At 54.5% G+C, this 68,190-nt stretch overlaps 3 protein-coding genes and 2 long non-coding RNA genes across 10 annotated transcripts; 3 read left to right on the top strand and 2 right to left on the bottom strand.

The window, feature by feature from the left end:
* Positions 1-10,544: 10,544 nt before the first annotated feature.
* Positions 10,545-13,704, top strand: LOC149913657 (uncharacterized). Of its 2 annotated transcripts, XM_090129286.1 has the most exons (5): positions 10,545-10,863; positions 11,063-11,148; positions 11,656-11,780; positions 12,301-12,412; positions 12,718-13,704. In XM_090129286.1, the coding sequence occupies exons 1-5, from the start codon at positions 10,795-10,797 to the stop codon at positions 13,268-13,270; spliced, it is 945 nt and encodes a 314-aa protein (XP_089985412.1). In that variant the 5' UTR covers positions 10,545-10,794; the 3' UTR covers positions 13,271-13,704. The 2 variants fall into 2 exon arrangements, with proteins under 2 accessions (XP_089985412.1, XP_089985411.1); XM_090129285.1 differs by lacking the exons at positions 10,545-10,863; positions 11,063-11,148 and having other exon boundaries at positions 11,157-11,780.
* A 7,976-nt stretch (positions 13,705-21,680) lies between these two features.
* LOC149913656 (uncharacterized) lies at positions 21,681-26,233 on the top strand. Its single transcript, XM_090128981.1, has 8 exons — positions 21,681-21,789; positions 21,945-22,006; positions 22,429-22,582; positions 22,782-23,325; positions 23,819-23,913; positions 24,434-24,545; positions 24,865-24,985; positions 26,156-26,233. The coding sequence occupies exons 1-8, from the start codon at positions 21,681-21,683 to the stop codon at positions 26,231-26,233; spliced, it is 1,275 nt and encodes a 424-aa protein (XP_089985107.1).
* Positions 26,234-26,405: 172 nt separating this feature from the next.
* On the bottom strand, positions 26,406-33,376 carry LOC149913655 (uncharacterized). 5 transcript variants are annotated; one of them, XR_016461060.1, is made up of 5 exons: positions 31,508-33,376; positions 31,252-31,342; positions 30,748-30,827; positions 27,919-30,351; positions 26,406-27,038 (listed from the first exon to the last, which is right to left on the bottom strand). It is a non-coding gene; the product is annotated as an uncharacterized LOC149913655 (long non-coding RNA). The 5 variants fall into 5 exon arrangements; XR_016461057.1 differs by having other exon boundaries at positions 26,406-30,351; positions 31,508-31,972; positions 32,309-33,376; XR_016461056.1 differs by having other exon boundaries at positions 26,406-30,351.
* A 9,364-nt stretch (positions 33,377-42,740) lies between these two features.
* On the bottom strand, positions 42,741-53,796 carry LOC149913654 (uncharacterized). Its single transcript, XR_016461023.1, has 4 exons — positions 53,718-53,796; positions 45,995-53,350; positions 45,624-45,752; positions 42,741-45,412 (listed from the first exon to the last, which is right to left on the bottom strand). It is a non-coding gene; the product is annotated as an uncharacterized LOC149913654 (long non-coding RNA).
* Positions 53,797-59,559: 5,763 nt separating this feature from the next.
* On the top strand, positions 59,560-63,295 carry LOC149913653 (uncharacterized). The gene is made up of 7 exons (XM_090128980.1): positions 59,560-59,668; positions 59,824-59,885; positions 60,308-60,461; positions 60,661-60,917; positions 61,119-61,204; positions 62,743-62,899; positions 63,029-63,295. Exons 1-7 carry the CDS (start codon positions 59,560-59,562, stop codon positions 63,293-63,295), a joined length of 1,092 nt encoding a protein of 363 aa, XP_089985106.1.
* Positions 63,296-68,190: the final 4,895 nt, after the last annotated feature.

Genomic DNA, 68,190 nt, shown 5'->3' with positions numbered 1-68,190 from the left:
GGGGGGGGACTGCCCCAGAGCTGCCCCAAAGGCGACATGGGGTGGGCTGCAGCCATTTCTCTCAGTTTGGAGAGATGGGAACTGTCCAAAAGAGCCAGAAGAAGGACATGAATGCTTCTGCAGGGAAACACCTGTCACAAGGTTTGGTGGCAAAGCAATCCCACCGAGACTGAGGAAGGGGCTGGAGCTTGGGTGCTGCGGTGCTGCGTGGCAATGAAGGAGACTTGAACCAGGGATGGAGCTGGGACGGACTGCAGGAAATCAACTCCTTAATGGGGACAGTGGGAGAAGAAATCCAAGTCAGCTGCAGAAGGAACAGCAGACCTCCTTACAAAAAGGCGTCCCAGACTGGGGACGTTGGAGCAGTTGGGACAGCGGTAAAGAAATGGCTCCAACATCAGGTCTTGGAGCAGTTGCTGCTAAGACCCCGAGAAATGGACAAAGAGCTCTGATGGCAGCGCAGCACAAGGAGGAAGGAATGCATGGTGGTGCAGAAGGAGAAGGATGGAGAACAGCAGTGGTGGGATTCCCCTTTTGCACGGTCACCCACTGCTACGGGACTCTGCAACAAGAAGCTGCACCCTGCTGTGGTCAGCACGGCTGTGTGTGTCAGCTGGGTGCTGCTGGCAATCATCTGAGCTGTTACGGTCAGGAAACATTCTAACATCTGCACGGATAGCAGGATAAGTAGGATCAGAGTGAGAGCTGTGCTGTTGTTCAGCAGATAGATGCTGAGCAGAGCACAGCAGGGCCAGGATGTTCGGACCAAAGGAAGGTGGAGACTGCACACGAGGGAAGGCACAGGTGCAGGACAGAGCATGAGACACAGCAATGGCAACAGCTGTCAGAAATCCTGCCTGCCTGTCTGCATAGGAAAGCACACAATAACACCAAAAGGACCAGGTTGGCCACAGACCTCACCTAGAGAAACAGCAGAGCGGATGTGTGGCCTAGACTGCGAGCCTGCAGTCCCCAGCCAAGAGGGAACAGGAGAGCAGGGACTGCCAAGGGAGGAGAGCTACAGGAGCAGAAGGAGCTCAGTGAGCAGCTGCGCCTTTTGTCCCTCACCACAGGGAGGGAGAGTGCAGAGAAGCCATAGCAATAACAGATGAGCTTTGCTGCTGCAGGGAGAGCTGTGCCTGATGGAAGAGCAGTGATGAGAGCGTTTCTTGCACAGCCCATGGGCACTTGGGGGGGATCTGCTGGGATGGGGTAAGCCCTACAAAGCTGTGGGACAGCCAAAGGACACGGATGGGAGGACCCCAAAGGGGCACTTTGGGGCAGCTATGGGGCACAGCCACACCTAGGAGCTGCCTTTACCCAACACACTGCTGGTGGTGGAACTGCTGCTGGCCACGGGCCGTGGGCAGTGATAGGGCTGTTCTGGGCTGCTCTAGGATGGCTCTGGGGCTGCTATGAAATGGGGCAGCTATGGGACACAGCCACAGCTCAGTGGGGTCGATGTTCCCACACACAGAGCTGGTGGTGAATCTGCTCTGATCATGGAACCTCTCCCATAGCCCCCTGCTGCCCCTGGACTCCCAGCTTGCCCAGCAAGATGGGGGCAAGCCAGGGGTCAGCAGATGTTATAGGCAGCTGATGTACAGCGACCCCAGAGCCACCCTGTAGCGTCCCCTGAACGACCCCAGAACAGACCCATTACTGTCCACAGCCTCATCCGGGGTTATGGTGCTCACAGGGATATGGGTCATGTGGAGCCTTGGGGTCACGCTGAGTTCTATGGGGTTTTGGGGTCATGAGAGGTTATGGATCAGGGCCCCACCTTTGGGCCACAGGGAACCCCAATCCCCTCTCAGGAAGAAATAAAAAAATGCATTCCAGCACCACCCCACATCCCCCATTCTCACCCCAAACCCCTCCCCACATGACCCCAGACCCTCTACATCCCCATGCCACCCCACGTTCCCACACCCACAAGTCCCACCTTTACCTCACACGTTGCCTTCTCCTGCGCAGCACTCTGCTCCTGCAGCCTGTGGCCCATATCCCCAGTGCTCCCACATCACTTTCACCCACATCTGTGTTGTGCAGGAAGTGCTGCAGCTCCACATTCCACTCCAGCAGCAGCTGCCCCTGCCCCAGTATTATTTGGTTGTATGGGTTCTGGAGGGAGAAGGGGGTGAGGAGGGGCCCAGGTTGGCTATTGGGGTCCTGGAATAGTGGCAGGGGTCCTGTCAAGGACTGTGGAGGTCTCTGACGTTGCTAAGGAGCCCTGGAGGCGATAAGGGAGATCTGAAGGAGGAAATAATGGGGTTCTGCTGGAGTCTAGTGGGGAATATGGGGTGCTGCTAGGGGCTATGGAGGTATGTGAGGTTTTTGGCTAGCTGTAGTGGAGAAGTTCCTAGTCTGAGGAGGTCATTAAGAGGAAATGGGGTCTGTGCGGGGCTACTGGGATCTTGCAGGGAAAGTATTGAGGGAGGAGGGAGGTGTCGGGGCTCTGAGGGAATTATGGGTGGGCTGTAAAGGAAAGGTAATGGGTTATCTTGGGGAAAGCAAGGGGCAGCCATGGGGGATGGAAGGAACACCTACAGGAATGCAAGGGGAATCTGGGCTGGGGCAAGGGGACAGCTAGGGGAAGAACAGGGGAACGTCCCAGGAACTGAGTTCTTCTTTCAAATCCACATCTGCTACTTCCTGACGTAGCTGCAAGACTGCCAGAGAAGCTGCAGTACCACTGCCCATTCTGCTGCCTGTGTCAGAAAGAGCTGCATGTTAGTGGGTGCAACTGCCACTACAAGGCCAACTCCATAATTGCAGACACAAAACCATCACCTTCAGTATCTGTTACAGGCTGACGACCGTGCCCTTGCACAGGAACCATTCCCACACAGCAAGGGAACTCCTTCACTGCCTTAGGATGCGGAAGAGGAAGAGCCCCAAAGCCTTCACAAGATGCTATCTTGCCACCAACTTTGGAAGCTAAACACACCTTCTCCTTTGAGAATTAGCAAGATGAATCAACGCACGTTGCTGCTGGAGAGGGCTGTGCTGCATCTCCTGCTGCCATCCTTGGGTTGTCATCGTGATGCCAATCCACAGAGCACTTTGAAGGGCAGTAACCTTGCAAGAAAGAACAGAGAGCAGAGAGCTCTGCCGTGCATTTCCTGTTAGAACACAGAGATGAGCTGTACAGCCCTTGCTCTCAGAACATACACCGTTTCTCTTACCAGCTTTCCATTCCTGCACAACGCTGTTCAAACCCCTCCTCCATCTCTCCCTTCATACACAACGCACAGCCTCTCCCCAGCGACGAGCTCTGTGCTGTTTAATGCCTGTGCCATCATCGGGACCTGCAGAAGAAACCTTGCGGTTAAGAGGGTTGATTAGACAAGCGCTTGTCTGGCAGAATTCACCATCTTAAGCACTTTAAAGAAGCGTCTTCTTGAACGCCCTGAATCTCTGTGACACATCAGGAGATGCTGAACTAAACCGGCAGCCTTCTCAAAAATGGAAGGGCTCTTCAGAGCCAGCTGGAGGGGGAACAAGATCCTAGGGGGGCTGTGGAGCTGGTAAGGGAGGTCTGAGGGAGGAAATACAGATGCCTGGATGCCTGGTGCTCAGGCACAAGCAGAAGTGCTGATGGAAAATCACCACACAGCACAGACTGAGTCGCTGGTACCTTGCAGTGAGCAAAGGCTGAGATGCACAACGTCCTCACCTGCATGCTTCTTGGAAGTGGAGGTTCAGCAGCAGCTCCACTCATGATTAAGTCCTCCAAAAACCTTCTTCTTTCTTCCTGATCAGGAGACTGGATAGTGAAACCTTCTCCAAAGCCATTATGAAACTATATCTGTACCTGAAGCCCAAGGAGAAAACACGTGTGAGATTTAAGACCACAAAACAGTGCTATTCTATTCCAATCAAACTTCAGTTCTCATTTAAGTTTCACGACTGGCATTTCAGCCACCCTGCTATGGATAGGTTAAACCTATGGATAGGTTATAGGGTGGGAGAGGAGGGTGAGCCTTCTAGCCCAACGTCCCCTTATAGCCTACCATCACCCTATGGCCCCACACAGCCACTTATGGAACCACATCTGCCATACACCTCCTATAGGCCCATATCTCCCTATATTCCCCCACTGCCCCCCTCAGCCCCTCTACGTCCCCCCAAAACTTCCTATAGCATAACAACCCTCTCTGTAGACCCTCCCCAGCCCCCTATCATCCTATAGACGCTCCCACAGCCCACCACAAACCCCTATAGTCCCATTAACCCTTTAAAGGTCTATAACTTCCTGAGGGGAGGTTGTAGTGAGCTGGGGGTCGGCCTCTTCTCTCGTGTCATTAGTGATAGGACCAGAGGGAATGGTTTCAAGCTACGGCAGGGGAGATTCAAGCTGGACATTAGGAAGTATTACTTTTCAGAAGGGGTGATCAGGCACTGGAATGGACAGCCCATGGAGGTGTCACCGACCCTGGGGTGTTCAAGCAAAGACTGGATGTTGTGTTGAGGGACATGGTTTAGTAGGAGCTATTGGTAGTGGGTGAATGGTTGGACTGGATGATCTTTTAGGTCTTTTCCAACCTTGGTGATTCTATGAAAGGAAGGGGGGAGCCTTCTAGCCCCACAGCCCTTAGAGCCCACCCTAGAGCCCCCTATCACCCTATGGCCCCACACAGCCCCTTAGAGAACCATATCCCCCATACACCCCCTTGTAGTCCCATATCCCATAAGAACTCTCCTATAGCCATCCCACTACCCCTTATAGATTCCCCCAAGAGCCCCCCAGTCTTTTATACCCCTCCCATATCCCCTTATAACCCGCCTATAGTCCCCCCACATTTTCCTATAGCCCCATATCACCCCATAGCCACAATAAAGCCCCCTATACTCCCATATCCCCCGTAACACTTTGATAGCCCATGCATATCCCCTTATGATCTTCCCTTACAACTGTATAGCTCCCCAAATAGCCACCGACAGTCCCACGCCCCCCCAGCTCCCATAGCACCCTATATCCCTCTATAGCCCTAAACCACCCCCCTAAAGCCCCCCCAGTGCCTTATAGCCCCATATCCCCCTCTATCCCCCTCATAGCCCCATTTTCTCCCATATCCCCCATACCACTTCTAGAGTCCCCACAGCTTGCTATTGCCCCAAATCTCCCTGTAGCCACAATAAAGCACCCTATAGCCCCACGAACCCCTATATCCACCCCTAAGGCCCCCGAATCCACCCCCTAGAGCCCCATACCCTCCTATCACCCACGCAGCCCTATATCCCTCTACAGCCCCCCTAAAGCGCCTCATAGCCCCACATCCCTCCTGATAGCCCCCCAACCCCATATTCCCCACACAATACCTATACCTTCACATCCCCCGACTCTCCCCCACATCCCCTGATATTCCCCCACATTACCCCATACCCCCCCAAACCCCATATTACCCCACAGCCCCCCTGTAGCCCCCACAGCCCCTAAACTCCCACATCCCCCCGGATCTCCCCACCGCCCCCCGGACCCACAGCTCACCTCAGCCCCGGGGGGCACCGGGCGCAGCGCCGGAGGGCTCGGGGGGGCACGGCCCGGATGCGGGCAGCAGCGCTGCGGCGGTTGGGCCCCGAGTCCTTCAGCCGTCCCAAAGCCCCGCATCCCGCGCACGGTTCCTCTCCCCGGCCCCGGCCCAAGCCGTTCTCCCGCACACCTCCGGCTTGTGCCGCTTTCCTCAGCACCGCTCCCGTCGTGCCGCGGCTCCGTCTCGGTGCTGCCCGCACAGCTCCGGCGCGCAGCGCCTGCGCCTGCGCCTGCGGGACCGGCGGCGTCGGAGAGGAAAGACGGCGGGCTCCGAGCCGGAGGCAACGGCCGCTCCCGCGCTCGGCGCCTCAGCCAATCGGAGCCGGCGGCGCTGCCGCCGACCAATCGGAGACCGGAGGCGGGCCGGAACTGCCGCCGACCAATGAGAGGCGCGAACGGACCGGAATTGCCCCCAACCAATGAGAGGCCGGGGGCGGGGCGGAGCGGCTGTGGGGGCGGGGCCTCGGGGTGCTCTGTATTGCCATAGGTGATGGGATTGGGATCGGAATTGGGATCGGGGATGTGGGATTGCGATTGGGATGAGGGCTTGAGATTGACAGGTGGGTGATGGGCTTGGGATGAGGGCCTGGGAATGAGATTTGGAACTGGGATTGGGATGTGGGCTGTAGGATGTGGGGTTGGGATGTTGACTGTGGGCTTGGAATGTGAGATTTGGGACTGGGCTGTGGGAATATGGATGTGGGATCTGAGGGCAGGGCTGTGATGCCTGAGGTCACCCGGAGTCACTCTGTGATCAGCCCACAGCTGTGTGTTCCAAAGAACAGCCACTGAGGTCAGGGGCAGCAGTCCAGGCAGGGAGATGCTGTGGTGGGAAGCAGGCTTGGTGCCGACGTCCTGCAGGGAAACGGGTGCAGACTGCATGGGACAGTGTAGGACAGCACGTGGTGGAGATGGCTGAGGGGCTGGCAACGCTGGAAGGCCCTGACGGAGCCACGGTCTTTGTGCAGCAGGCCGTGGATGGTGTCTGTGCTACAGAGAACCGTGAGGGGACACGCTGTCCTTGTGGCACTGGGCTCTCGTGGCCTCCTTGTGCCCCATGCAAAGGCTCCCACTGCCCCAGGAATAGTCTCGATCCTGCACAGGGGACAGGATCTCCCTTCCAAAGGCCCGGGCATCAGGGTTTGGCCTTTCTGCTCCATAAGGCAAAGGATGCTGTTCTCAGCATCACAGCCACCAGCACAGCACCTTTGTCTCCCTGTAATCATGGCTTCCAATTATCTGCTCTAACAAGTCCCTGGGGGCCGTGTTGGCAATGGCTCTCAGCGGGGCCCATTCATACTCCCAGAAACTTCCTTCCAACTTTATCTTCCTGAGCACTTTGTGCAGTCTTCTCTCAGCACTGGAGGATGATGGACTCAGCACCAAACACCCCAAGGAGACCAGTACAACCCCGAGAGCCCTCAAGTGCTTTGTGCCTTCCTGACATCTTCCTCAAGTCTTCAGAACCTGTACAGCTAACTGGAGAGCTATCAGGAGAGCATGTAAAGTGGAAGAGCCCAAAGTACATTTAATGAGTCTATTTATTAATTTATATTTCCCCCGGCATTAATAGCACATTAAGGCAGCACTCTGCAGTCCATCTTCATCCAAGGCGTCTCCTAATGAGGTTTGCTCTTTCACTGTGTGGACAGACTTTCTCCTCAGCCTCCCAAGCCCATTACTGCTCACATTGGCCCCGTGGGATTTTCATCCCTTTTCCTCACATCAGTCTTCTCTGAAATTTGCAGCTCAGTGTTGCTTTTCCTTTGCATCAACTCCCACTTGCCTTCCTCAGAGACCAGCTGCACATGGGCACAGAGGGATTCCTCCTTGTTGCCAACAAAGGGGAATCAACACGATGCAATTGAATGAACAGTAAAACACTCTCCTCAGCTGGATGCCATGTTCAAGCTGTCTGCCTTCCAGGGGGAATTTCGGTGCCAGAAGAACTTTTGACAGAGAAAGTACATACAAACACAAATAAGAAGTTGAGTAAAGAATTCATTAGACTTCTGAGATGGCCCAAGTTTCCAACTTATGGGAGCTCCTAGAGTAACCAGATAGCTGGGAGGTATCTGAAAGAACAAAGAGCAAAGGGAGGGGGAAATCTGGAGAGCAGTGGGAAGGGCACATGCCCACACTGCCTGCAGAAAACACGACCTTAGCCATGGTCATTTATTCAGGAGAGCTGGAAACACCTGCAGGGTGAGGGAGATCAAATACAGAGGTGAGACCAAGCAGGAATAGCAGCTGCCTGTGTCCCAGCACCTGAATGCTTTTGTGTCCTCCAAACACAGTTCTGGAAAACAGTGACACAATAAATCTCCTCAAAGACTGGTATTTCCAATAAGGAGAGAAACCAGGCCCCAAAGCAGTTTAGAAACTGAGAGGTGTGTTGGCACATTTTCTGTGATTTGGATCTTTCTCTTCAGTTCTTTGTTCCAGTTTTACATTACATAACATCTTTCACACCTACAGCCTCAAAACAAACACACAAACAAACAAAACAACAGAAAAAAAACATCTTTGACAGTGATAGGCCCAAGGAAAATGGTTACACACTAAAAGAGAAAATAAGATTAGATGTTAGGAGGGAATTCCTAATGTCCTTAACATCAGGTTGTGAGGCAATGGAACAGATTGCCCAGAGAAGTTGTGGATGCCCCATGCTCAAGGCAAGGACAATGACACGGGGGTTGGAACTTGATGGGCTTTAAGGTCCCTACCAATCCAAGCTATTCAATGATGTATGTTGGAAATATCCAAACACTTTATCAGGACGATATCTCTGATAAAGCAGATTTTATTTGCAATTGCAATGGAGGGGCCTCCTGCAAGCAGGACAGCACTCAGAAAACAGCGTTACATCTTTTATTCCCTATTGCCCGATGCTTCTCTCTTTCTCCCCCAGTTCCTCATTGGCTGAATACTTTAGGTTCCCAATCTTCTCAACGCTTCACTAAACATACAAACACTGGACAAACATAGATCTCTGCTGGCTAAGTGTAAACTTCTAATTAATTAATTAACGTCTGACCCTCACTCCACACTTGGTTATTGTTTCTGGATATCTGCTTGACCTCCCTTGCATAGAGATAAGCTCGGAAGGAGGAAAGTTCTTCTTCAAACCAGTTGCCCTTTTTAGTATCTAATGCAGAAACAACATTCCATTCCCACAGACACCACAGAGTGACATCCGCTCAGAAATTGTACAAAGACAAGTGATAGCTGGCAACCTACTGCTGGGAACCTGTTTTGGCAGGGGTGGTGAACGTGGTGAACCCCCGCTGGTCCCTTCCAACCCCTACAATCCCGGGTTCTACTTTCTGTTCACAAATCTGATGTCATCCAATCCAACGTCCCGCTTTCTTAACTCAGCCGATATCCCCTCTTCGTTCCTCTTCCTTCCTTCAGGTGATCCTGCCCACAATGTGAAATGTCTCATCCCGCTTGGAAGGCTGTGAGGAAAGCAAATCTCTGGGATCCCCCAAACAAAGCACTCCCTGCCCGGCTGGGTCGCGGGAGCCATGGAGTCATGACTGTGACACAGAGGATCAATGCCGGGTAATTTATGGAGCGTTCTAACAAGGAATCAATGACTTCCAGGCAAAACTAAGCAACTTTCTGACCACAGGTCATCAGCGTTACGGGTAGAGTACTTTGGAACAGTACTTGTTTCCGTATCTCCTACTTGAACATCACTTCAGGCAACGGCCACTAAAGGAAAACGACTAATACCGCATGGAGAGCAAAGAAAAGAGAGAGAAAACAGAGAGGGGTTAGCGCTCCCACCCAGGGCGGGCAGCAGGCTGCTGGTGCCAGCGTCACAATGGGCAGCGGCCAGCACTGGCCATGCTGTCATCGCGTCACCGTGGTGACGTTTGTGACACGGGCACCCGGGAGGGGTATGTAGGCAGAGCACGCTGGTGGGTCCTGCATCCTGAAGGAGCATCTGGCAGAGAGCAGACGCATCTGAAGGATGAGCTCCAGCACGGCTGGCGCCAACAAGGAGCAAGCCGCCGGCACGAGGCGGAACAGGATGAGCGAGGTCGGCCCCGCAGCGAGGCGTGCCTCCAGACCGACACGCGCCGACACCGAAGGTACACGGGTCCACAGCCAGCACAGGAGCGGTGCTGCAGCCAACCTTGGCACGAGATGACACTTTCCATCTGCCACCTCGCTCCTGCCTGGCAGCGGTAGCGGTGCTGGGAAGCGGCAGATGCAGAGTGTGACCTGCTTTTCCTTTGCCCTCCAGAGCGAGTTGCCGTCTGGGATGCGGTGGCCGCCTACGTACGGGAGCAGCTGCTGCTGCAGAAGGTGTGTTGGCTGTCGGGTTCCTCCTCTCCCCATCCAGCTCAGCCTGGACTTCCTCTGAGTCTCCCCCTCCACAGAAAGCAGGAAACTGCCCCCACATTTCTCTCCTGGGCATCCCACGGGCTTCCTGCAACTCCTGCACGATCACTTGTGCCGGGCACTGTCTATCTCAGGGCTGATGCCTGTCTCTGGAAGCCTCTGGATCCCACGAGGCTGCTTCTGCCCTGCCTGCTGTGCTGCATTTGGGACGGCAAGGGGAAGGAGAGGACTGTGCAGCCCCTTCCCAAAGCCATTCCCGATGCCCTGGCTTGTGCCTCTGAACAGCGGCAGAGGGCTGTCCCTACCTTGGACCCCCTCCGGCTCTTCCTCCAGCCGTCCCATAACCCTTCCGCCCTTCCTTACTCTCCCACTTGCAGGGGGTCTGGATTCCCACCTTTGGCTTCTTTGACACCATCTCCAAAGACATCCGGACTGAGGATGGGACAGTGACTCTGCAGTGGCCCGTGTTTCACCTGGCTACAAACCTCATAGCCACGCACCACCTCAAGGCCCACAGGGAGTCCCTGCCAGGTAGGAGGGGGGATTAAACTTTTGCTGGCTTCATGGACAGGGCAAACGGCCAGCGCCTCCATTCTCAAAAGTAAACCTCTCCCTCTGATCAGCCCGTCCAAATATGGGGCTGTTCTGCCTGATGTCCACCTAAAGCACCTGTGGAAAACCAACCGTATCATCAACTCCGTCCCTTGCATTTTTCAGTCCATAGGAAGGTGGAGCCGCTGAAATACAGCAAGGTGGCCGCAGCTGCTTCTCTGAGCTGGCAGACACTCCGGACTTGCATTCAAAGCACCGTGTCCCTGCTCTCCGGCTGCCTGCAGAATGGGGAGAACGTTGCCGTTGTCCTCAAGGACATCGGCGTGCTCCTCATTGACGGACTGACCTTCCAAATGAAATTCTACTACAACTTCCTCGAGAAGCTGTCAGGGAAAGAGAAATTCAGAAGAGCTGCTTTCAAGGTGAGCTGTAGTTTCTCCATGACCCAGGCAGAGCTGTGACACCTGCTGTGCCCGCACACAGCCCACCAGGATCTGGCCAGCTGCTCAGGCCGTACAAGTGCTGTGCTGCTGTCAGCTCTCGCAGCCTTGGGCTCCTCGTGTCCCCAATGCCTCAGCCTTCACGAGGACGTCCCACATCCTCCCCCTTTCTCCCCTGCAGGCCCCCTGGCTGCTGGACACGGTGGTGTCCCGGATGGCACCGGTGGCCTCCCTGGCGCTCTCTGGCTGCGCTGTCGTCTTTCCCAAGTGAGTATGTTGGTGGCTGTAGCTGCTGCTTGATGCAGCTGCTCAGCTCTCATTCCATCACACTTGCTCCTTGTGTCCACGACTGTCCTGCCATGAGCATATGTCCTACAGTCATGGAAGGATTTCAGCTGGAAGGAACCCCGAAAGGGCACCTCGTCCCACTCCCCTGCAGGGAACAGGGACACCTACCGCCAGATGAGGTTGCTCCGAGCCCGGTCCAGCCCGACCTTGAATGCCCATCCGGGCACCCACCACCTCTCTGGGCAAGATGTTCCGGTGCCTGCCACCCTTCTGTCAAAACCTTCTTCCTCATATCCAATCTAAATCTTCCCTCCTGCCTTTTGAAACTATTTCCCCCTCACTTAACCCGACTGATGCTGCTGAAGACTTTAGAAAGTCGTGTGCTTCATGCAGCATGAAAATGTGCCTGGGAGCAGACAACCAGAGAGCAACAAGGATTGCTGGAGCGCTGCGTCACACCGGTTGCTGTCTTCTCGTCACGTACAGGTTTCAAATGGAGTTTGTTCCCAAGCCACCGCCCGGAACAAACCACAAGTCCTCACGAAGCCTCCCTGGTCCGGAGAAACCAAAGAAAGAAGAGACTTTGCCACCTCTCGTCCAGGGCAAGAAAGGTAAAGCAACTGCCAGCTCCTTTCCGCAGCACGGGCAGCATACTTGAGATGGGAAATCCCTTGCTGACCATCAGCCAAGGGCTCTGACTTGTGTCAAAGCTTCACGCCAGCTCAGCACGGCCTCTTCCCAAACTAAGGAATTGTTGGCCTCTCACAAACTAAGGCGCTGAGCGTGACGTGCCCCCATCCCTGGCTATGGCAGGAGGATGTGCGGATCTTAGGCCCTGCCCTCCCCCAGTGGAAGGATACGGTCCCCAAAAGTTACTCTGCCACCTCATCATCACCACCCAGCTCCTCTTTACCAAAGCCAACGTCACTACTGCAGTCCCAAAACAGAGCTGAATTGCAGAGAGGAGGAGTGGGGCCAGGGATGGTGTCAGGGAGGGTCCGAGGGCGGTGCAGATGTCAGCAGTGGGGGGAGCAGAGCAGCCCTCTCGGCTGCTCTGGGAACAGGCCTGAGAGCCCCTTGTGAGTGAGCCAAAGGGTTTACGGTGAATCTCCTCTGCCTTCTCCATTCCAGTGAGATTTGCTAGCCGTCCAACCTTCATCAAACGCTTGAGCTCAGACAGCGTTGATGGAGAGCACTTCAGAAGGATAAGGAGCGTACTGCTGAAGGAGAGCTCCAAGGCCAGGTGAGGCTGGAGGCTCTGGGCTGGGATGCGCATGGGGGTGACCCAACGAGAGCCCATTCCCTGCCCCAGAGGGTCACTGTTGGTGGCCGCCCAACAGTGCTGAACGCAGCACCCACGTGCTGGGATGGGGACCCCCCAGCTCACAGGGCTGGCCCCTCTCCGCATCTCAGGAGAGCCACGGGGCAGCCGGCGAGCAGTCTGTGGGGAGGGCTGCGTTGCAGCCAAGGCTCCTGGCTTAGGCTTGCAGCATGCGGCCCCAAAGCCATCAGCCACTCACGCGGACCCCTCCCGCTCTGCCCTTTCAGTCTGCTGCCAGCGATCCGGAGAGTGCCTGAAGCCCAAGAGCAGCCGTTGACCTGCCAGCTGCAGGGGGAGGCAGGCACACCAAGCCAGGAAGAGCTGCGCCGAGCACCAGGAGCCAAACATGTTAGATTCCCTGATGAACTAGAGGGAGCAGAAAAAGTCCATCATGAGGGTGCGGTGCTGAAACTGCAGAAAGCCAAGGCCTCAGCCCATCAGATCGCCTTGAGGCCAATAATAGCTTTCACAAAAGATCCAAGATCATTTTCCTCAAGGGCTGAGTCTACAGTGTCTCAAGGCCGACCATCCAGGCTCCCACTGACATGTGACTCAGTTAAACTTCTCAGGCAGAGGGCAAAGAAGATCAGGCCAGTGCAGAAAGTACTGGAGCAGATGGCAGCATCACCACTTCGTGGGGAGTCCAGCCTGCCTGAGAAGTCTCCCATCACCCGACCTGGACTGCTGCCACCCATAAAAGAAGAAACGGGGTCTCCCGAGTGCCAGCCTCCAAAGACCAAACCCCCACTCCGCAGGAAGGCCACACCCTACCCACGCTGATGCGGGCATGGGGTGCCCAGGACAGACAGCTCCACTGGAGGCAGCAAAACAGATGCGTGAATCCCATCTGCATCACATCTAATACTAACCAGGCTGCCCAGGGCCCCATCCGACCTGGCCTTGAACACCTCCAGGGACGGGGCATCCACAACCTCTCCGGGCAGCCTGTTCCAGTATCCCACCACTCTCTCTGGAAAGAACAATCCAATCTGGCATCCAATCTTCAACTCAAAACCACTTCCCCTTGGCCTGCCATTAGCTACACCATCAAAGAGTTGACTCCCCTCCTGCTTGTAGGCTCCCTTTATGTACTGGAAGGCTGCAAGGAGGTCACCCCGCTGCCTTCCCTTCTCCAGGCCAACAAGGAGATCTAGAGTGAAATGTAGAGGGGCAAAACCATCAATAAAGCCTTATCAGGGGCCTACCCTTTAAAAACCTCCAGAACGCCTGTGACAGTGTCATTGCGCCTTTTGATGCCAGCTCTTGTGCTGGTGGAGGGAGAAAGAATTGCGAGAGGGCATCAGAGCGTCTCACGGTGCTTTGATGCCCAGGGAAATCCAGCACAGTCTCTTCTGTCTTATCTGGATCACAACTTACGGGCTTTTGGCCTGGCAGGGCCCCTTTGGCCGGCTTGGAGAGGTCTGCAAATGCAGAGCTCCATGGGCCAGCCGGCCGGCCACCTCTCGCCTGGCAGTGCTCCCCTGAACGGCCAGCCGGCTTTCGGCCTGGCCCAACTGGCCGGCCAGGAGGCTTCAGGCCTCGGAAGGCTTCCCCAGCCAGTCAGCCAGCTTCACCAGAGATTCCGGATCTCCCTCAAGGCCTGAGTGCAGCCGCTCCACGCAGCCCCAAGGCAGACCATCCAGGCTGCCACAGCTGCCTCGTGGAGCACTCCAACTGCCCAGGCAGAGCACCAAGAAGAGCAGGCCTGGCAGGCTGCCCCCAGCCGACTGGCCTTTGATCTTCATTAGGCCTTGTTCTGCTGTGGAGGACAGGTGGAAGCAATTCACTTGTCTGGCAAAGGGTGGAGCCTGGTTCCAGCCCTCCCTACCCTCATGTAGGGGCTGGCTGCCAGCTGTGAGGGCTGTCAGCATGGAGGTGTGTTCTTTGTTGGTGTTCTGTGTGCCCTGATCTTCAGAGTGGGTTAAGCAGTTTTGTCTTTGTGTTTGGGTTGAGTTCTTTGCCTCTTGGGGGTAACTAGAAGCTGTGTCTGCTGTTGCCTGGGTGTCCAGTTGTTGTTTTGGGTTCAGGTTCTTCTTTGGAGTTTGTGGGCTGGGTCTCAGGAGGCCCCTGAGGGTCTCTGGCTTTGAGCATTAGTCAGTGGCAGTTGTTAGTTGTAGAGTGATCTGAGTGTGTGTGTGAATGGTGGTGCTTAGAGCTGTGTGAATTCCTTGGCGAGGCCAAGCGGCGTGGAGGTCCTTCTGCTTCTAGTTGTGCAAGGCAGGAGTGAAGTATGTTTCTCCGTTTCTGCAGCTGAGAGCGTTTTGTTTGCTCGTGCAGCTTTGCTGTGAGCGATGTGGAGCTGTCAGGCAGACTTGGGTTCCTTTGCCACTCTCCCAGCAGCAGTGAGACTAGTACTGCCTTCTGAAAGCGCACTGCAGCTGAGAAGTTAGTCAGGCTTGGCAGTGGAAATGCTGTGTTGGAGGGACTGTTGGTGGCCGTGAGGTGACAGCCCAAGCCTTGTATTGGCAACTGGTTTCTGTGGCATGGATTAACTGTAGCTCATTTTAGGGGAGGAGCCTGGGGTTTGATTGAATCGTACTGTGGAATGGGGGAAAGGGAAAGCCCCTTTGGGTAAGAACATGCTGTGAGTTGTAGTGCTGTAGCACTGTCTTTCTACCCAGGCTTTCTGTTTGTTCTTTCGTGGGACTTTTGTCTCTTTCCTTCTTCTACTCTTACCTGAAGATCATTGTGCTGATGACTGCCTGTGTTGTTGTGTGGGCTAAGATTTGTTAAAGCAAACTGGGGCTGAAAGTGCAGCAGGCAGCTCAGTGCTGTGTAATGACTGTGTGAGTAAGTAAATGTATTTCTGATTCTGCCTAAAAATGCCATCAATAAAGAGTGTTCTTATTTATTATTGTTCTTGATTTTATGCTGTTGGAGTTGGTAATAACCTGAAGAGTCTGGGAACCTCTGGGTGGAATAGTTTGTTGTCTCGTTTTGCTTGGTGGCTGTTGTTGGAGAGTGAATTCACACAAGGAGCCAAGTGGAAAGGACTGTGTACTGTTGGACCCTGCACTGTCACGATCTCTCTTGCCTTGAGCTGTTGAGAACAAATGAGGGAGTCTGACTTCCCCCCTACTGTTCTCTGTAAAAGTTTCCGTGGTAATGGATGCTGAAAATGGAGTAAATGACAGTGTGGAATCAATTCTGATTTCAAACCACTCAGTTTCTGCAGTCTGATAACTGTTCCTTGTTGCAAGAGCAGCAGGTAACAGAGGAGTTACGTTCCCCGTCGTCCAGCTCATGTTCAGCTGCTAAATAATAGCTAAACAGTCTCATTTTGCTAAGAGCACCCCCAGGCATGGGGACCTGACAAATGGGTAGTGGGTTTAAAATGTTGATGAAGGAAATGAAATCATGTATCTCTAAGAAAGTCTAGGAGGGGAATGTTTAAGAAGAAAAGGGTACTTAAGAGGATTTCAGTGATGCAAGTCTTGCTGGAGGCCAGGAATGATAGGAGTTCCTGAGAGGTCGGTAGTGGGTCCTGTTCTAATATCTTCACTAAGGATCTGGATAGCGGGGCAGAGCGAACCCTCAGGAGATTGCCAGCTGGCACAAAACTGGGGGCAGTGACTGAGTGACCAGAGGGCCATGCAGCCATCCAGAGTGCACTCACCAGGCTGTGAGGTGGCTGACACAGGATCATGGAATCGTAGAACTGTAGGGGCTGGAAAGAACCTCTGGAGATCGCCTAGTCCAACGCCCCTGCTAAAACAGGATCCCTCCCGGAGTAACTTCATTATAAGACTCTCATGGAGTTCCTTGAGAAGTGCAGAGTCCTGCATCTGGGGAGAAACGAGCCCGGGCACCAGTGTATGCTGGTGGCACTCGGCTGGAGAGCAGCTCTGCAGGAAAGAGCCTGGGGCTCCTGGTGGACACCAAGGGGAACATGAGCTAGCACTGTGTCCTTGCCGCTAAGAAGGCTGATGGCTTCCTGGCTGCATTAGGCAGAATATTGCCAGCGTGTGATGGGAGGTGATTCTTCCCCTATGCTCAGTGTTGGTGAGTCTGCACCTGAGTGCTTGGTCCAGTTCTGACTCCTCTGACACTCGAACGTACAAGAAAGGCTCCAAAAGGGCTACCATGGTGATGAAAGTCCTGGAGCATCCCTTGTAGGAGGTAAGGCTGAGAGAGCTGGGATGCCTAAGTGTGCAATGTCTATAGAGGCCTGAAGAGAGCACTCAGAGAGGTCAGAGACAGGCTCCTTTGAGTGGTGCCCAGCGCCAGGGCAAGAGGCAGTAGGCACAGCCTGGAACACCGGTTCTGTCTGACCATCAGGAAGCACTTCTGTGCTGTGCAGATGTCAGAGCAGTGGCAAAGGTTGCCTGGAGAGGTTGTGGGGTGGATCTGTGAGGATCTCCAAAAGCAGTCTGGACGTGGTCCCAGCAACCCTGCCCTGAGTCTGCTGAGCACATGGATCCAGAGGTGTCTCCAACCTCAACCATTCTGTGATTTACTTATTTTTATTGAGTACTCAAAAATCCATATATTTGTTGGCAGAGTTGGTTTTCACAGCCGTGTTTAAAGCTTTGTGTCTCTGTGTGGTCAGCTCTTTAGAAACCAGTTGTACAATTTCAAATTCACTTATCCTCGAGCTACCAAAGATAAGCACCTGAAGCCCTTTTCTTTCTGGCTTGCTGATATATCAGGAGGGGAGTCTGCAGGGAGAGGAAGGGAAGGAAGAAAAATACAACAGAGAAACAAAAAACCGTCCAAAGAAAAACACCTATGGAAGACATAGGTAAAGGAATCTGTCAAGTTACCTAGCTCCAATTTTCATGGAAAAGGAAATAAATACTGGGAATAATTTCAGTTTCTATTCTTAGCTTCCCTTTTTGCAAAAAGGGAATCCAAGCGTGCATTTGGTTTGCCTGTGCACTGGAAGCTCTGTTGCTGCTTTTTTGCTTCCAACATAACCTCTGTTCACGTTTCTGGTTGCCTTTCAGAACCTGCTCTGCATAAGTAAAACAGAGCCAGCACGTTGGATTCAGTCTCTAAACAAAGAGGCCTTAAGCTGGCCAGAAGCAGCAGTGGAGGCATTTCATGGTGAGTAGGCACAAAAGTACAGTTCTGTGCCCAGGTGTTAAGGGCACGTAACAACTTTTTAGAAGCTAACTGTGAATGAAGAGCTTTTCCCTGCTTCTGAATTTTGCTGCGTGATTCAGGAACTTGTGTCTGATGGCAAACTCCTGCATGTTAGATTCCATGGTCATAGGGCACAGGTTGATTTGCCAGGTACTGTACTCTCATTTTAAAAACCCTCTCTAAAACCCACGTCTGACAGAAAGCTTTAGAAGTAATCTAATGTAAGTGTTACAGTGAAATAATTCTGTGCTCAAAACTGCTCCTGCTTAAACAGAGGCAGGAAATTCTTGTATCAGTACGATACTGCAGCATTTTCAGTCCAGCTGTCCATCATCTCAGCTTCGCTGAGTTCTTGAAGAGAGTTCAGAAATAGAGTGCACAAATCTTAGGTGCCTTTCAGGATACCTAGGGCAGTTGTGGTCCAGACGTGATCTCTAGTACCAACGAATGGAAATGTAGTTGAGTATTTCAGAAGTGAAAGTCTCTTTATTAATACCAGTCAATATAATTTGTGGAACATTTAGCTTCATCATTTTTGTACTTATTTGATGTATAGAAGATGAATGCTTCTATTTAATTTCTCACAGTCTCTCAGACAGCTCTCAACCTGCTATTGTAAGTTATAATCCTTTGGGTTGTGGGCTTGAAGCAAAGCTGAGAAGCCATGCCCGGCAGGAGGTGTGGGTAGCTCCAGGCCACCTTGCTGTCTCCCCAAGAGATGAGGGCTGTGGGCTAGGCGGCGGGCAGGAGTGCTGGCCAAGCAAGCATCTCTGTGGAGGAAGGCAAAGGGCAGAGGAGGTCGAAGGGGAGCTACCGGGCATGGCCTTGCTCAGCAAGGGGAGGAAAAGCAAGAAGGGCACGAGAAGGGAATAGAGAAGGGAGGCAGTAGGCGTGAAGCTGTGAGCAGAGCTGAGAGCCACTTGGCAGAGTAGCGAGCAGAGCAGGCAAGTGTTGAGATTGGGCATCAAGGTAGCAGCAAAAGCCAAGAGCATCAAGGAGGAGGAAGTGAGGAGAAGGTAAGTGAAGGGCAGGCATGGTAATGGTAGGCTAAGGCAGGGGGAAGGGGAGGGTAGGGGATGGGAGAAGAGGAAAAGGGGAGGTTTGAAGAAAAAGCTATGATTTAAAAAAAGAAAAAAAAGGGGGGGGGGGGAATGAGAAAAAAGGGGAAAAAAAAGAAAAGAAAAAAAGAAAAATAACATATGAAAAAAGACAAAAAGGAAAACTGAATAAAGAAAAGAGACAAAAGGTAAAGAGGAAAAAAGAAAGTCAAGTAAAAAGTAAAGAAGAACACCTAAGAAAAGAATGGGTGGCAACAAATAGAGAGAGAGCAGTGCATGGCACTGCAAAGGAAAGCAAGGCAAGAGTAGCAGCAAAAGCCAAGAGAATCAAGAAGATAGTGAATAGCAGGAAAGTTAAGTTGGGGCTTGGAAGGGTATTGGGTGGGAGGAGTTGTTAAAAAAATTATGAAAAAAGCATGCAGTGAAGAAAGGAATGAGCTTGGCAGTTCATCTTGGTTGTGCCGAGACTTGTTTTGCAAGCAGGTTTTCCACTTTGGCTCTGTATGATACTTTGAGCGGGTATGGAGTGGAAGAAACCCTGCAGAGCCTGGTGAGAATCAAAGCAGGAGAGAGGAAAAGTGCCCTTTGCAGCAGGGACGCCGTGCTGGCTCTGCCCATCGCTTCCAGCGCCGCCGTGGTCCTTCTCTGTCCAAGCACGTGAGCCAAGCACGTGGCCTGGTGCGTGTCCCTCCCTCCTTCCTTGTTCTCCATCCCTCCCCTTATCCATCCTTTCACTTCTGCCCACCCCTCCTTCCACCTTCTCCATCCATCCTCTTCTCCGTCCATCCTTTCACCTCTGTTCTCCATCCCACTCTCCTCCCCCCCATCCTCCCACCTCCAACCCCTATATCCCCCCCCTCCATCCCTTCCATCTCCCCATCGCCCATCTCCCCCATTCCCTCCCCACCATCTCCTCCTCCTCTGGCTTTAGCACAAACTGGGAAAAACAAGGCTGTACCCCCAGAAGTTACTGCGATCTTAAATCCTAAATTAGTTAGGAGTGTGGCTATCAGGGATGCCTGGCAGAGCCAAAATGCAGCCCCAAAGGAAGTGAAGTTAAAGGCAGGAGCCAGCCCAGTCAGCGTAAAGCAGTGCCCTTTGAGGATATGAGACTGGAGAAGGATGGAAATCATAAATAACTTCTGGAGTTTGGATTACTAATTGAATGTGAATCCAAATACAGCACCCCAATCTTGATGATGAAAAACTGGATGGCAAGAGCTGTACTTTGGTATGTAAGACTTGAGGGCAAGTAATAGAACGGTTGAAGGTATGCTCCCAGCTGTGGCAAATCCATACATTTAATTAACCAACTTATGAATGAGTAGGTGGAGTTGACCTTCTGGATTTGAAAGGTGCCTTTTTTCAAATTGATTTTTGCCGGCTTTGACCAAATGAAACCTAAAATCATTTCTCTTTGAAGAGGAGAACCCCAATCCGGGGAGGAAAGCCTCAGTTAACCTGGACAGTGTTAGCCAGGGCTGTGAGAACAGCCCAGTGAGCTGTGAGAGCTGGTCAACTCGTGAGCCTGAGACTTGGGCGCCTCCATCCAGGGTGGAACCTTACTGCATTTGTGGATGCCACAGCAACAGAAGAGGACTGTGTGCAATGGACTGTGAGTTTGCTGAATGGCTTGGTTTAAACCATTATCAAGTTTCTCACCAGAAAGCCTGAGTGATCAGAAGGAAGGAAGCCATTTGCTGAATGCCCAGAACACTTTTCTCCCACGCATATGTGGAGGTGCATGAAAAAGGTAGCTTTTATGTCAGAGCTGACTGATTGAGTATGTGTGGTGACTGAGGACTTGATTCTTCTTTTTCTTTGCTCGGGGGTTGGGTAACTGGGCGGGCCTTCCAAAGACAAGGATTTGGACTCTTGTTGTTCAGACTGTTTTAGCTCCTGTGGTTCTGAAATGGTAGAAAGCACAACAAACATGCTAGCAGGACAGAAAAGCAGGAAACTGAATACAGAATCTGTTTCCTGTGTTTATGATTCAGTTTTGCTATCTCGTTTAGCATTTTCAAATGTAACTGCATATCTAGAGCTCATGATAATTCTAGGAAAGTAAAAATGCAGTAGTTACTAAATTGGAAAGCATTCTAAGCAGAAATCTGTTTTCACCATTCCTCCCTGTTCCACTGCAGTTATTAGCAATGTTCTGTAGATTCTGAAATGTTCTGCTGGAGAACAAATACCTATTCAGCAATGCTGAAACCAGGCTGTAAATTGGCTGACAAAATCCATGAGCATTCCGTGGTTTCCAGGATTACAGCAGCACTTTGTCAGTGTACTGCTATTCCAATGAACCGACGGGCTGATCCCTAGAGGTGCTGACATGGTGATCAGTGAAATGTAGAAGGAGCATTTTCTGGCTGTGTGCAAAGATAGGATGTATTGCCCTTAAATAGAATCCTAATCAATGTCCTTCTGCAGCATTTAGGTTTATAATGTGTTTTCCAAATGCATTTTTGTTGAAAATCTCTAATGTGCTGTGAAGTACCTCACCTTCATTATAACTTGTATTTCTGAGTCAAAAGAATTGCACGCACAGAAAAATGCAATACAGAACTCAGTAAGAGGCAGTGGCAAATCTACTCTCAAAAGCCACATTCTGGGCTCTCCTGTTGCCTTCAACAATGAACTCAACAACAGGCAGTTTAGAAACTCCCTTTACACTCTGTTTTATGACTTCATTCATCGTGGATCAAAGCAGCTATATATAAGCAGAAATGCAACTTTCATTTCAGACTTTGCAAAAAATTGTTTAAATCAAGCTTCAGTTCTGAAGTAAAATTGCACAGGAATCAAGGAAACTAACTATAGTGAAGTTTTCCAGCTGGGTCAGATTAAAACAGTAGACTGAAGGTCTTGGTGCCAGCGTCACAATGGGCAGCGGCCAGCACCGGCCACGCTGTCATCGCGTCGCCGTGGCGACGTTTGTGACACGGGCACCCGGGAGGGGTATGTAGGCAGAGCACGCTGGTGGGTCCTGCATCCTGAAGGAGCATCTGGCAGAGAGCAGACGCATCTGAAGGATGAGCTCCGGCATGGCTGGCGCCAACAAGGAGCAAGCCGCCGGCACGAGGCGGAACGGGATGAGCGAGGTCGGCCCCGCAGCGAGGCGTGCCTCCAGACCGACATGCACCGAAACCGAAGGTACACGGGTCCACAGCCAGCACGGGAGCGGTGCTGCAGCCAACCCTGGCACGAGATGACACTTTCCATCTGCCACCTCGCTCCCACCTGGCAGCGGTAGCGGTGCTGGGAAGCGGCAGATGCAGAGTGTGACCTGCTTTTCCTTTGCCCTCCAGAGCGAGTTGCCGTCTGGGATGCGGTGGCCGCCTATGTACGGGAGCAGCTGCTGCTGCGGAAGGTGTGTTGGCTGCCGGGTTCCTCCTCTCCCCATCCAGCTCAGCCTGGACTTCCTCTGAGTCTCCCCCTCCACAGAAAGCAGGAAACTGCCCCCACATTTCTCTCCTGGGCATCCCACGGGCTTCCTGCAACTCCTGCACGATCACTTGTGCTGGGCACTGTCTATCTCAGGGCTGATGCCGGTCTCTGGAAGCCTCTGGATCCCATGAGGCTGCTTCTGCCCTTCCTGCTGTGCTGCATTTGGGAGGGCGAAAGGAAGGAGAGGACTGTGCAGCCCCTTCCCAAAGCCATTCCCGATGCCCTGGCTTGTGCCTCTGAACAGCGGCAGAGGGCACCTGAGCTCTGTCCCTACCTTGGACCCCTCTGGCTCTTCCTCCAGCCGTCCCATAACCCTTCCGCCCTTCCTTTCTCTTCCACTTGCAGGGGGTCTGGATTCCCACCTTCGGCTCCTTTGACACCATCTCCAAAGACATCCGCACTGAGGATGGGACCCTGACTCTGCGGTGGCCCGTGTTTCACCTGGCTACAAACCTCATAGCCACGCACCACCTCAAGGCCCGCAGGGAGTCCCTGCCAGGTAGGAGGGGGGATCAACTTTTGCTGCTTTCATGGACAGGGCAAACGGCCAGCGACTCCATTCTCAAAAGCAAACCTCCTCCTCTGAGGAGCCTGTCCAATCATGAGGCCGTTCTGGCTGATGTCCACCAGAAGCACTTCTAGGCAAGCACCTGTAGAAAACCACCCGTATCATCAACTCTGTCCCTTGCATTTTTCAGTCCATAGGAAGGTGGAGCCCCTGGAATACAGCAAGGCAGCCGCAGCTGCCTCTCTGAGCTGCGAGACACTCAGGACTTGCATCCAGAGCACCGTGTCCCTGCTCTCCGGCTGCCTGCAGAACGGGGAGAACGTTGCTGTTGTCCTAAAGGACATCGGCGTGCTCCACATCGATGGACTGACGTTCCAAATGAAATTCTTCTTTGACTTCCTCGAGAAGCTATCAGGGAAAGATACATTCAGAAGAGCTGTTTTCAAGGTGAGCTGTGTGGTTTCTCCGTGGCCCAGGCACTGCCGTGACCCTTGCTGTGCCCGCACACGGCCCACCAGGACCTGGCCAGCTGCTCGGGCCGTGCAAGTGCTGTGCTGCTGTCAGCTCTCCCCGCCTTGGGCTCCTCGTGTCCCCAATGCCTCAGCCTTCACGAGGACGTCCCACATCCTGCCCGTTTCTCCCCTGCAGGCCCCCTGGCTGCTGGACACGGTGGTGTCTCGGGTGGCACCGGTGGCCTCCATGGCGCTCTCTGGCTGCGCTGTCGTCTTTCCCATGTGAGTATGTTGGTGGCTGTAGCTGCTGCTTGATGCACCTGCTCAGCTCTCGTTCTGGAGCGCTTGTTCCTTGTGTCCATGAGTGTCCTGCCCATGAGCATATGTCACAGAATCATAGAATGGAAGGAACCCTGACAGGGCACCTAGTCCCACTCCCCTGCAGGGAACAGGGACACCTACAGCCAGATGAGGTAACTCTGAGCCTGGTCCAGCCCGACCTTGAATGCCCGTCCGGGCACCCACCACCTCTCTGGGCAAGATGTTCCGGTGCCTGCCACCCTTCTGTCAAAAGCTTATATCCAATCTAAATCTTCCCTCCTGCTGTTTGAAACTCTTTCCCCTTCACCTATCTCGACTGACCCTGCTAAAGACTTTAGAAAGTCGTGTGCTTCATGCAGCATGACAATGTGCCTGGGAGCAGGCAATCAGAGAGAGCAACAAGGATTGCTGGAGCGCTGCGTCACACCGGTCGCTGTCTTCTCCTCTCGTACAGGTTTCAAATGGAGTTTGTACCCAAACCACCGCCCACAATAAGACGCAGGTCCTCAGGAAGCATCCCTGGTCAGGAGAAACCAAATGGCAAGAAAGGTAAAGCAGCTGCCAGCTCCTTTCCGCGGCACGGGCAACCAGCTTGAGATGGGAAATCCCTTGCTGACCATCAGCCAAGGGCTCTGACTTGTGTCAAAGCTTCACGCCAGCTCAGCACGGCCTCTTCCCAAACTAAGGAATTGTTGGCCTCTCACAAACTAAGGTGCTGGGTGTGACGTGCCCTCATCCCTGGCTATGGCAGGAGGATGTGTGGATCTTAGGCCCCGCCCTTCCCTAGCAGAAGGATATGGTCCCCAAAAGCCACCCTGCCACCTCATCGTCACCACCCAGCTCCTCTTTCCCAAAGCCAACGTCACTAATGCAGTCCCAAAACAGAGCTGAATTGCAGAGAGGAGGAGTGGGGCCAGGGATGGTGTCAGGAAGGGTCCGAGGGCGGTGCAGATGTCAGCAGTGGGGGGAGCAGAGCGTCCCTCTCAGATGTTCTGGGAACAGGCCTGAGAGCCCCTTGTGAGTGAGCCAAAGGGTTTACGGTGAATCTCCTCTGCCTTCTCCATTCCAGTGTCATTTGCTGACCGTCCAACCTTCATCAAACGCTTGAGCTCAGACAGCATGGATGGAGGACAGCTCAGAAGGATAAGGAGCTCACTGCTGAAGGAGAGCTCCAAGGCCAGGTGAGGCTGGAGGCTCTGGGCTGGGATGTGCATGGGGGTGACACAGCGAGAGCCCGTTCCCTAGCCCCAAAGGGTCACTGTTGGTGGCCGCCCAACAGTGCTGAACGCAGCAGCACCCACCGTGCTGGGATGGGGACGCCAGGAGCCCCGCGGCTCACAGGGCTGGCCCCTCTCCGCATCCCAGGAGAGTCACGGGGCAGCCGGCGAGCAGTCTGTGGGGAGGGCTGCGTTGCAGCCAAGGCTCCTGGCTCAGGCTTGCAGCATGCGGCCCCAAAGCCATCAGCCACTCACGCGGACCCCTCCCGCTCTGTCCTTTCAGTCCGCTGCCACCCATCCGGAGGGCGTCTGAAGCCCAAGAGCAGCCGTTGACCTGCGAGCTGCAGGGGGAGGCAGTACCATCAAGCAAACAAGACCAGCGCCGAACACTGGGAACCAAACACGTGAGCTTCCTTGATGAAGTGCAGGAAGCAGGAAAAGCCCATCGTGAGGATGCGGTGCAAAAATTGCAGACAGCCAAGGCCGCACCCCCTCAGATCACCTTGAGGCCAGCAACACCTTTCAGAAGAAGATCTTCCTCAAGGGCTGAGTCTACAGAGCCTCAAGGCCGACCATCCAGGCTCCCACTGGCTTGTGACTCGGTGAAACTTCTCAGGCAGAGGGCAAAGAAGATCAGGCCAGTGCAGGATGCACTGGGGCAGATGGCAGCATCACCACTTCGTGGGGAGTCCAGGCTGCCTGAGGAGTCTTCCATCACCCGACCTGGACTGCTGCCACCCATAAAAGAAGAAACGGGGTCTCCCGAGTGCCAGCCTCCAAAGACCAAACCCCCAGTCCGCAGGAAGGCCACACCCTACCCACGCTGATGCGGGCATGGGGTGCCCACGACACACACAGCTCCACTGGAGGCTGCAAAACAGATGCGTCAATCCCATCTGCATCACATCTCATACTAACCAGGCTGCCCAGGACCCATCCGACCTGGCCTTGAACACCTCCAGGGACGGGGCATCCACAACCTCTCCGGGCAGCCTGTTCCAGTATCCCACCACTCTCTCTGGAAAGAACAATCCAATCTGGCATCCAATCTTCAACTCAAAACCACTTCCCCTTGGCCTGCCATTAGCTACACCATCAAAGAGTTGACTCCCCTCCTGTTTGTAGGCTCCCTTTATGTACTGGAAGGCTGCAAGGAGGTCACCCCGCTGCCTTCCCTTCTCCAGGCCAACAAGGAGATCTAGAGTGAAATGTAGAGGGGCAAAACCATCAATAAAGCCTTATCAGGGGCCTACCCTTTAAAAACCTCCAGAACGCCTGTGACAGTGTCATTGCGCCTTTTGACGCCAGCTCTTGTGCTGGTGGAGGGAGAAAGAATTGCGAGAGGGCATCAGAGCGTCTCACGGTGCTTTGATGCCCAGGGAAATCCAGCACAGTCTCTTCTGTCTTATCTGGATCACAACTTACGGGCTTTTGGCCTGGCAGGGCCCCTTTGGCCGGCTTGGAGAGGTCTGCAAATGCAGAGCTCCATGGGCCAGCCGGCCAGCCACCTCTCGCCTGGCAGTGCTCCCCTGAACGGCCAGCCGGCTTTCGGCCTGGCCCAACTGGCCCGCCAGGAGGCTTCAGGCCTTGGAAGGCTTCCCCAGCAAGTCAGCCAGCTTCACCAGAGATTCCGGATCTCCCTCAAGGCCTGAGTGCATTTATGCAATTCATTTTAGCTAGGAACTCTAAGCTGCACGTACAGAGATCCACTGGCTGTGTTTGACAGCGAGTCAATAAGAAAATAACCATCACAGAGGGACCGTTTAAGGCCACTGAAATCAAGTCGTTTCTGAGATGTGACTTGTCTGCCTCTTTACCTGATAATAACAATATGAAAATAAAACAAAAGATAATACAGTATTATTTGTTTCTCTGTATTTTAAAGGTGATTCAAAGCTTTTGCTCTACTAAAAGTAATCTTACTCAAGACAAGGCTCTGGGCAGGAAACTGGAAATAAGACGGTGGACCAGGTGACAGAACAGGCAGTTGGCAAAGGCTTTAATTCCAGATGGCAAACTTAACATCTCTGAACCTGAGGCGGAACCTGTAAAATATTCCAGAGAGGACAGGAATCTAATTAATGATTTAGGAGGGAAGAGAGCAAGCTGACAGAGGGGTGCGCGCCCAGATGGACACACTGTTATGCCCTTCAGTATCTTATGGGAGTGGGTTCCAAGGAAGATGATAAAACGTACTTGGGGAACAGACACTACAAAGGACAATCCTAGTACCAGGAACAGGGCACAAGTGGGGCTATTGGGAAAGGGAGCCTTCTGGGGCAACAATGGCAAATTGATTTCTCGGAACTCCCAAGAAAAGGGGGGTATTGCTGTGTGTTGGTACTGGTAGCTTCTTAGGGTGGCTGCAGGCATTCCCTTGTAGAACTAATAAGGCACAGGAGGTAACTGAAGTGTTGTTGCAGGAGGTTATTCCAGGATGCCAGGGAACTACTTGTGCTGTCAAGGAAAGTGCAGGGCTGAAAGTTAAACTCATAAAGAAAAGATGAGTTGGTTACTAATTTGCTTTATCTCAATGTACACGGGAGGTGTTTTAGCCTGGGAAGAGACCTCCTTTTACAGCGTAACTCCTCTTACAGGTTCCGGGTTCTTTAGCAGCCAAAGGAGTGGCTCCAAACAATGGGACGTGGGTCCTGTACCCCCGGGGCCACCCCCACTGGTCCCCATGGAGGGAGTGGGGCCTGGGGGCACGCTGCTCGTTGAGGCAGAAATCATATTTTCCTGTTGATCCCTCCATCCACCTGTATTTGCATCCATCCTTTCATCCAACAATCGTTCCATCCACCCAGTGATCCTTCAATCTGTTTTTCCCTCCCTCCCTCCCTCCAACAGTTCTCTCCTCCATTGGTCCCTCTGTCCATCTGTTCCTCTGTTCCAGCAGCCTCCCCCTGTTACCCACCAGAACCTCCTCTGGAGCTTTGGGGATCTCCCCAGAATGGTGCCTTCAGGCATTTTCTTGCTCTCCTGCAAGTGCTCATTTTCTGGTCCCTCTCCCTTGCATCACCCCATCCCTTTGCTCAGCAGCCCTCCCCATTCTTAGTTGAAAGCCTCCCTTGTGAAGCTGCCATCCTACTGACAAAAATATCCTCGCCTCCCTTAGGGAGGTGGGTCCCATCCCTTCCAAGCAGACACCAATCCGCAAATAGGTGCTGCAGACACAGAACCCAAGGCCCTGCCACCAGCACCAGTCCTGCAGCCAAGGACTGGCACGCACCACCTCCTTTCACCCCTGTCCCACAGCACCCCTGGGCCCCCACACCCTGGACTCCCAGCCCGAGAGCTCTGCAGTCCCTTTGGATGCCGTGTTACCCGTGCCCACCTTTCTTCCTGCTGGCCTTGCACGGTGAACCACACGAGGTGGAAGGTTGGATGGACCGCATCCATCGCTTGGAGGCACCTCAGCCTCCTCTCCAGCACTGAGGGCGCTGGAGCTGCGCTGGAGCTGCCGGCCCTTCTGTGGGGCAGGAGCGTCCTCTGCTGCCAGGATTCTCCAGCTTCAGTCCGTCACCAGCTGTGAGGCTGTGCCGTGGGGCTGCAGTGCGGGGCCTGCAGCTCAGAAAAGCCCCTGAGCACTGCGGAGACAAGCAGGCGCTCTGTGATGCCTTCACAGTGTTATTCACTGTGGGAGAGACATGTTGTTTCTGCACTGGATATTGAGATGGACAGTTGAGTTAAAGAAGTGGAACATAACGCGTTTGTATTCTGTAGCTTGTCTTTAGGAGTAGCTGGTGTGAAAAGTAGAAATATCATGTACATATTAGTAACATCTTTTAGAAACATAATTACTGAGCTATGCCACAAATTCTTCCTTACAAAGTTGCAATAGGTCTTAAATCTTTTAAACAATGTAGGTATAGTATTCTGAACTGGAAAACATTGTAAGACTGGTAAGCCAGCAAACGCGAAATACATTTAACAAGCTTTCCAGGAGCCAGGGCCTTTACACAAAGCAGAACTGTCCCACGCTGTGGCAATGTCAGGATGCCACAGGCAGACTCCAGGATACTCCCCTCTATCCTCCCTCCAAGCTCATCTCTATGCAAGGACAGACGGGTGACCAGAACAATGACCCAGTGTAAAGGGCACAAATGCCAGGGGGGTAATTAAACAATTAAGAGGTTAGGTTTATGTTTATGTTGTAAAGCAGGCATCCGAAAGTGATGACCGGATGTTTGTTAAGAAAGCCATGGTTAGAAGGCAATTAACCAATCAAGATATTTGTGTTTGGATGGCAAGGATTTGTGTTTGCTTGGTATTTGTGTGATTAGTGAAGCGTCCCAAAAGAGTGTGAACCTGCAGTACTCAGCCAGTGAGGAACCAGGGCAGAAAGAGATCAGCGTTGGGCAATAGGGGATAAAAGGTGGAGCACTGTTTTCTGTGAGCTCCTGCTTGCAGGAGGCCCAACATGGCAACTGCAACTAAAATCTGCTTTATCAGAGATACCGTCCTGGAAAATTATTTGGATACTTCCAACATCACCAACAGTTACAAACACCTGCAAAAGCAAACAGGAACCACGTTCTGTAGTGATAAGAACGCACAGCTTAGCAGACAGGAGCGTAGGGCTTGGGAGGAAGTTGTATCTCAGAGGTTGGTAGAGAATTTCACATCATGAAGGCAGCACCAGCAGAGTTTCTAACGGCAGTGCTATCCAGGAGTCCCAGCAGGAGGTGCTGGCACATTTGGTACGTGACCCCAGCACAAGGCAGCTCAGCATGAGGCATCAGGCAGAGCTGATGAGATGTGCGTTATGGACAAGTCATTCTTTCATAGGTACCATTCCATGACAGCAATTAACTGAGAGCAAAGGCTTGACACACACACCTGATGGTTTACACTCCCCCCAGTCAGGGCAAACAGACCAAGACTATGAGGCTGACCTGCAACCGGGCACAGTGCAGCTCAAGTTCCTTCTGCAGTCACTGGGGCAGCTTCCCCACCTCCAGCCCTACAGGCAACGTACACACAAAGCGCAGCACGGCTGGTCGTGCTCCACACTCAGACAGCAGGTTGACAAGTTGGAGCTTTACAAGGACGTGGAGATCACTTCATGATCTCTGCCTTCCATGCTGGAGCAACAGCCAGTTGTACTTAGGTTTCTGAAGCCCCTTTCAGTCTCAGGAGGGAATAACACAGCCCAAATGCAATGGATGCAATGGGGCTCTCTCTAGGACACCTGCTGCCTCAGAAGAGTTCCCATCTCCTGAACAGCTATGGAGCTCCTACAAAAGCATCCCACACAAACAAGGAAGGAAAGAAAAACCCAGGACACTGTGGAGGGGTCCTACCTCTCAGCAGGTGATCCCTGTTCCGTGTACAGAGGATGGACATAAACTGCACCTCATCTGTTCCCCATTTCTGCTCCCCCACTTCGTATAGGCACTTACAGACATGGATGACAAAGTAAGGCTCATGGAGAAGACTGGGTGTACAGGAGATCTTTAATTCCTTGGAGCTAGAGCACTGCTGGCCCGTACTTGTCTACATCATGGATATTTTCCAACAAGCACCAACCAGGCACGGCAACTCACAACCAAAATGTCATTGCCCCTGCCAAGTAACCAGCCTGTCTAGAGACCTCTCATTAGAGACTTGCAAACAAGACTAGAACCATTATGCCCATTTCACAGGTTGGCTTCTCTTCACCACGCATCACATGCACAAGAATAGATTGGGAAGCACATTACTTCATGTTACTTACACACCTGAGCATCCTGCTGAGCAAAGGCATCACTCCCTCATCTCTGTTTGCCTGCAAAGACACAAGGATAGAAGACTCAGTTCACCAGAGCATCTACTGGAAACAACTCCTGAGAACTCCCCATTCAGGAACAGCTGCTGGAGATGGATAATGGAGTGCACCAAAGGGAACACTAGCTTACAAACACAGTGAAACACAGCTCAGGTGTGCTTCGGGCTTCCTTCTGAAACAAGCAGCAACCCACTTTACTGGGATGTTTAAAAAAGGGCCCACAGCACTCATGCACACCCAGAGTCAGAGTCTCCTCCCTGCAGAAGCTGGGTTTGAGGAGCAGGCCATGGGACACACAGGGAGAGAAAAAGCCAGCCTGGAGCTCCTCACCACTGAGTGCAGAGCTGTGCCCACAGCTCTGAAGATTCACCCCCTCCTCCCCTCAGCGTGGCTCACCGCTGCGAGGGACACGAGGACCCTTCGAAACATGGAAGATGTGTCAGATATGATGTCATCCTCAAGGGAGCAGCCAGATTCTAGCAAGAACACACACACAGCACCCGTTAGGAGCAGGGCCACCACCTGGGTGCTGCCCACAACATTTACCAGCCATAACCTGCTAAGTACAGAACTGGGCCCAGGGCTCTCAGCATCACTGCAGCACTCCAGCCATCATCATTAGTGATGCAGTCTCCAATTAAGAAGCACAGACAGTAGGAAACTGGCAAGAGAGCCACACGTCCCGCTGACAGACAGAATGCTCCTCCCCATTTTATTTATACCAGTTCAGTTGCTGGTGAAATTCTAGTCTAGCTTCTCTCTGGACAAACAGCAACAGCCACGTTGGCCAGTGTGTCACACCTAAAAGCTCCCCAGATTCCTTCCTCTTCACGTCTGCCTGCACACACACAAACTGACTGTCAGACAGCAGGACAAGGCCTGGCCTTTTGCTCTACTTACAAAGCTTGTGGTTCTCATCCATGTGACGAATCTCTTCATCGGTGTGAGAAGCCACAATTTCAATCAGGCAACTTTCATCTGTTCCTGCTCCCTAGGGAATCACCAAGGCAAGATTTAAGATACCAGCAACTGCTCGTGACGTGCAACCAGGTTCCTTTAATAATAATTTAGGTTAACGATAAATAAGAAGACATACATAACAAAGCAGTAAGTCCTTGGCCAGAACTTAAGCAATACGAAAGGAAGACTTCCAAACCTTCACAGCCCTCCTTAGTTTGTGCACGTCATACATGGTGGTGGCAGTCATCATCCCAGTGATCACTCTCTCAAAACTCCCACTCAGCTTCAAGTCACTTCAAGTCATCAATCAAAAAATCAAAGGCCAAGAGAGGAGAAAGGAGTTGGCAGAAGGTACGGCCTTCGAGGACAGAAGGAACTGAGCTGTTCACCACTCCTCTTCAGGCTCCAACCTTCCTTGCATCAACAACTGCTCTGAACTGAACAAGAACAAAACAACCTTGGTCAGGTAAAGTCTCTGCTGACCTTTCTCTTAGGGAGATTGGGTCGTTGTTCGCTTTTCACCCGAGTGACACAACCACGTTCACACATCTCTGCAGACCACCTACCCTGCCACTGGTGCTCTTAGAGGTGACCAGAACTCACTGACGTTGGGAAACATTCAGTTTGGTCAAGATGTCGATGATGGCATCTTCATCCGTGCCTGCAAGAAACAAATGGAAGCTAGTCAGGCTGCTCGCACAAGAATCACAAGTGCCCTCTGCTCTTGTGCCACCTCCAGTCCCCTACACAGCCAGCTCTCCACAGCCCCAGGACTACAGCTATGCACACAAAGCTGCCAGGACCCACACCTCCAGGGCAGCTGCATTTCGGGACATGAAGGGCAGTTCTGTTTCCACTTTCCAAACATCTTTAGGGCAGTTGTGCAGCAGAGCAATGCAAGCAGCTACGCTTCCCTCTAACAAACCACCAGAGCAGCCATTCCCAGTGCTGGGGAAAAAATAAAAGCTGACCCGAGGAGGGAGGGAGATCGACTTACCAAAGCCCTTCATGGCCTTCCTGAGAGCCTGCGCTTCTTGCTCAGCACTGAAACCTGAGACCCCCTTGACTGTTGCCTAAGGCCACAAGAAAAGGATTTAGCAAAGGAAGGCTTGCCCCGATGCACACATAGAGTTGAAATGAAAAAAAACAAACATAAAAGATGAACACAGAGATGATAAAACTCCACCCACACAAGTGATATGTATCAGGCTTCTGTCTCACGCAGCAGCCTATTCTAGTGGGACTTTCCAAGCACATCAGAAAGAAGCCACAGGGACACAACTACATGGAGAACATTTCTCCACATTGCTGCCCATGGAGTTATCTGGTTTCCAGTGAAACAAAAGCTGGACCACCTGCCATCTGTGTTCAGGCCCACCAGGCCCTCTTCCTACCAGTTCTCCATGTCAGTCATAAAGCAGCGTGCTCCCATCATAGCCCTAGTCCTGACTTGTAGCAGGTAAGGACCGTTATTCTGCACCATTACTTTTGCTCTGCTCGACGCTGGTGAGGCTGCACCTGGAGAACAGCGTCCAGGTCTGGGCTCCCAGTACAAGAGACAGCTGGACATACTGGAAAGAGTCCAGCGGAGGGCTACCAAGATGGTGAAGGGACTGGAGCACCTCTTCTACCACAAGAGGCTGAGAGACAGGGGCTGCTCAGCCTGGAGAAGGGCAGCTCAGGGGATCCCACCCACGGCCACCAATCCCTGCAGGGAGGGGCACAGAGGACGGAGCCAGGCTGCATCCAGCGGAGCCCAGCGCCAGGACCAGAGGTTGCCACCACACAAAACAGCGCTCAGCTCCACGGAGCCGGGGCTTCGGAAAACAGGCACGGGAACAACCACTGCACGGGCGGAACCCTGTGGGCTGAACCAGGAGGGAGCAGCGCGCCCAGAGAGTTGATCTGCAAAAATCCTTTTTCCAGAGAAGCCGCGCCGAGTTCCCGCAACACGACGACCGCAGGCATCGCCGCGGGCAGCCGGGCCGGGGCCGTCCGGGGCGCGCGCGCTGATGACGCAATGACGGCGCGACCGCGGGAGGAAACGACCCCGCGCCCAGCACCCGCCCCGCTCGGCACACCGACCAATGGCAGAGCGGAGGAGGCGGGGCCGAGCGCGGGCTCTCCGCCAACGGCGGACGCGGCCGCGGGCACCGCCGCCGCCCCCGTCCGTCCCCCGTCGGAACGCAGCCGATCTCGGAGGGGGAACCGCGCCGTCCTCCGTCGTGGCGGCGAGGCGCTGCCGGGCTGCGAGAAGCGGCGGCTGACCGCGAGCGGCGGGACCCGCCCGGTGCCCGGGAGCGGCTCCCGGCTGAGCCGGGCGGCCCCGAAAGAGAGGGAGCGATCCCACGGATCGACTCGCGTTCGAGCCCGGCACGGAGTCCGGCGGGCGCCTTCGCTTCTCGCTCGGCTCCGATCGTCGGCGGCGCCGTGCTGAGCTGCTGCCCCGCAGCTGCCGTCTCCAAGCGCCGCTTTCCGTCTGTCCGTCTGTCCCCGCGCGGAGCTCCCGGAGCTGCGCGAAGCCGACGTGGAGCCGCTTCGTGTTGGCCCCGAGGAGGGAAGCTGTGAGGGGGGAACGATCGTTCGGACGGGAGCCGGCTGGGAATGCGGTCATTTCTCTGTGGGTTGCTCTGCGTGTTCAACGATTAAACGTTCAGCGTTCGTTTTGCTACGTCTCTGCCCGCGGTCGTTTCTGCAGCTCCACGAACCCACCGCGTCCAGTGCCCACCGCTGGGGAAGGACGGGGCGGCGCAAACGGCCGCGTCGTAGGACTGCGACCACCAGCCCCGTTCCTCCCCCCGCGTCCCCTGCCCTCCTCAGCACCGCGTGGGAAATGTTGGGGTGGGATTCTGGGAGAGCTGGGGCGGCTCAGCCTGCAGAAGAGGCTCGGGCAGATCCCGGGCACGGCCATCGGTCCCTGCAGGGAGGTGCGGAGAGCAGGGAGCCAGGCTGCGCCCGGCGCTGCCCAGCAGCAGGACCGGAGGCTCGCGCTGCAGCACAGCAGGTTCCCGTGCAATGCTGCCACCGCCGCGCTGCTGCTCCCTGCTTGCACTAGGCATGCTGCAGAGCACGTGCAGACGGTGCACGCCACAATCCCCCAGTTTCCCTGTTCCACCCTTTCTCCAGCTCCAGACCCCGTTTCCACCTCACAGAAGCCCCGCTCACACCTTTCCCCCCTAGAAGCTTCACTAACCCCTTTCTCCCTCCCACGACCTCCCCTATCCACCCCTGGAGTCATGCAGAAGAATCTGGAGATGTGCTAGAGGGGTTTGGGGCGTGCGGGAGGGGCCCCAGGTAGGTCCAGGGAGTCCTTGGATTCATTCAGAAGGGTCTGCAGATGTCCAGGTAGGGTCTTGAGGGTGCCCAGGGGGTCTCCAGGATAGTCCCAGGGATCCCTTGAAGGACCTGGAAGCTCCGAGGATGGGCCCAGGAGTTCCCAGGAGCCACTGGGATGATCTGGAGATGTCCCACCAGTAGAGTCTGGTAGGGTCCAGAGAATCGTCATGTGAGGCTGAGTGGTCCTGGAGTCATCCAGAAGGGTCTGGGGATGTCCCAGAGAGAACTTGGAGGGTCCAGGGGATCCTCACGTTGATCCAGGGAGTCCTCGGATTCATCCAGAAGGGTCTGCAGATGTCCCGGAATGAGCCTGTGGGGTCCACGGAGTCCTCAAGTGGGTTCAGAGGGTCCTGTAGTCTTCTGCAAGGATCTGTAGTCTTCTGAAAGGCTCTGGAGATGTCCCAGAGATGTCCCAGAAATGTCTTGAGGTGTCTGGGGCTCCTGGACTCATCCAGAAGGGTCTGGAGATGTCCCAGAGGGGTGTCGGGGTGACCAGAGTGTCCCTAGTGGTTCCTGCTGTGCTCCAGTGTTCTCAAATGGGGATTTTCAGGACAACCTCACATAGTGACATGTTCTCAGTCTGCTCTGTCCCCATGAGATCGCCCCCAAAAATGTCTGTTTCCATTAAAATAAATACAGAATCACAGAATTGCCAGGGTTGGAAGGGACCTCAAGGATCATGAATCTCCAACCCCCCTGCCACACGCAGGGCCACCAACCATTCCACCTAATGCTGGACCAGACTGCCCAGGGCCCCATCCAATCTGGCCTTGAACACCTCCAGGGACGGGGCATCCACAACCTCCCTGGGCAGCCTGTTCCAGTACCTCACCACTCTCTCCGTAAAGAATTTCCCCCTGACGTCCAACCTAAATCTCCCTTCCCTCAGCTTAAAACCATTTCCCCTTGTCCTGCTGTCACTCACCCTTTCAAAGAGTTGATTCCCCTCCTGTTTGTAGGCTCCCTTTAGGTACTGAAAGGCTGCAATGAGGTCACCCCGCAGCCTTCTTTTCTCCAGGCTGAACAAGCCCAGCTCTTTCAGCCTGTCCTCATAGGGAAGGTGCTCCAGTCCCCTGATCATCTTCGTGGCCCTCCTCTGGACCCTCTCCAACAGCTCCCTGTCTTTCTCGTACTGGGGGCTCCAGACCTGGACGCAGTATTCCAGATGGGGCCTCACAAGAGCAGAGTAGAGGGGAACAATCACCTCTCTGTCCCTGCTGGCCACCCCTCTTTTGATGGAGCCCAGGATCCCATTTGCCTTCCGAGCCACAAGGGCACGCTGCTGGCTCATGTTAAGTTTTTCGTCTACAATACGTCAATTTTGTTCTATGTTGTTGTATTCTGCTGTATTTTGATGTGGAACAGCATCACGGCTGTTCCACATCGAGGTCACCCTCTGTCACGGTGTCACCTGAAGACAGTGACACTCAGTGCCATCCAGTGAAGGTGACACCACCAACCCCATGTCACACCCCACGTGTCCCCCGACTGTCCCCAGCCCCCCTCCCTGAACCCCTCCTCGCCACCTCTTCAATGAGGATGTCACCGCGCTGCAGTTGTGCCACCATGGCAGGGGAGACAGCTGGGGACAGTCACGGACAGCCAGGGTGACAGCGTCACCCGGCTCCAGGAGCTGCAGGATGCTGATGGGGCTCTCGAGGTACGTTGGTACGGCCCCGGGTTCCACGGTTACAGTGACAGTGAGAACTTTGGGGACAGGCGGTTGTCCCAGTGTCACCCAGTGGCCTTGGGCCTTGTTTCCGTGGTGCCTAGTACGGGGGATTGGCAAGAAACATCCATTCCTGAAAGGAAGTGGGGAAAAAATACAACAAAATTGACATAGCTTATATTTTAATGGAAACAGACATTATTGGGAGCGATCTCATGGGGACAAAGCAGCCCGAGAACGTGTCACTACATGAGGCTGTCCTAAAATTCCCCATTCGAGAACTCTGGAGCACACCAGGAACCACTAGGGGACACTCTGGTCACCCCGACACCCCTCTGGGACATGGCCAGACCATTCTTGATGAATGCAAACACTCCCTGGACCCGCCTGGGGACACCCTGCATGCCCCAAACCCCTCTAGGACATCTCCAGATTCTTCTGCATGACTCCAGGGCTGGATAGGGGAGGTTGCGTGGGGGGGAAAGGGGTTAGTGAGGCTTCTAGAGGTGGAAAGATGGTCTGGAGTTGGAGAAAGGGTGGAACAAGGAAACTGGGGGATCTGGTGAGCCAGAAGCCCTGTGATGCGGAAAGGGGGCCTGGGGGTGGAGAGAGGGGATTTTGAGGGGGAACAGGGGAGAAAGAGGCTTCTGTGAGTGGAAAGGGGGTCTGGGGGTGGAGGGGTACATTGTGGTGGGGAATACTATGGAGGGGAACTTGAGGGGTTGAAAGGGGAAGAGGGGGCTTTTCAGGGCAGAAAGGGGGGTCTGGGAGTGGACGGGGGATTGTGAGGGGGAAAAAAAAGGTGAGTGGGGTCTCTACTGGGAGGAAAGGGGGTATAGGAATGGAGAGGGGGTGGCAGGGGAAATCTGGGGGTTGTGGGAGGTTTCTACGGGTTGGAAGGGGAGTCTGGGGTAGACCTCAGGGGAGTACTGGGGGGAGGAGAGTGGGTTGCCTATGGGGTTGAAAAAGAGTTGGAGGGGAATTTAGTGGGCTGTGGAAGGGGAAGGGGTGAACAGAGCCTCTACAAGGCAGAAAGTGCATCTGAGGCCGGAGGGAGGAGTGGGAGGAGAGAGCCAGGGGTTGTGGGGGGCTTCTGTTGGGCAGAAAAGGAGTCCGGTTGGGGGGAATGGAGGTCCAAGTGGGGGAAACAGACTCCAGGGGTCAGGGAAGAGTACACGGGGGGGGTACAGGGGGCTCTAAGGTCAGAAAAAGGGGCCAGGAGGTGGGGGGAGAAGGGAGGACACGGGACCCTGGGGGTCAAAGAGAGGGGAATAGGGGAATAATCGGAGACTCTGTGGATCAGAATGGGGGAATTGGAGTGGGAGTACCTGGGGGAGGAGAGGGGATTCTGGGGGTCAGATAGAGGGGACTGGGAAAGTGGGGGAACTCTAGGGGACAGAATGGGGAGACTCGTGACGGGGTGGGGGGACACGAGGGATTTAGAACGGGGGGCTGGGGAGGGATCGGGGGGGGAAGGTGCAGACAGGTGGACCCTGGGGGTCAGAATGGGGGAGGCACAGAGGGGAGGGGTGGAAGAGGACTACACTGATCAGAACGGGGGAACTGGGAGTAAATGGGGGAGGAGGAGCAACCCCGGGGGTCACACGGAGGGACGGGGGGGTTGTGGGCGACCAGCGGCAGGGGGAGGGGAGGAGGGCAGTGAAACACACGGGGTGGGGGAGGCGGGGAGACACAGGGCAGCCGCCCCCGCCGAGCGGAAGCCCCGAGCGGCACAGAGACCCCACGGGGCCAACGCGGAGCGGCACGCGGCCCCCAACCCCCTTCAGCCCGGCCCCCGCCCCGGTGCCCCCCCCGAACGCCCACCCGTCGAAGCCGAGGCGGCGCTCGGAGCCCCGCGGTGCCCCGCACCACTTCCGCACGGCCGCCTCCCGCTCGGGTCGCGGGGCTGATGACGTCACTCGGCGGGGACGGCGCAGGCGCCGCGGCAGCGGAGCGGCGCAGGCGCGCTGAGGCGCCGTCGCTCCGGCGACGCCGTCGCGCATGCGCCGTCGCCGCGGGGCCGGCTTCGCGCGCTGCCATGAGGGAGGGCGCGCCGTCGCCACGGCAACGCGGCCTGCACGCACGGCCTGAAGCCGGAGTGGGGCTGGAGGGACGGCGGGGGCCGAAGATGAGTGGGGGGGAACGGAGAGCCCTCAGGGATCTCCTGCGGAGCTGGGGGAGGGGAAGGGGAAGGGCGGAGCTCCGGGGATGGCGGCCCGGAGGGAGTGGGGCTGTGGGGTGGGAGATCCGCAGGGAGACGCAGTGGAACGCTGGGATCCGGGCAGAACGTGGAGATATGGGAAAAGGAGCACCGGGATCTGGACAACACGGTGAGAGCTAGGCTGAAAGGAAGCAGGGAAAGGAAGAAAGGAAAGTGAAAAAGAGAAGAAAGAAGGGCAAAGAAAGGGAAGAAAGACAGGAAAGAAAGAGAGAGAGAGAGAGAAAGGAAGAAGGGAGGAAGGGGGGAAGGGAGGGAGGAAAGGGAAGGGAAGGAAGGGAAAGGGAAGGGGAAGGGAAGAAGGGGAAGGGGAATCTCCATCCCCTGTTGGACACGGGGGAACGCAGCGAGCAAGGATCCGGATCAGGCTGAGGTACTCAGTGCCTTCTTTGCCTCAGTCTTTCCCAGTGAGGCGGGTTGTTCCCTGGGCACACAGCCCTTTGTGCTGGTAGATAGGGATGGGGAACAGAATAGGCATAACCCACGGCGAGATGGCTTTGGACCTGCTCCGAAAGCTGCACGCCCACAAGTCCATGGGGCCGGATGGATTGCAGCCTGGGGTGCTGAGGGAGTTGGCAGATGTGGCTGCAAAGCCGCTCTCCATCATCCTTCAGCAGCCCTGGCTAAGCGGGGATGTGTCCCTGACCGTCCCTGAATGCGTCCAAAAGACGTCTGGCTGTGGTGCTCAGGGACATGATTTAGTGGTGGGTTGTTAGAGTGAGGGGAGGATGGTCAGGTTGCGGTTGGACTCGGTGATCTTTAATGTTCTGTAGTCCCCCAGGTCCTGCAGGGCGGCGCTGCATTCACTGAGCAGCAAGGCGTGGTGCAGGGGATGTACCGCCTGTCCGGCGTCCGGCAGTTACGCCTGCCAGCTCAATAAAAGCTGTCCCTAAGATGCTGTGCTGTGCAGCTGTGGAGCCACACTGCTCCGCAACAGGTATAATGTGTCCTGATTAAAAAAATATTAATAATAAAATAAAAATTTGGAAATTGGTACAAAACACAGCAGCGTCACTTTAAAATGCAATTTGTGTTTTCATTGCCAGGGGTGTTACAGCCCAAAGGTTATAAAGAAGTTAATATAAAGGAGGATAAAATACAGATGTTCCGTACAGAAAAGCAAAGAGGAAAGGTTGTGAGGGGTTTCCCAATGAGAGGTAAGATTCCAGAAAGGGACACGTAGAGAGAACCCAGAGGGATACTGAGGCAAAGGTAACAGTGACTGCTACAAAACCAATGGTACAGAGAGAGAATTCCCTGCCAGGAGTAGCTCACAGTCCGGTGATAAAGATTCACAGCACTGGCTGCAAGCTGTGTTTTAATTAAAAACGCTAATTAAAAACAATCTGGATTTCTGAGTTAGCTGTACTTTTAGTAGGGGGGGATGGCTAAACGGTGCTGCAAAAGAGGGGTGCAAGAAGGGGCACAGCAATGGGGGGTTGTGCACAGAGGAAGCGATGCAAAGCCTCATGCAAACCGGAGGGCTAAGGGGGGTGGCAGGCTATTGGGGCCACAGCAACGAAGCGGGGGGGGCACAGGAAGGGAAGCAGGAATGGGAACTGGTGGGGGGAGGAGGAGGAAGGCAATATGGCCGCAGTGTGCAAGATGGGATGGTGTTTTTCACAGCAGGTGGAAGGGTGATGGGCTGTACACGTGTGTGTGGCACAGGGGGTGGAGCCGAGCGCAGTGGCCTAGTCCTAACTGGGCAACGTCAGGTGTCAGCAACAGCAGGAGAACTTGGAGCACTGCCTCCAATGAGAGCAGTGCCAGGATGGCAGCTTGGTGGTCCAAAGCTGCATAGTTTCTACTCTGGACCAGTAGTAGTGCAGCAGCTCATGGAATGTCGCTGGACAAATCAGGCCGTGCGCTCTTTGTCAATCCCTAATTGTGACTGTTTTTTCTTGACTGCAACTAAACTTGGGTGGAGCGGCTGTGGGGGCGGGGCCTCGGGGTGCTCTGTATTGCCATAGGGGATGGGATTGGGATCGGAATTGGGATTGGGGATGTGGGATTGCGATTGGGATGAGGGCTCGAGATTGACAGGTGGGTGATGGCCTTGGGATGAGGGCCTGGGAATGAGATTTGGAACTGGGAGTGGGATGTGGGCTGTAGGATGTGGGGTTGGGATGTTGACTGTGGGCTTGGAATGTGAGATTTGGCACTGAGGGTGCCCTCAGTCCCCTCATCAAATCATTGATGAAGGTGTTCAATAGGAGCAGCCCCAGTACTGAGCCCTGGGGGGCAGCACTCGTGAGCGGCAGCCAGATGGCAAATCCTGCTGTGTGTGTACAGAGTTGGTTGGGTCCCTGTCTGAAGACAAAACTGGCAGGACCCAAACAACGTGGGGGCAGAAGAGCCATGGCTTGGGAGCTATCTTCATGCCTTTCTGCACGTCAGGCCCTGCTGCTCCTGCTTCACCCCTGCATGGGAACTGCCCCTGTCAGAGTCTCTTCTGGCCAGGGCAATTCCCCTCCGTCTACCCGTGCCTGCTGCCCATCCCCACAGCAATTCATGGTACTGGGCAGCACAGGAAGCTGTGTGAAACACCCTCTGCATCCCGCTGCACAAAGGACTGCAGGGAGAGAGGAAGGCTGGGGCTGGTGGTGGCAGCAGAGGGACACGGCCATCTGTGGTGCCCCATCCTGCCCCAGAGGCAGGTATGAGGAGCTGGGGGCTGTGACAGGGCCCAAATGACTGCAGGCAGAGGGACACAGCAAAGGGAACACAAAGCTTTTAATAACGTATCATAGAAAACAAGGAGTAACAGGAAGGACGATAATCCTAAAATTCCCATCCCACAAGAGTTCATTGCCAGATGACGTCCCATCCCACTGCCGCGATGACTCCGGAGGACAGCTTGGTTCTGGAAAGGAGGGATGGGGCCGCTGGCGGTGCCTCTGGAACGCTGCCGCTGCTGCCTGGTGCTGTGGGGCCGGCGAGGAGCGCAGGGTTACGGGTAGCCATACTGGTCGGCTATGGCCATGTCTATCTCCCGCTGCACCAGGAACTGCACGGGGCCGATCTTCATCTGCTGGGCCGCCCGCTGCCGCTCCTCCTGGGCCAGCTTCTTCATGCGCTCCCGCTCGGGCCGCTGCTCGGCTGTGATGGGCAGCGACACCTCCATCACTATGGGTACCGCACCGCCGCCCGCCCGTGGCCCCACGCAGGGCACAAAGTCCCCGGGGCGCTGCGGCCGAGGCTGCTGCTGGTGCAGCACTGGTGGTGGTGGTGGTGGTGGTGGTGGTGGTGGTGATGGTGGGTCCCTCCGCAGCGGTGAGCTCCTCTGCGGGGACGGGCGCAGGCAGCTCGGCGCCGTCTTCTCGGCAGTGCCCCCCTTTTGCCCCGTGCTGCCTGGAGATGCCGGCGCTGCCTTGTCTGTGCCGCTGTCTTGGGGCCGGAGGGCAGCAGGGCCGGTGCTGGCCGAGGGTTGGGGCTGCGCAGAGGGTGGCTGGCGCACCGGGCCCACCACAGTCACCCTCTGCCCCAGCGGGTGCACGACCTGGATGGATTTACACAAGTGCACGCGCAGCTCGCTGGCAGTGCCCACTTGCCCGCTGCTGCTGGCTCCTGCGCTGGCCCCAGACAGCTTCGCTGGGCACAGGCGCTTGCGGCCTTTTCTCTCTGCTCTTTCCCTGCGCGGCGGCAGCTTCCTTTTCTTGGCTGGAGCGCTGGTGGTGGGCTGCTCCTGCTGGGAGCTCTCCCCTTTCTGGGAGGTGCCGGCAGGCGCAGGGCACTTGGCCCGCTTGGTGCTGCCCTTCTTCTTCTTTTCTGCAACCCGGCTGGGGACAGAGCCCGGTGACGGGGGCGAGTGAGCCTGAACCTCCTGGGGCTCCATCTGCTGCACCTCCTCGGTGGGCTGTGCGCTTTGGGCTGAGGGAGGCGTGGTGACAGCCAGCGTGGTCGGCCGTGGACTGAGCCGGGCACTCGCAGGTGGCGTGATGGGGCGCAGCTGCGACAGCCCACACTGCAGCTCAGGCAGGAACCCGGGGGATGGTGGGAGCCCCCAGAAGGGGTCGGCGGGCGTCCCGGAGGCAGGCTGTGTGCTGAGCTCTCTGCTGTCCCTGGGGTTGTCAGGGAGCTCAGCGACGAAGCATCCTGGGCATCCCCGGCAGGGCTGCCGGGGTTCTCATGGGGGACCTCTACAGCTCTTGCCACGTCTGAAAATGCAAGAACATCCCCCAAAATGGTGATGATAGCCTTCCCGCACCCACTCTGTGCAAACACGCACCTGCAGCTCTGCAGCCCCCAAACTCACCGTTGATCCAAGACAGCAAACCCTGGATGTCCGTGATGTCCTCCAGCGCATCCGAGCTGGTCGCCACTGCAGGGAAAAGCAACAAAATCCCAAAGAGTCAATGCCAGCTCACCCGTACCATGTTCACAGTAAGGGATCTAGGCTAAACATTGGCTTCCCACTATCAATCAGGACAGGAAAGGTAACCGTAAATCCCCGCACCATTCCACAGATGCACTGCTTTTGTCCCTGCAACAACAGATTGTATGTTGATTTCACAGACACCAGCAGGCAGAGAAGTAGTGTCCAGTAAGCCCATGTCCCCCCGGAAAGCAGAAAGGTGCTACTTTGATAGCCCAAACACAAACTGACACAAACACTTCTCACTGCCCCTTCCTGCACTCCAAACGGATGCTTACTTGACATCGCCTACAGCACTGCAACTGCAATCTTCAGCTGCCTTGACTCCTGAGTTCTCCTTCTGGACAGGAACCCTACAGAAAGTATCAACAAGTGAAAAATCAGGAGGAAGAAGCATTGTCCCAGCTTTCTTCTGCCATGCAATGTAGTCTCTGGAGGAGGGCAATGCTTGGACATCAGCTGGCTGCAACAGCTGCCCATCACTAGCTCCAGCTTGTGTCTGACTGCCATGGCTTCTGTCAGCAAGTGCCCCCCGGTCCCCTTTTCCCCCACAGCTGTGCTGATCGTCCATGTCCACAGCTGAGCAGCTGGCTCTCTGCCGTGACTGCAGCGCGGTGCGGTGAAACACCTGCTGGGTATGGCACACCAAGCAATCCATGGAGCAGTGAGCCACAAGTTGCACTCTGTGAAGTCTGCGCTCTGCTTCCTTGGAAAGGTCTGACATGAAGGGGGGGCTCGGCAGCAGTTTTCCAGGGGAGGAATGACATTTCATCATCCTCACCGAATCGTGGGATGGAATCTCAACAAGAACCCATTTCCTCTGGATACAGCCAGAAGGGCACTGCTGGAGCTGGGAACTCCTCCCCAGCCCAGCTTTTCTGCTGAGACACCTCCCGGCAACCAGCCAGCACCAAACCCAGCTCACCTGGTCACTGCTCAGCCCGAGCTGTGCCCAGCTCACACACACGCCGCAGCGCTGCTTCCAGTGGGCTCTCACAGGGTGATCTCTCTCAAGAAAAGCACAGAGCTCAGTCTCTGCGTGCAGCACGCTCACCAGAGCACCAGCTCTGCTCACCAGCTGTGGCACAAACGCTCCCACCCTGGCACCGACTGTGACCTCAGCGAGTGCCTGCATCGCTTCTGTGCTCTCATCACAGGCAAAGGGAGTGGTCACCTCCTAGACCCACGTTTTAGGAAACCAACGCCAGGGTCACCCAGTGGGGTGAATGGGGGTGATTGAATGGGGGTTAATTGAAGGAAAGCAACAGAGAAGTGAAGATGACTCTTGTGCAGCCCAATGAAAACGCAGTATGGCCTCGTAGTGGTCAGAGGAGTCCCAGAGGAAGTAGTGGGAACTGGGAGGAGTGCACAGCAGTATGGACCAGAGAAGTCCAGTGTGGCAAAGTAAAACCCAGTGAGGACCAGTATGGGCTCAGAGTGGACAGTGGAGGCCTATAGGAATGAGTAGAAACCAGTGGGAAGCACATCTGTGTGCCCCAGGGCCGGTGCTGGCCTCTGCCTCTGGCTTTGGGCCCCAGGGCTGGTGCTGGGCTCTCTGGCTGGAGCTGCAGACTTCAGGGCCGGCACCAGCCTCTCAGGCTGTGGCTTCAGGCCCGAAGCTGGTGCTGGCTTCTTGTGTTGTGGCTTCAGGTTTAGGCCCAGGACTCGTGCCAGCCTCTCTGGCTGGGCCTGGGCTTTAATCCCCAGGGTCGGTGCTGGCCACTCAGGCTGTGGCTTCAGGTCCCGTGGCCAGGGCCAGCCTCTCTGGCTCTGTTTGTAGGCCCCAGGGCCACTGCTGGCTTCTCTGGCAGCATCTTTATGTCCCAGGGCTGGTGCCAGCCTCTCTAACTGGGGCCGTGACTTTAAGCTCCTGGACTGGTTCCTGCCTTTTGGGCTCTGGCCCAGAGTCACCAGGGCTGGTACCAAATTTTAAGAAAACAACACGAGGGCCACCCAGTGGCATTATCTGAAGTAACAAAACAGAGAAATTAAGATGCCTCTTGTGTAAGCAGCCTGGCTCATCCTCTCGCTCAGGCACCGCATGATCACACGCAGGAGATGTTGCCCCCAGGCTGCCCCCAGCTTGGAGACTGAAGGATTTGGGCTTCCAAGCAACCAGCAAGCATTTGGATGAGTCAGCCCTCTGGTTTTTGTGAGAACAGACTAGTCCACCCTGAAAAGCCATCTTGGCAAAGGCAGAATAGCTTTGTTCTTGGGCTGCAGCACTCCGTGGCCAGCGCTGCTCAAACACCGGGCCTGCATTTCTTCCTGGGCATCCACACGTGCTGAGTCTCCTGCAGCTTGCTGCAGGGGTTGTGGCTTCCTGCTGAGGAGTTCCTCCCGTTCTTCTGCAACTGCCCCCCAGCATCACTACCGCCTCCTCTGCTACCGTACCGGGAGATGCTTCAGGTCCAGTAGCCTGCACTTCCTTCCTCCCATCAGCAGCTGCTCCTACTGACCTTCATTCACACTGGGATACCGTCCACTTCTAGCGCCAGCTGACCTGCAAGACAGAGGAAGGAAATGTGGCCTTAGCACAAATGCAGAAGCCCAAGGCTGTGCCACCACCATGTACTGCAGCCTTGGGAAGTCAGCTGCAACTGCAAGCTTTGTCAGAATTAAGGCAGGCACTGTAAATGAAGTGTGACTTGTGAACTGAATTGCCACAGTCAGAAATAAATAGTGAAATCGCTTACTTAACTGTAGGTGCTTACCTCTGACCTGGACTTGGAATTGAAGGGTACAAGACAAATGAGGAACACTTGGCAACTCAGGCAAGCTGAACAGTGCAGGCAAGATTGTCGCATTTCTTCTCCTCCCGGCCCAGAAATGAATTTTCCTACCTTAAAATGAAAAGGGAAAAGAGCATGACTTAAAGTAGACACAATACAGCCTCACATCACAGGAAGAAGCTGGAGAGCTCTTGCGGCACAAAGCTCACGGCTGTGGAAATTAAGGTGGCCTCTAAGCTTTTAAGCAAGATGAAAGACAAGGTGAAATGCAAAACGTCAGCACTTCCTGCAGAGCACATCACACAGCTGTAGGCACCAGCTGAGAGGTAACAGGTCAGAAAGGAAGACCTTACTATGTGAGCACAGGGACAAGCTACTCTTCTGCTGGGCCTGTGTTCACAGTGAGGCTTTCCCTCAAGAGCGCTGCTCAAGCTGCTGCTGTCTCCAGCTGTTGGTCACTTCCCCCTGCTGGACGCTGTGCCCACAGGTCATTCTGCTTTGGGCAAAGCCTGCTGGCTTAACTCCAAGCCAAGGTCACAGGCCACGCTCATCCAGCTGGTTTGCCTGAAGGGGCTCAGAGGCCACGCGTGGGATCCTTTCTGCTGGTGGTTCTCTCCGGGCAAGAACCTCCACTCTCAGAGCAACAGCCAAGAGCCGGAAGGCAGAAAAAGCTTCCAATCCCCGTGGATGTGGCTGTCTGCAAAGACAACGGCTGCTCTTCAGCAGGGCGATGCTCACCCAGCAAAGCACTCACCCAGCAGATGCCCTTCCTTACACTCAGAACTGTCCCACAGTTGTGCAGCCCGTGGCATTGCATTTCCAACCAAAGTTCACATCCTGTTCCACCTGGACTGCCACAAGTCCGCGGGGCCAGATGAGATTCATCCAAGCGTGCTGGGGAGCTGGGGGAGGTGAAAAGCCAAGCTGCTTTCCATCATCTGTCAGCCTTCCTGGTCAACTGGAGAGGCACTTTGGCCACCACAACCCCAGGCACCGCTATGGGCGTGGGGCAGAGCAGCTGGAAGTCAATGTAGAGGAAACGGACCTGGGGTAATGGGTTGGCACGCAGCTGAACATGAGCCAGCAATGTGCCCATGTAGCCAAGAAGACCAGTGGCATCCTGGCCTGTATCAGAAATGGTGATGGCAGCAGAGCAGGGAAGTGATTGTCCCGCTGCACTCAGCTCTGGTGAGGCTGCAGCTCGAGCGCTGTGTTCAGTTCTGGGCCCCTCATTGCAAGAAGGATCTCAGGGAGACCTCATTGCTCTCTGTAACTCCTGAAGGGAGGCCGTGGTGAGCTGGGGGCTGGTCTCTTCTCTCATGTAACAGCGATAGGACGAGAGGGAATGGCCTCAAGTTGCACCAGGGGAGATTCAGGCTGGACGTTAGGAAATATTACTGCTCCAACAGAGTGGTCGGGTGCTGGAATGGGCTGCACTGGGAGTGGTGGAGTCACCAGCCCCGGAGGTGGTCAAGGAACACTGAGACGTTGTGTTGAGGGACGTGGATTAGTGAGAGCTATTGGTGATTTCAACCCTGGTGATGGTGTGATTCTGTGATTCTGGATGGGGGATTCAGGGGGTACACTGGCGGAGGGGGGGGAAGGGAAGAGGAGCATCAGAATGGGGGAATAGGAGGGGTGCGACGGGGGAAGGGGACGAGGAAAGGCACCCTGGGGGTCAGAATTTGGAATGGGGAGGGAACTGAGAAGGGGGCAGTGAGGTGGGGGGTGGAGGAGGACTGCAGGAATCAGAATGGGGGAACTGGAGTTGGGAGGGTGCTCCAGTATTCAGGTGGGAAGGGGAGCACAGAGGAGAGTGTGACCCTGGAGGTCAGAAAGAGGGACTGGGGGGTTGCGGGGGGACACAGAGCACCTCCTGCCTCCGAGCAGAGGCCCTGAGTGACACAGAAGCCCCACGGGGGCAAAGCAGAGCAGCACGCGGCCCCTGGCTCCCTTAGCCCCAGTCCCCATCTTGGTACCCCCCTATCCCCCCAAACACCCACCTGTAGAAGCTGAGGCGGCGCACACTCCCCATCTGGAGTATCACATCCAGGTCTGGGGCCTTCAATACAAGGAAGGCAGAGAGATGTTGAGAAGGTGCAGAGGAGTGCCACAAAGATGATCAGAATGCTGCAGCACCTCTCCTAAGAAGACAGGCCAAGGGAGCTGGGCTTGTTCAGCTTGCAGAAAAGAAGGCTGTGGGGTGAGCGAATGGCAGCCTTTCAGGACCTAAAGGGAGCCTCTAAAGAGGAGGGAAGTCAACTCTCTGAAAGGGTAAAGAACAGCAGGACAAGGGGAAATGGTTTGAAGTGGAGGCAGGGAAGATTTAGGTTGGATGTCAGGAGACATTCTTTACTTGCAGTGCTGGAACAGCTGCCCAGAGAGGCTGTGGATGCCCCATCCATCCCTGGAGGTGTTGAAGGCCAGGTTGGATGGGGCCCTGGGCAGCCTGGTCTGGTATGAAATGTGGAGGTTGGTGGCCCTGCCTGTGGTGGGAAGGTGGTAGAGATGATGCTTAAAGTCCATTCCAACCTGGGCCATTCTGTGTGATTCTGTGACTCTATCCTGCTTCTATCAGCGCTCCAGGCCATCCTGCAGGCTGTTGTGCAGAGCACAGAGCTCTGCTTCCCGGCCCTGTGCTCTCCAGCACTCTCGTGTGAGTTCCGCCTCTCCCAGGAATCTCCTGTTCCCAGGAACCTCAGCTGCTGCCCTGCACCCACATCTGCGTGCACATAGGTGTGCAGAACCACACACCCACGTGCAAGACTTCCCCGCACACAAACCTGTGCATTTACACGCACATGCAAGCACATCCTTGCACACCTACACGCACACTCCACCCATGTGCATGCAAATGTGTGAAAAAACACAAAACTGTGTGCAAATACCTTGATGCACACATCCTTGTTCATACACACTCATGTGCAGACCCATCCCATTGCACACCCACATGCAGGAGTACAAGAGCGCAGCCCCAGCCTTGCACACAGCCATGTGCACACACACACACATGGAAAACTAAAAACCCAGGACATTCTATGATTCTGTGATTCTATGATCTCTGCACACCCCTGTTTGCACACATACCTGCACTCACAGCTCTATGACCAAATGCCACTCCCACGGCACAGCCAACACGCAGACGGTGGGAAATGTCAGGAGGAAAGATGCCCCGTTACGCTCCTTCATTCTCCTCTCTTTAATGAAGGCACTGGGGCACAGCTGTAGCCCCATCCTGAGATGAGGGCTGCTGCGGGATTCCTCGTTTGGACGCTGCAGGTTAACCTGGAGCGCAGTCTGAGGGACACTCCTCATGTGCTCTGCAGATGGAAGATGTGCCAGGAGCAAAGAAAAGACTTCCACAGGCAGCGCAGGGATGGCGTTCCTGGGCCGGGTGGAGACATACAGAGCAGTGCCCACTGCCCTGGGATCTGCAGCACTGCAGAAGGGCTCAGGGTGCAGCACTGTGGCACAATTCAGTGAGGACGCCAGGTTCAGCAGCACCAGGTGGGCTGTGGGGGTCCTGGGACGGTGATGGGGGTCCAGTCAGAAACTGTGGGGATCTGTGAGATCCAAGGGGGTCCTGGAATGGGTAAGGGAGGTCCAAAGGAGGAAACAGGGAGGGGATAAGGAGGAAGCCCAGAGCAGGGATAAGGGTTGTTGATGGGAACTGTGGGTCACTGTGAGGTCCTGGGCAGGGTGGGAGGGAGGTGTACCAGGTCTGAGGAGGTCCTTAATGAGCTATGGAGATCTGTGGGGGGTTGTATGAATATACATGTGGGGGACATGGGATGGATGTGGAAACAGAGCCTGCAGGAGCAGAATGCTCTTCAGGAGAAGGCAAGACATGCGCTGCAGGTGGGACACAGACATATGGGGAGCTATGGGGACATAGAGGGAAGGGGGGGATGTGAGGAGTGGTCTGTGGTAAAAAGGTGGGGCAGTGTTGGAGTGGCTTTATTTCTTCCTGAGATGGGACTGGGGGTCCCTGTAGCCCAAAGGTGGGGCCACGATCCATGACCCCACATGAGCCAAACCCCAAGATGACCACATAACCCTGTGTGTGTGTGACCCCATGGCAGCGTGTGACCCACAGCCCTGTGTGAACCATACCCCCACATGACCCTGGCACTCCCTGACCCTGCCTGCCCCCATCACGCTGCAATCCACTGCCATGTGGCCCCAGAACTCTGGGATCCCTGCCCCCACCATATAAAACTCTGAGACCCATAACTCCATATCACCCAACCTGACCCTACAATCCCTTCTGACCCCATTGCTGTGACCCAGAACCCCATCTGACCACATAACTCTGTGCAGTGCCATCTGACCCTACGTCACCCCATAACTCTGTGACCTGCAGGACCCCCATGTGACCCACGACCCCCTGTGCTAACCCCATATGGCCATAGAACCATCTGTGTGTGGGGAAAAGGCATCTTCTCCTCAGGGTGGGACTGCCCCAGAGCTGCCCCAAAGGCGACATGGGGTGGGCTGCAGCCGTTTCTCTCAGTTTGGAGAGATGGGAACTGTCCAAAAGAGCCAGAAGAAGGACATGAATGCTTCTGCAGGGAAACACCTGTCACAAGGTTTGGTGACAAAGCAATCCCACTGAGACTGAGGAAGGGGCTGGAGCTTGGGTGCTGCATGGCAATGAAGGAGACTTGAACCAGGGATAGAGCTGGGACGGACTGCAGGAAATCAACTCCTTAATGGGGACAGTGGGAGAAGAAATCCAAGTCAGCTGCAGAAGGAACAGCAGACCTCCTTACAAAAAGGCGTCCCAGACTGGGGACGTTGGAGCAGTAGGGACAGTGGTAAAGAAATGGCTCCAACATCAGGTCTTGGAGCAGTTGCTGCAAAGACCCCGAGAAATGGACAAAGAGCTCTGATGGCAGCGCAGCACGAGGAGGAAGGAATGCATGGTGGTGCAGAAGGAGAAGGATGGAGAACAGCAGCGGTGGGATTCCCCTTTTGCACGGTCACCCACCGCTATGGGACTCTGCAACAAGAAGCTGCACCCTGCTGTGGTCAGCACGGCTGTGCTGAGCTGTTACGGTCAGGAAACATTCTAACATCTGCAGGGATAGCAGGATAAGTAGGATCAGAGTGAGAGCTGTGCTGTTGTTCAGCAGACAGATGCTGAGCAGAGCACAGCAGGGCCAGGATGTTCGGACCAAAGGAAGGTGGAGACTGCACACGAGGGAAGGCACAGGTGCAGGACAGAGCATGAGACACAGCAATGGCAACAGCTGTCAGAAATCCTGCCTGCCTGTCTGCATAGGAAAGCAAACAATAACACCAAAAGGACCAGGTTGGCCACAGACCTCACCTAGAGAAACAGCAGAGCGGATGCGTGGCCTAGACTGTGAGCCTGCAGTCCCCAGCCAAGAGGGAACAGGAGAGCAGGGACTGCCAAGGGAGGAGAGCTACAGGAGCAGAAGGAGCTCAGTGAGCAGCTGCGCCTTTTCTCCCTTACCACGAGGAGGGAGAGTGCAGAGAAGCCATAGCAATAACAGATGAGCTTTGCTGCTGCAGGGAGAGCTGAGCCTGATGGAAGAGCAGTGATGAGAGCGTTTCTTGCACAGCCCACGGGCACTTGGGGGGATCTGCTGGGATGGGGGAAGCCCTACAAAGCTGTGGGACAAAGGACACGGATGGTAGGACCCCAAAGGGGCACTTTGGGGCAGCTATGGGGCACAGCCACACCTAGGAGCTGCCTTTACCCAACACACCACTGGTGGTGGAACTGCTGCTGGCCACAGGCCGTGGGCAGTGATAGGGCTGTTCTGGGCTGCTCTAGGATGGCTCTGGGGCTGCTATGAAATGGGGCAGCTATGGGACACAGCCACAGCTCAGTGGGGTCGATGTTCCCGCACACAGAGCTGGTGGTGAATCTGCTCTGATCATGGAACCTCTTCCATAGCCCCCCGGACTCCCAGCTTGCCCAGCAAGATGGGGGCAAGCCGGGGGTCAGGGGATGTTATAGGCAGCTGATGTACAGCGACCCCAGAGCCACCCTGTAGCGTCCCCTGAACGACCCCAGAACAGACCCATTACTGTCCACAGCCTCATCCGGGGTTATGGTGCTCACAGGGATATGGGTCATGTGGAGCCTTGGGGTCACGCTGAGTTCTATGAGGTTATGGGGTCATGAGAGGTTATGGATCAGGGCCCCACCTTTGGGCCACAGGGAACCCCAATCCCCTCTCAGGAAGAAATCAAAAAAATGCATTCCAGCACCACCCCACATCCCCCATTCTCACCCCAAACCCCTCCCCACATGCCCCCAGGCCCCCTACATCCCCATGCCACCCCATGTCCCCACACCCACAAGTCCCACCTTTACCTCACACGTTGCCTTCTCCTGCGCAGCACTCTGCTCCTGCAGCCTGTGGCCCATATCCCCAGTGCTCCCACATCACTTTCACCCACATCTGTGTTGTGCAGGAAGTGCTGCAGCTCCACATTCCTCTCCAGCAGCAGCTGCCCCTGCCCCAGTATTATTTGGTTGTATGGGTTCTGGAGGGAGAAGGGGGTGAGGAGGGGCCCAGGTTGGCTACTGGGGTCCTGGAATAGTGGCAGGGGTCCTGTCAAGGACTGTGGAGGTCTCTGACGTTGCTAAGGAGCCCTGGAGGCGATAAGGGAGATCTGAAGGAGGAAATAATGGGGGTCTGCTGGAGTCTAGTGGGGAATATGGGGTGCTGCTGGGGGCTGTGGAGGTCTGTGAGGTTTTGGGCCAGCTGTAGTGGAGAAGTTCCTAGTCTGAGGAGGTCATTAAGGGGCAATGGGGTCTGTGCTGGGCTACTGGGATCTTGCAGGGAAAGTATTGAGGGAGGAGGGAGGTGTCGGGGCTCTGAGGGAATTATGGGTGGGCTGTAATGGAAAGGTAATGGGTTATCTTGGGGAAAGCAAGGGGCAGCCATGGGGGATGGAAGGAACACCTACAGGAATGCAAGGGGAATCTGGGCTGGGGCAAGGGGACAGCTAGGGGAAGAACAGGGGAACGTCCCAGGAACTGAGTTCTTCTTTCAAATCCACATCTGCTACTTCCTGACGTAGCTGCAAGACTGCCAGAGAAGCTGCAGTACCGCTGCCCATTCTGCTGCCTGTGTCAGAAAGAGCTGCATGTTAGTGGGTGCAACTGCCACTACAAGGCCAACTCCATAATTGCAGACACAAAACCATCACCTTCAGTATCTGTTACAGGCTGACGACCGTGCCCTTGCACAGGAACCATTCCCACACAGCAAGGGAACTCCTTCACTGCCTTAGGATGCGGAAGAGGAAGATCCCCAAAGCCTTCAAAACATGCTATCTTGCCACCAACTTTGGAAGCTAAACACACCTTCTCCTTTGAGAATTAGCAAGATGAATCAACGCACGTTGCTGCTGGAGAGGGCTGTGCTGCATCTCCTGCTGCCATCCTTGGGTTGTCATCGTGATGCCAATCCACAGCGCACTTTGAAGGGCAGTAACCTTGCAAGAAAGAACAGAGAGCAGAGAGCTCTGCCGTGCATTTCCTGTTAGAACACAGAGATGAGCTGTACAGCCCTTGCTCTCAGAACACACACCGTTTCTCTTACCAGCTTTCCATTCCTGCACAACGCTGTTCAAACCCCTCCTCCATCTCTCCCTTCATACACAATGCACAGCCTCTCCCCAGCAACGAGCTCTGTGCTGTTTAATGCCTGTGCCATCATCGGGACCTACAGAAGAAACCTTGCGGTTAAGAGGGTTAATTAGACAAGCGCTGTCTGGCAGAATTCACCATCTTAAGCACTTTAAAGAAGCGTCTTCTTGAACGCCCTGAATCTCTGTGACACATCAGGAGATGCTGAACTAAACCGGCAGCCTTCTCAAAAATGGAAGGGCTCTTCAGAGCCAGCTGGAGGGGGAACAAGATCCTAGGGGGGCTGTGGAGCTGGTAAGGGAGGTCTGAGGGAGGAAATACAGATGCCTGGATGCCTGGTGCTCAGGCACAAGCAGAAGTGCTGATGGAAAATCACCACACAGCACAGACTGAGTCGCTGGTACCTTGCAGTGAGCAAAGGCTGAGATGCACAACGTCCTCACCTGCCTGCTTCTTGGAAGTGGAGGTTCAGCAGCAGCTCCACTCGTGATTAAGTCCTCCAAAAACCTTCTTCTTTCTTCCTGATCAGGAGACTGGATAGTGAAACCTTCTCCAAAGCCATTATGAAACTATATCTGTACCTGAAGCCCAAGGAGAAAACACGTGTCAGATTTAAGACCACAAAACAGTGCTATTCTATTCCAATCAAACTTCAGTTCTGATTTAAGTTTCACAACTGGCATTTCAGCCACCCTGCTATGGATAGGTTAAACCTATGGATAGGTTATAGGGTGGGAGAGGAGGGTGAGCCTTCTAGCCCAACGTCCCCTTATAGCCTACCATCACCCTATGGCCCCACACAGCCACTTATGGAACCACATCTGCCATACACCTCCTATAGGCCCATGTCTCCCTATAGTCCCCCATTGCCCCCCTCAGCCCCTCTACGTCCCCCCAAAACTTCCTATAGCATAACAACCCTCTCTATAGACCCTCCCCAGCCCCCATCATCCTATAGACCCTCCCATTGCCCACCACAAACCCCTATAGTCCCATTAACCCTTTAAAGGTCTATAACTTCCCGAAGGGAGGTTGTAGTGAGCTGGGGGTCGGCCTCTTCTCTCGTGTCATTAGTGATAGGACCAGAGGGAATGGTTTCAAGCTATGGCAGGGGAGATTCAAGCTGGACATTAGGAAGTATTACTTTTCAGAAGGGGTGATCAGGCACTGGAATGGACAGCCCATGGAGGTGTCACCGACCCTGGGGGTGTTCAAGGAAAGACTGGATGTTGCGTTGAGGGACATGGTTTAGTAGGAGCTATTGGTAGTGGGTGAACGGTTAGACTGGATGATCTTTTAGGTCTTTTCCAACCTTGGTGATTCTATGAAAGGAAGGGGGGAGCCTTCTAGCCCCACAGCCCTTAGAGCCCACCCTAGAGCCCCCTATCACCCTATGGCCCCACACAGCCCCTTAGAGAACCATATCCCCCATACACCCCCTTGTAGTCCCATATCCTTTAAGAACTCTCCTATAGCCATCCCACTTCCCCTTATAGATTCCCCCAAGAGCCCCCCAGTCTTTTATAACCCTCCCATATCCCCTTATATCCCCCTAGAGTCCTCCCACATTTTCATATAGCCCCATAACACCCTATAGCCACAATAAAGCCCCCTATACTCCCATATCCCCCGTAACACTTTGATAGCCCATGCATATCCCCTTATGATCTTCCCTTACAACTGTATAGCTCCCCAAATAGCCACCGACAGTCCCACGCCCCCCCAGCTCCCATAGAACCCTATATCCCTCTATAGCCCTAAAACACCCCCTAAAGCCCCCCCAGTGCCTTATAGCCCCATATCCCCCTCTATCCCCCTCATAGCCCCCTTTTCTCCCATATCCCCCATACCACTTCTAGAGTCCCCACAGCTTGCTATTGCCCCAAATCTCCCTGTAGCCACAATAAAGCACCCTATAGCCCCACGAACCCCTATATCCACCCCTAAGGCCCCCGAAGCCCTAGAGCCCCATACCCTCCTATCACCCACGCAGCCCTATATCCCTCTACAGCCCCCCTAAAGCGCCTCATAGCCCCACATCCCTCCTGATAGCCCCCCAACCCCATATTCCCCACACAGTACCTATACCCTCACATCCCCCAACACTCCCCCACATCCCCGATATTCCCCCACATTACCCCATACCCCCCCAAACCCCATATTACCCCACAGCCCCTCTGCAGCCAAAACAGCCCCTAAACTCCCACATCCCCCCGGATCTCCCCCATCGCCCCCCGGACCCACAGCTCACCTCAGCCCCGGGGGGCACCGGGAGCAGCGCCGGAGGCCTCGGGGGGGCACGGCCCGGATGCGGGCAGCAGCGCTGCGGCGGTTGGGCCCCGAGTCCTTCAGCCGTCCCAAAGCCCCGCATCCCGCGCACGGTTCCTCTCCCCGGCCCCGGCCCAAGCCGTTCTCCCGCACACCTCCGGCTTGTGCCGCTTTCCTCAGCACCGCTCCCGTCGTGCCGCGGCTCCGTCTCGGTGCTGTCCGCACAGCTCCGGCGCGCAGCGCCTGCGCCTGCGGGACCGGCGGCGTCGGAGAGGAAAGACGGCGGGCTCCGAGCCGGAGGCAACGGCCGCTCCCGCGCTCGGCGCCTCAGCCAATCGGAGCCGGCGGCGCTGCCGCCGACCAATCCGAGACCGGAGGCGGGCCGGAACTGCCGCCGACCAATGAGAGGCGCGAACGGACCGGAAGTGTCGCCGACCAGTGAGAGGCCGGGGGCGGGGCGGAGCGGCTGTGGGGGCGGGGCCTCGGCGTGCTCTGTATTGCCATAGGGGATGGGATTGGGATCGGAATTGGGATCGGGGATGTGGGATTGCGATTGGGATGAGGGATTGAGATTGACAGGTGGGTGATGGGCTTGGGATGAGGGTCTGGGAATGAGATTTGGAACTGGGATTGGGATGTGGGCTGTAGGATGCGGGGTTGGGATGTTGACTGTGGGCTTGGAATGTGAGATTTGGGACTGGGCTGTGGGAATATGGATGTGGGATCTGAGGGCAGGGCTGTGATGCCTGAGGTCACCCGGAGTCACTCTGTGATCAGCCCACAGCTGTGTGTTCCAAAGAACAGCCACTGAGGTCAGGGGCAGCAGTCCAGGCAGGGAGATGCTGTGGTGGGAAGCAGGCTTGGTGCCGACGTCCTGCAGGGAAACGGGTGCAGACTGCATGGGACAGTGTAGGACAGCACGTGGTGGAGATGGCTGAGGGGCTGGCAATGCTGGAAGGCCCTGACGGAGCCAAGGTCTTTGTCCAGCAGGCCGTGGATGGTGTCTGTGGTACAGAGAACCGTGAGGGGACACACTGTCCTCGTGGCACTGGGGTCTCATGGCCTCCTTGTGCCCCATGCAAAGGCTCCCACTGCTCCAGGAATAGTCTCGATCCTGCATAGGGGACAGGATCTCCCTTCCAAAGGTCTGGGCATCAGGGTTTGGCCTTTCTGCTCCATAAGGCAAAGGTTGCTGTTCTCAGCATCACAGCCACCAGCACAGCGCCTTTGTCTCCCTGTAATCATGGCTTCCAATTATCTGCTCTAACAAGTCCCTGGGGGCCGTGTTGGCAATGGCTCTCAGCGGGGCCCATTCATACTCCCAGAAACTTCCTTCCAACTTTATCTTCCTGAGCACTTTGTGCAGTCTTCTCTCAGCACTGGAGGATGATGGACTCAGCACCAAACACCCCAAGGAGACCAGTACAACCCCAAGAGCCCTCAAGTGCTTTGTGCCTTCCTGACATCTTCCTCAAGTCTTCAGAACCTGTACAGCTAACTGGAGAGCTATCAGGAGTGCACTTAAAGAGGAGGACCCTAAGGTACATTTAACGAGTCTCTTTATTTATTTATATTTTCTCCAGTATTAAAAGCAAATTAAGGCAGCACTTTGTAGACAGTAATCATCCAAGGCGTCTCCTAATGAGGTTTGCTCTTTCACTGTGTGGACAGACTTTCTCCTCAGCCTCCCAAGCCCATTACTGCTCACATTGGCCCCGTGGGATTTTCATCCCTTTTCCTCACATCAGTCTTCTCTGAAATTTGCAGCTCAGTGTTGCTTTTCTTTGCATCAACTCCCACTTGCCTTCCTCAGAGAACCAACTGCACATGGGCACAGAGGGATTCCTCCTTGTTGCCAACAAATGGGAATCAACACGATGCAATTGAATGAACAGTAAAACACTCTCCTCAGCTGGATGCCATGTTCAAGCTGTCTGCCTTCCAGGGGGAATTTCGGTGCCAGAAGAACTTTTGGCAGAGAAAGTACATACAAACACAAATAAGAAGTTGAGTAAAGAATTCATTAGACTTCTGAGATGGCCCAAGTTTCCAACTTATGGGAGCTCCTAGAGTAACCAGATAGCTGGGAGGTATCTGAAAGAACAAAGAGCAAAGGGAGGGGGAAATCTGGAGAGCAGTGGGAAGGGCACATGCCCACACTGCCTGCAGAAAACACGACCTTAGCCATGGTCATTTATTCAGGAGAGCTGGAAACACCTGCAGGGAGTGGGAGATCAAATACAGAGGTGAGACCAAGCAGGGCTAGCAGCTGCCTGTGTCCCAGCACCTGAATGCTTTTGTGTCCTCCAAACACAGTTCTGGAAAACAGTGACACAATAAATCTCCTCAAAGACTGGTATTTCCAATAAGGAGAGAAACCAGGCCCCAAAGCAGTTTAGAAACTGAGAGGTGTGTTGGCACATTTTCTGTGATTTGGATCTTTCTCTTCAGTTCTTTGTTCCAGTTTTACATTACATAACATCTTTCACACCTACAGCCTCAAAACAAACACACAAACAAACAAAACAACAGAAAAAAAAACATCTTTGACAGTGATAGGCCCAAGGAAAATGGTTACACACTAAAAGAGAAAATAAGATTAGATGTTAGGAGGGAATTCCTAATGTCCTTAACATCAGGTTGTGAGGCAATGGAACAGATTGCCCAGAGAAGTTGTGGATGCCCCATGCTCAAGGCAAGGACAATGACACGGGGGTTGGAACTTGATGGGCTTTAAGGTCCCTACCAATCCAAGCTATTCAATGATGTATGTTGGAAATATCCAAATACTTTATCAGGACGGTATCTCTGATAAAGCAGATTTTATTTGCAATTGCAATGGAGGGGCCTCCTGCAAGCAGGACAGCACTCAGAAAACAGCGTTACATCTTTTATTCCCTATTGCCCGATGCTTCTCTCTTTCTCCCCCAGTTCCTCATTGGCTGAATACTTTAGGTTCCCAATCTTCTCAACGCTTCACTAAACATACAAACACTGGACAAACATAGATCTCTGCTGGCTAAGTGTAAACTTCTAATTAATTAATTAACTTCTGACCCTCACTCCACACTTGGTTATTGTTTCTGGATATCTGCTTGACCTCCCTTGCATAGAGATAAGCTCGGAAGGAGGAAAGTTCTTCTTCAAACCAGTTGCCCTTTTTAGTATCTAATGCAGAAACAACATTCCATTCCCACAGACACCACAGAGTGACATCCGCTCAGAAATTGTACAAAGACAAGTGATAGCTGGCAACCTACTGCTGGGAACCTGTTTTGGCAGGGGTGGTGAACGTGGTGAACCCCCGCTGGTCCCTTCCAACCCCTACGATCCCGGGTTCTACTTTCTGTTCACAAATCTGATGTCATCCAATCCAACGTCCCGCTTTCTTAACTCAGCCGATATCCCCTCTTCGTTCCTCTTCCTTCCTTCAGGTGATCCTGCCCACAATGTCCATGTGAAATGTCTCATCCCGCTTGGAAGGCTGTGAGGAAAGCAAATCTCTGGGATCCCCCAAACAAAGCACTCCCTGCCCGGCTGGGTCGCAGGAGCCATGGAGTCATGACTGTGACACAGAGGATCAATGCCGGGTAATTTATGGAGCGTTCTAACAAGGAATAAATGACTTCCAGGCAAAACTAAGCAACTTTCTGACCACAGGTCATCAGCGTTACGGGTAGAGTACTTTGGAACAGTACTTGTTTCCCTATCTCCTACTTGAAGATCACTTCAGGCAATGGCCACTAAAGGAAAACGACTAATACCGCATGGAGAGCAAAGAAAAGAGAGAGAAAACAGAGAGGGGTGAGCGCTCCCACCCGGGGCGGGCAGCAGGCTGCTGCTGCCAGCATCACAATGGGCAGCGGCCAGCACTGGCCACGCTGTCATCGTGTCACCGTGGTGACGTTTGTGACACGGGCACCCGGGAGGGGTATGTAGGCAGAGCACGCTGGTGGGTCCTGCATCCTGAAGGAGCATCTGGCAGAGAGCAGACGCATCTGAAGGATGAGCTCCGGCATGGCTGGCGCCAACAAGGAGCAAGCCGCCGGCACGAGGCGGAACGTGATGAGCGAGGTCGGCCCCGCAGCAGGGCATGCCTCCAGACCGACACGCGCCGACACCGAAGGTACACGGGTCCACAGCCAGCACAGGAGCGGTGCTGCAGCCAACCTTGGCACGAGATGACACTTTCCATCTGCCACCTCGCTCCTGCCTGGCAGCGGTAGCGGTGCCGGGAAGCGGCAGATGCAGAGTGTGACCTGCTTTTCCTTTGCCCTCCAGAGCGAGTTGCCGTCTGGGATGCGGTGGCCGCCTATGTACGGGAGCAGCTGCTGCTGCGGAAGGTGTGTTGGCTGTCGGGTTCCTCCTCTCCCCATCCAGCTCAGCCTGGACTTCCTCTGAGTCTTCCCCTCCACAGAAAGCAGGAAACTGCCCCCACATTTCTCTCCTGGGCATCCCACGGGCTTCCTGCAAATCCTGCACGATCACTTGTGCCGGGCACTGTCTATCTCAGGGCTGATGCCGGTCTCTGGAAGCCTCTGGATCCCAGGAGGCTGCTTCTGCCCTGCCTGCTGTGCTGCATTTGGGAGGGCGAGGGGAAGGAGAGGACTGTGCAGCCCCTTCCCAAAGCCATTCCCGATGCCCTGGCTTGTGCCTCTGAACAGCGGCAGAGGGCACCTGAGCTCTGTCCCTACCTTGGACCCCTCTGGCTCTTCCTCCAGCCGTCCCATAACCCTTCCGCCCTTCCTTTCTCTTCCACTTGCAGGGGGTCTGGATTCCCACCTTCGGCTCCTTTGACACCATCTCCAAAGACATCCGCACTGAGGATGGGACCCTGACTCTGCGGTGGCCCGTGTTTCACCTGGCTACAAATCTCATAGCCACGCACCACCTCAAGGCCCGCAGGGAGTCCCTGCCAGGTAGGAGGGGGGATCAACTTTTGCTGCTTTCATGGACAGGGCAAACGGCCAGCGCCTCCATTCTCAAAAGCAAACCTCCTCCTCTGAGGAGCCTGTCCAAACATGAGGCCGTTCTGGCTGATGTCCACCAGAAGCACTTCTAGGCAAGCGCCTGTGGAAAACCACCCGTATCATCAACTCTGTCCCTTGCATTTTTCAGTCCATAGGAAGGTGGAGCCCCTGGAATACAGCAAGGCAGCCGCAGCTGCCTCTCTGAGCTGCGAGACACTCAGGACTTGCATCCAGAGCACCGTGTCCCTGCTCTCCGGCTGCCTGCAGAACGGGGAGAACGTTGCTGTTGTCCTAAAGGACATCGGCGTCCTCCACATCGATGGACTGACGTTCCAAATGAAATTCTTCTTTGACTTCCTCCAGAAGCTATCAGGGAAAGATACATTCAGAAGAGCTGTTTTCAAGGTGAGCTGTGTGGTTTCTCCGTGGCCCAGGCACTGCCGTGACCCTTGCTGTGCCCGCACACGGCCCACCAGGACCTGGCCAGCTGCTCGGGCCGTGCAAGTGCTGTGCTGCTGTCAGCTCTCCCCGCCTTGGGCTCCTCGTGTCCCCAATGCCTCAGCCTTCACGAGGACGTCCCACATCCTCCCCGTTTCTCCCCTGCAGGCCCCCTGGCTGCTGGACACGGTGGTGTCTCGGGTGGCACCGGTGGCCTCCATGGCGCTCTCTGGCTGCGCTGTCGTCTTTCCCATGTGAGTATGTTGGTGGCTGTAGCTGCTGCTTGATGCACCTGCTCAGCTCTCATTCCATAACGCTTGTTCCTTATGACCATGAGTGTCCTGCCCATGAGCATATGTCACAGAATCATAGAATGGAAGGAACCCTGACAGGGCACCTTGTCCCACTCCCCTGCAGGGAACAGGGACACCTACAGCCAGATGAGGTAACTCTGAGCCTGGTCCAGCCCGACCTTGAATGCCCGTCCGGGCACCCACCACCTCTCTGGGCAAGATGTTCCGGTGCCTGCCACCCTTCTGTCAAAAGCTTATATCCAATCTAAATCTTCCCTCCTGCTGTTTGAAACTCTTTCCCCTTCACCTATCTCGACTGACCCTGCTAAAACTTTAGAAAGTAGTGTGCTTCATGCAGCATGACAATGTGCCTGGGAGCAGGCAATCAGAGAGAGCAACAAGGATTGCTTGAGCGCTGCGTCACACCGGTCGCTGTCTTCTCCTCTCGTACAGGTTTCAAATGGAGTTTGTACCCAAACCACCGCCCACAATAAGACGCAGGTCCTCAGGAAGCATCCCTGGTCAGGAGAAACCAAATGGCAAGAGAGGTAAAGCAGCTGCCAGCTCCTGTCCGTGGCACGGGCAACCAGCTTGAGATGGGCAATCCCTTGCTGACCATCAGCCAAGGGCTCTGACTTGTGTCAAAGCTTCACGCCAGCTCAGCACGGCCTCTTCCCAAACTAAGGAATTGTTGGCCTCTCACAAACTAAGGTGCTGGGTGTGACGTGCCCTCATCCCTGGCTATGGCAGGAGGATGTGTGGATCTTAGGCCCCGCCCTTCCCTAGCAGAAGGATATGGTCCCCAAAAGCCACCCTGCCACCTCATCGTCACCACCCAGCTCCTCTTTCCCAAAGCCAACGTCACTAATGCAGTCCCAAAACAGAGCTGAATTGCAGAGAGGAGGAGTGGGGCCAGGGATGGTGTCAGGAAGGGTCCGAGGGCGGTGCAGATGTCAGCAGTGGGGGGAGCAGAGCGTCCCTCTCAGATGTTCTGGGAACAGGCCTGAGAGCCCCTTGTGAGTGAGCCAAAGGGTTTACGGTGAATCTCCTCTGCCTTCTCCATTCCAGTGTCATTTGCTGACCGTCCAACCTTCATCAAACGCTTGAGCTCAGACAGCGTTGATGGAGGAGACCTCAGAAGGATAAGGAGCTCACTGCTGAAGGAGAGCTCCAAGGCCAGGTGAGGCTGGAGGCTCTGGGCTGGGATGTGCATGGGGGTGACACAGCGAGAGCCCGTTCCCTAGCCCCAAAGGGTCACTGTTGGTGGCCGCCCAACAGTGCTGAATGCAGCAGCACCCACTGTGCTGGGATGGGGACGCCAGGAGCCCCGCGGCTCACAGGGCTGGCCCCTCTCCGCATCCCAGGAGAGTCACGGGGCAGCCGGCGAGCAGTCTGTGGGGAGGGCTGCGTTGCAGCCAAGGCTCCTGGCTCAGGCTTGCAGCATGCGGCCCCAAAGCCATCAGCCACTCACGCGGACCCCTCCCGCTCTGTCCTTTCAGTCCGCTGCCACCCATCCGGAGGGCGTCTGAAGCCCAAGAGCAGCCGGTGACCTGCGAGCTGCAGGGGGAGGCAGTACCATCAAGCAAACAAGACCAGCGCCGAACACTGGGAACCAAACACGTGAGCTTCCTTGATGAAGTGCAGGAAGCAGGAAAAGCCCATCGTGAGGATGCGGTGCAAAAATTGCAGACAGCCAAGGCCGCACCCCCTCAGATCACCTTGAGGCCAGCAACACCTTTCAGAAGCAACTCAAGAAGATCTTCCTCAAGGGCTGAGTCTACAGAGCCTCAAGGCCGACCATCCAGGCTCCCACTGACATGTGACTCAGTTAAACTTCTCAGGCAGAGGGCAAGGAAGATCAGGCCAGTGCAGGATGCACTGGGGCAGATGGCAGCATCACCACTTCGTGGGGAGTCCAGGCTGCCTGAGGAGTCTTCCATCACCCGACCTGGACTGCTGCCACCCATAAAAGAAGAAACAGGGTCTCCCGAGTGCCAGCCTCCAAACACCAAACCCCCAGTCCGCAGGAAGGCCACACCCTACCCACGCTGATGCGGGCATGGGGTGCCCACGACACACACAGCTCCACTGGAGGCTGCAAAACAGATGCGTCAATCCCATCTGCATCACATCTCATACTAACCAGGCTGCCCAGGACCCATCCGACCTGGCCTTGAACACCTCCAGGGACGGGGCATCCACAACCTCTCCGGGCAGCCTGTTCCAGTATCCCACCACTCTCTCTGGAAAGAACAATCCAATCTGGCATCCAATCTTCAACTCAAAACCACTTCCCCTTGGCCTGCCATTAGCTACACCATCAAAGAGTTGACTCCCCTCCTGTTTGTAGGCTCCCTTTATGTACTGGAAGGCTGCAAGGAGGTCACCCCGCTGCCTTCCCTTCTCCAGGCCAACAAGGAGATCTAGAGTGAAATGTAGAGGGGCAAAACCATCAATAAAGCCTTATCAGGGGCCTACCCTTTAAAAACCTCCAGAACGCCTGTGACAGTGTCATTGCTCCTTTTGACGCCAGCTCTTGTGCTGGTGGAGGGAGAAAGAATTGCGAGAGGGCATCAGAGCGTCTCACGGTGCTTTGATGCCCAGGGAAATCCAGCACAGTCTCTTCTGTCTTATCTGGATCACAACTTATGGGCTTTTGGCCTGGCAGGGCCCCTTTGGCCGGCTTGGAGAGGTCTGCAAATGCAGAGCTCCATGGGCCAGCCGGCCGGCCACCTCTCGCCTGGCAGTGCTCCCCTGAACGGCCAGCCGGCTTTCGGCCTGGCCCAACTGGCCGGCCAGGAGGCTTCAGGCCTCGGAAGGCTTCCCCAGCCAGTCAGCCAGCTTCACCAGAGATTCCGGATCTCCCTCAAGGCCTGAGTGCAGCTGCTCCACGCAGCCCCAAGGCAGACCATCCAGGCTGCCACAGCTGCCTCGTGGAGCACTCCAACTGCCCAGGCAGAGCACCAAGAAGAGCAGGCCTGGCAGGCTGCCCCCAGCCGACTGGCCTTTGATCTTCATTAGGCCTTGTTCTGCTGTGGAGGACAGGTGGAAGCAATTCACTTGTCTGGCAAAGGGTGGAGCCTGGTTCCAGCCCTCCCTACCCTCACGTAGGGGCTGGCTGCCAGCTGTGAGGGCTGTCAGCATGGAGGTGTGTTCTTTGTTGGTGTTCTGTGTGCCCTGATCTTCAGAGTGGGTTAAGCAGTTTTGTCTTTGTGTTCGGGTTGAGTTCTTTGCCTCTTGGGGGTAACTAGAAGCTGTGTCTGCTGTTGCCTGGGTATCCAGTTGTTGTTTTGGGTTCAGGTTCTTCTTTGGAGTTTGTGGGCTGGGTCTCAGGAGGCCCCTGAGGGTCTCTGGCTTTGAGCATTAGTCAGTGGCAGTTGTTAGTTGTAGAGTGATCTGAGTGTGTGTGTGAATGGTGGTGCTTAGAGCTGTGTGAATTCCTTGGCGAGGCCAAGCGGCGTGGAGGTCCTTCTGCTTCTAGTTGTGCAAGGCAGGAGTGAAGTATGTTTCTCCGTTTCTGCAGCTGAGAGCGTTTTGTTTGCTCGTGCAGCTTTGCTGTGAGCGATGTGGAGCTGTCAGGCAGACTTGGGTTCCTTTGCCACTCTCCCAGCAGCAGTGAGACTAGTACTGCCTTCTGAAAGCGCACTGCAGCTGAGAAGTTAGTCAGGCTTGGCAGTGGAAATGCTGTGTTGGAGGGACTGTTGGTGGCCGTGAGGTGACAGCCCAAGCCTTGTATTGGCAACTGTTTTCTGTGGCATGGATTAACTGTAGCTCATTTTAGGGGAGGAGCCTGGGGTTTGATTGAATCGTACTGTGGAATGGGGGAAAGGGAAAGCCCCTTTGGGTAAGAACATGCTGTGAGTTGTAGTGCTGTAGCACTGTCTTTCTACCCAGGCTTTCTGTTTGTTCTTTCGTGGGACTTTTGTCTCTTTCCTTCTTCTACTCTTACCTGAAGATCATTGTGCTGATGACTGCCTGTGTTGTTGTGTGGGCTAAGATTTGTTAAAGCAAACTGGGTCTGAAAGTGCAGCAGGCAGCTCAGTGCTGTGTAATGACTGTGTGAGTAAGTAAATGTATTTCTGATTCTGCCTAAAAATGCCATAATTAAAGAGTGTTCTTATTTATTATTGTTCTTGATTTTATGCTGTTGGAGTTGGTAATAACCTGAAGAGTCTGGGAACCTCTGGGTGGAATAGTTTGTTGTCTTGTTTTGCTTGGTTGCTGTTGTTGGAGAGTGAATTCACACAAGGAGCCAAGTGGAAAGGACTGTGTACTGTTGGACCCTGCACTGTCACGATCTCTCTTGCCCTGAGCTGTTGAGAACAAATGAGGGAGTCTGACTTCCCCCCTACTGTTCTCTGTAAAAGTTTCCGTGGTAATGGATGCTGAAAATGGAGTAAATGACAGTGTGGAATCAATTCCGATTTCAAACCGCTCAGTTTCTGCAGTCTGATAACTGTTCCTTGTTGCAAGAGCAGCAGGTAACAGAGGAGTTACGTTCCCCGTCGTCCAGCTCATGTTCAGCTGCTAAATAATAGCTAAACAGTCTCATTTTGCTAAGAGCACCCCCAGGCATGGGGACCTGACAAATGGGTAGTGGGTTTAAAATGTTGATGAAGGAAATGAAATCATGTATCTCTAAGAAAGTCTAGGAGGGGAATGTTTAAGAAGAAAAGGGTACTTAAGAGGATTTCAGTGATGCAAGTCTTGCTGGAGGCCAGGAATGATAGGAGTTCCTGAGAGGTCGGTAGTGGGTCCTGTTCTAATATCTTCACTAAGGATCTGGATAGCGGGGCAGAGCGAACCCTCAGGAGATTGCCAGCTGGCACAAAACTGGGGGCAGTGACTGAGTGACCAGAGGGCCATGCAGCCATCCAGAGTGCACTCACCAGGCTGTGAGGTGGCTGACACAGGATCATGGAATCGTAGAACTGTAGGGGCTGGAAAGAACCTCTGGAGATCGCCTAGTCCAACGCCCCTGCTAAAACAGGATCCCTCCCGGAGTAACTTCATTATAGAGAGTCTCATGGAGTTCCTTGAGAAGTGCAGAGTCCTGCATCTGGGGAGAAACGAGCCCGGGCACCAGTGTATGCTGGTGGCACTCGGCTGGAGAGCAGCTCTGCAGGAAAGAGCCTGGGGCTCCTGGTGGACACCAAGGGGAACATGAGCTAGCACTGTGTCCTTGCCGCTAAGAAGGCTGATGGCTTCCTGGCTGCATTAGGCAGAATATTGCCAGCGTGTGATGGGAGGTGATTCTTCCCCTATGCTCAGTGTTGGTGAGTCTGCACCTGAGTGCTTGGTCCAATTCTGACTCCTCTGACACTCGAACATACAAGAAAGGCTCCAAAAGGGCTACCATGGTGATGAAAGTCCTGGAGCATCCCTTGTAGGAGGTAAGGCTGAGAGAGCTGGGATGCCTAAGTGTGCAATGTCTATAGAGGCCTGAAGAGAGCACTCAGAGAGGTCAGAGACAGGCTCATTTGAGTGGTGCCCAGCGCCAGGGCAAGAGGCAGTAGGCACAGCCTGGAACACCGGTTCTGTCTGACCATCAGGAAGCACTTCTGTGCTGTGCAGATGTCAGAGCAGTGGCAAAGGTTGCCTGGAGAGGTTGTGGGGTGGATCTGTGAGGATCTCCAAAAGCAGTCTGGACGTGGTCCCAGCAACCCTGCCCTGAGTCTGCTGAGCACATGGATCCAGAGGTGTCTCCAACCTCAACCATTCTGTGATTTACTTATTTTTATTGAGTACTCAAAAATCCATATATTTGTTGGCAGAGTTGGTTTTCACAGCCGTGTTTAAAGCTTTGTGTCTCTGTGTGGTCAGCTCTTTAGAAACCAGTTGTACAATTTCAAATTCACTTATCCTCGAGCTACCAAAGATAAGCACCTGAAGCCCTTTTCTTTCTGGCTTGCTGATATATCAGGAGGGGAGTCTGCAGGGAGAGGAAGGGAAGGAAGAAAAATACAACAGAGAAACAAAAAACCGTCCAAAGAAAAACACCTATGGAAGACATAGGTAAAGGAATCTGTCAAGTTACCTAGCTCCAATTTTCATGGAAAAGGAAATAAATACTGGGAATAATTTCAGTTTCTATTCTTAGCTTCCCTTTTTGCAAAAAGGGAATCCAAGCGTGCATTTGGTTTGCCTGTGCACTGGAAGCTCTGTTGCTGCTTTTTTGCTTCCAACATAACCTCTGTTCACGTTTCTGGTTGCCTTTCAGAACCTGCTCTGCATAAGTAAAACAGAGCCAGCACGTTGGATTCAGTCTCTAAACAAAGAGGCCTTAAGCTGGCCAGAAGCAGCAGTGGAGGCATTTCATGGTGAGTAGGCACAAAAGTACAGTTCTGTGCCCAGGTGTTAAGGGCACGTAACAACTTTTTAGAAGCTAACTGTGAATGAAGAGCTTTTCACTGCTTCTGAATTTTGCTGCGTGATTCAGGAACTTGTGTCTGATGGCAAACTCCTGCATGTTAGATTCCATGGTCATAGGGCACAGGTTGATTTGCCAGGTACTGTACTCTCATTTTAAAAACCCTCTCTAAAACCCACGTCTGACAGAAAGCTTTAGAAGTAATCTAATGTAAGTGTTACAGTGAAATAATTCTGTGCTCAAAACTGCTCCTGCTTAAACAGAGGCAGGAAATTCTTGTATCAGTACGATACTGCAGCATTTTCAGTCCAGCTGTCCATCATCTCAGCTTCGCTGAGTTCTTGAAGAGAGTTCAGAAATAGAGTGCACAAATCTTAGGTGCCTTTCAGGATACCTAGGGCAGTTGTGGTCCAGACGTGATCTCTAGTACCAACGAATGGAAATGTAGTTGAGTATTTCAGAAGTGAAAGTCTCTTTATTAATACCAGTCAATATAATTTGTGGAACATTTAGCTTCATCATTTTTGTACTTATTTGATGTATAGAAGATGAATGCTTCTATTTAATTTCTCACAGT

The sequence above is a fragment of the Phasianus colchicus genome, chromosome 35 (genome assembly GCF_987193195.1).
Source record: "Phasianus colchicus chromosome 35, bPhaCol1.hap1.1, whole genome shotgun sequence".
Classification (NCBI taxonomy): domain Eukaryota; kingdom Metazoa; phylum Chordata; class Aves; order Galliformes; family Phasianidae; genus Phasianus; species Phasianus colchicus.
This window is presented reverse-complemented; position numbering and strand designations above follow the sequence as displayed.

Excerpts from the sequence above, each read along its gene's own strand:
- LOC149913657 (XM_090129285.1), top strand. The coding sequence starts at position 11,381 with ATGCCCATCCGGGCACCCACCACCTCTCTGGGCAAGATGTTCCGGTGC. Across the intron at positions 11,781-12,300 it reads TCTCGTCCAGGGCAAGAAAG|TGAGATTTGCTAGCCGTCCA; the intron begins GTAAAGCAACTG and ends TCTCCATTCCAG. Across the intron at positions 12,413-12,717 it reads AAGGAGAGCTCCAAGGCCAG|TCTGCTGCCAGCGATCCGGA; the intron begins GTGAGGCTGGAG and ends CTGCCCTTTCAG.
- LOC149913656 (XM_090128981.1), top strand. The coding sequence starts at position 21,681 with ATGGCTGGCGCCAACAAGGAGCAAGCCGCCGGCACGAGGCGGAACGGG. Across the intron at positions 21,790-21,944 it reads GACATGCACCGAAACCGAAG|AGCGAGTTGCCGTCTGGGAT; the intron begins GTACACGGGTCC and ends TTTGCCCTCCAG. Across the intron at positions 24,986-26,155 it reads GAACACTGGGAACCAAACAC|GAGGCTTCAGGCCTTGGAAG; the intron begins GTGAGCTTCCTT and ends CTGGCCCGCCAG.
- LOC149913653 (XM_090128980.1), top strand. The coding sequence starts at position 59,560 with ATGGCTGGCGCCAACAAGGAGCAAGCCGCCGGCACGAGGCGGAACGTG. Across the intron at positions 59,886-60,307 it reads AGCAGCTGCTGCTGCGGAAG|GGGGTCTGGATTCCCACCTT; the intron begins GTGTGTTGGCTG and ends TTCCACTTGCAG. Across the intron at positions 60,918-61,118 it reads TCAGAAGAGCTGTTTTCAAG|GCCCCCTGGCTGCTGGACAC; the intron begins GTGAGCTGTGTG and ends TCTCCCCTGCAG.